We start from the raw sequence: 72,089 nt of genomic DNA, 5'->3' as shown, positions 1-72,089 counted from the left end.
TTGGCTTGCATAATGCCTAAGTGATCCCCCTGCAAGTCTTTTAAACTGTAAGACAGTGTCTGCAACAGGGTATGGATTCTTCATAACAATCATAATATAAACAGCATACACTGACTATTTTCAGGTGTAGTAGTTTGTACAGATCAAAGGCATATTATGCCCCACCTTCAACACAATTTTCGTTAATGACCTGTACAAATAGTGTACAGATGTGTTCTGCTATATGCAGTTTTCCCACTTCTTTAAGTGTCACATGGCTTTACAACTTGATAAATGATTTATAACTAGGCCAAGGCATCAAAAGGAATGCTTTTAACATTAAGGGTTACAACTATGGTATTTAAACTGCTGTATAACAGTTATTGGAATTAATCACCTGTTTTATGAATCATTTTGAAAATCTGACAATATTTTCTATGCATTATGACTCATTGCCCAGTGAATGGGGAAATAAAACTATTCACGTAATGTCTTAAAGTACATGAAAAGCAAATAAAACATGATTTTTTTTCTTGTAAGAACATAATTAAAAATATTTGCTCAGTTTGCAACTTGCAAAGGTCAAAGACTAACTGAAAAAAATATCTACTAACACTTTCTCTAAAGATGACTGAAGAAAGCACTGTATAAAAGTGACTGCAGGTAAAGGCCGAGTCCAAGCCAATTGTATACAGTGGATAGGAAGTGCATTGTGGGTAGCGCCAACCTTAGCTGGAAAGCAAAACCGCATCAGTATGTCTGTTACGGTCATCTCTTTTTCAGGTAGAATAAATTACAGTTTACAGTACTATGAGGACGTCACTTCTGCAAGGAGATTAAGAATCAATAGAATTTATATTTTTCAGTTATTGCAGTTTATTGCAATATGTTGTTTACCTCCTCATTTCTCTACCACTGCATATCAGGAGCTGTATTATGACAAGCTAGCACTCCAAGTTCTCTGTATCCGAGTTCCCTCTATTTGTAAAGGAAGTTTTTGCCAGATGCCATAAGGCAGGGCCATAAAAATGCCTCAGTAATGGAATGTGTATCCACTCCCCCTCAAATAATACTGAGGAATTTCTGAGCAAACACAGACTCTTAGGTAAGCATGACCCTTGAACTTGGTTTAAGCAGTGACTCATGACGGCCAGGTGAGATGTGTGACAGAGTCTGCTGGAAACCAGCCAGCAGAGCAGTTCTGTTTTGTTTCCTGTTCATGATTAACTTAGAACTTCAGATTAGTGGGGCAGCCTGTACTAAACACACCTGGTACAATATTATTCTGGCAATGTTGTAAGAGTCTCTAATGAGGCACCAACTGATTTATCTGAGAAAAAAAACATTTCTACACACTAAAAACAGAAGAACTCACAAGCTATAATTAATGATTTTGCATACTCATAGAATGGGTTAAAAAAGACACTTACTATATGCTGACATTTTACTATGATGGACTGAGACACCTGTATATATAGGAAACATTTGTGTTACCGACCTGCAATGCCACAGTTGTCAGATATCACAATACAACTTATCTTTCTCTTAAGTTCAGTGCAGCAGCAAGACAGATTTAATTATGTGCACATTCCCATAATCTAAACTGCAATATTGTGTATACCTGGTGGTGTTTTAATATTGTAGCAAATAATTTAAACTGACCTTAAAGGCAGTAACTGTGTAAATACACACAGCAGAGTTAGCAGCATCTTTTTAAGAAGTTGCCTTTCTGCGATACTTTGAACCTGCTACAGGAAGCCTTTCTCTAATCATTTTATACCCTGAAAATATAAACACGTGTTTACTCCACAAAATAAATATCAAACTGAATATTGATATTAAGACATTACTTGGCAACAAAGATGAAACTGGATGCCATGCAGAAGATATATCAGTGCTGAAGTCTGAGATTCTTAAGCAATTTACACAGGGTGGATGGACATTATAAGTAATTGTAAAACCAAGCTGGAAGGCCAGAACATGATTGCAAAAGTTCAAAAAAAAAATGAAGTGCAGTATGATTGTTACTCTGTACTAACAAAAGAAAATCGCATGTCAGAATCCTGCACCTATTTCAGCATGGAATCAAAAGGCAGAAGTAACAACGAGATGTGCATTGTAGTTTATTACATGATATATATATTAGGCAGTAGAGCAGAGCAATGAACCTTATGGCATTCAGCACCATTAACTTTTTTTCATTGTGTATTGGGGGGATTCTGACAATTTCAATGTCATATTTCTATTGACAGCAATGACCAGGAGATGATCTTCTGCAAGATTTAGCTTTCGCAGGGCCTAGTAGATCAATGTAAGGTCTGTGTGGCTACCTGACAATGTTTCAGATGTCTCATGGAGATAATGCATCAACAAATGTTATATTAACAAAGAAAAAAGGGATACCTTTTCTTCTGCCATTTACTCAGCCTATAGGTACATGAATATATATTTAGATAATTATGTTGCAGACAGGAGTAGGTCTTTAAGTTGTTAGTGATCTGCTTGCTGTAGTTCTGAGTTTGATTCCCTCTTCGTCCATTTGCCTATTGGGCGATTCTTTGCAAGTCATTTAACTAAAAAGTGTTCGGGGAAAATTAGGTATGACTCTGATAGGTCTCCCAAAATGCATGCTTAGTTACTACCTATGAACATAGACTGTTTTATTACATTACATATTCTTGAGCCCTATAACATCATATCATAAGCACTGAAGTGATGTAATACTGAATAGTCCTACTTTACATTTGATTTCCATAGGCCTCTACTTTGATATTTTTGTTAGTGCTATGTTAATGTTTGTTTACTCTATCTGTTTTTTGAGGAGGAGGGCACTTTCTTTTGTACCTCTGCTTTGTGAACTGCAGAAGCAACTGCACATTTTGGCTTTCAGCTGAGGAATTTTGTAGATGGGGAGTGGGACTAAATATTATAAGCTAGGACTTTCATGCACAGAATCAAGAGTACCTAAACATACAATTAAGTATGTTGGCATGTAAACATGTCCCTGACCTCTGATTATAGGTCACAGTAGCAGTAATTCTTAAAGGTGGAGGGGCCACTCATCACCTGGCTAGTAGTATATGTAAAATCATGGAGATCCATAAAGGAGCTTATCCAAAAAGGGTATAGGGGGGCAATTCTATTAGATACAAAACAGTAATGGTTTGTTTGTGGAAACTTTGCCTTACCTGTCTTGTTGGATTCCATGAAGAGGTAACACCAGCATTAGGTGATAGGTGGACAATGCATACTGTACTCCGTTTACTTGCAAATATATTGAATACTATTTCACAAAAGGGAGCAACTGACAAACTACAAAAATATTAGATATGAATCCATACATAATTACATGGAAAAAACATTATCTAAGCAAACAGACACAAGTCAAGACTGGGGGGGTGTTACCTGGCTGTCCCAAAGCGGTTATAAGTGATATCTCACAGGTCTCTGGACTGGGTACATGTTATTGGAGTACTCATCTTCATTATAAATATGGAAGTGAAAACTAGATGATCAGATCTGCTGAGGATTGTTAACTGTCTAACATAATTGCTTCTTTAATTAAAAAATATACCAAAGTTCACCCAGACAGTCCACAAAATAAATTAGTCACCTGGTGCGGTAATAGTGGCCTCACCTTTAAAGTTAATTAATGTAAGCACTGCAGGATCTGGCATAATGACAAATTATGATTACAAAATCTATGATCAAATAATAAAGAGATGCCACTGTAATTTCCTGAGTATTATTTTGAGTAACACAGATGCACAACATCAGCGATTTCCTGAGTATTATTTTGAGTAACACAGATGCACAGCATCAGCGATTTCCTGAGTATTATTTTGAGTAACACAGATGCACAGCATCAGCGTGACTTCACATTTTTTGATATAAAAAGGCTGCCGGAACATATTGGGGCATATATAATTGAATCTGTCTGAGAGGTACAGCATTATTTGGCTGCAAAACCCATTCCATTTATTTTATAACAATGTCTGCATGGGATGAGCTCCTTTGGGGTATTATGGAATAAAAAAAGTAAATCTTGTTTTGTTAGCCCTGATAAAATGGTCGTGCACCATAGCCACCTGTATTCTCAGTCCTCCTTTAAGAGATATTTGGAAATGTGTATAGCCTAGTAACAGAAGATTCATCTGAGAATAAAAACTTCTAATCCACTTTAGAATTTCTTTAGTTAACATTTTATAGTCAGTAGCAAAATACATAGTAGTCCAACAAGTATTTACTCGACTGTCTTTCCTGGCAGTCAACTATCCACAAAATATATATATATATATATATATATATATATATATATATATATATATATATATTATTGTTGTTATTATTATGAACATTAGTAACTTTAGAAAAGGCCTTCAAAATTACATTACCCATTAACATATTTTGAAAATAATCTCAGCATTCCCAATTTGGAATGTCCAGATCACTTTTTAAATAGGAAATCACTGCTAATGTAGGTTCTAATTTTGTGTCAGAAAGGATTTTAATTGTTTTGATGTTTCTTTTTTTTCCTTCATTGAAATATACATGTATAAATATGACAGTTGGTCTAACAAACTAAGCATCTAAACACAAATTATTGAATATAAATTATATAATTGCATAATTACAGTTCATCTGACATAGCCATGATTAGCCATGATAACTCAAAAAAATTGATCTAATATTTTTGAAAGGGGGCAAGCCCCCTCTGTATCTCTCTGCCCCCCAAAAATATACATACCAACTGAATGGTTGCTCTACAGTGGAAGAGAAGGAAAAAACATGAAGCACACCACCATCTCTCCGAATCCAGCACAATGTGATAAAGCACACTGTAAAAGCACTTTTAAATATATAAGAAAATTTATACCAGTGACCAAAAATTAAAAACTTTTCTTATTATCAGAGTAATAAATGATAAAATATTCTAAAACATCATTGGATCAAGTGTGATTACTTTTTAGACAATTTGTGATTAGATCAAGTGATAGTTAGACCGCCTGAATCTCCTTCACACACATGCAAATACACAGATATAATTCATTATATGCAATTCTTCTGGGTATGGGGGATTGTTGCCACATGGGTGATCCAGGGGCTTCCTAAATGCAAACACTTGTATTTCCTTTTCTTAAGTTGAATTCCTCACCAGTATTGCTCAGCAAGTTTTTTCTTCACCAGGTTATAACTTGAGTCATAGCAAAAACCTGCAATATTTGAGTGGGATAAACTGTCATAAACACATCTGCTGTTAATTAGTGCCCATCTAGTCATAAGCCAAACTGCAATTAAGTTCATTGCGATTTATTACATTATTTCAGAGTTGCATAATAAAAGCATAATTCACTTAGTTCAGATTTTTGACACTGCAAAGAAGATGAAGTTCCATGTTAAATTAAACAAGAAAAAAATTAACATTACAAATTAGCAGGCAGAATCAAATAAAATACACTAGATACACACAAAATGCAATTACAAGCATTAAGAGACCACATTTTCCCCAACAGTAAAATCAAACTCTATCGGAAGAATGCAATCCTAAAGGAGAAGGCCAATGTGGAATGGGGTGGTGAGATGAACTCTGTAACAACCCAGCTCTCACAACAGCAAAATGGTAATTATTTCTGTATTTCTTTAAAGCTGATGTGGTTCATCTAAGGTATTCTTGTCCATAGCATTTCTCTTATGGGGTTGCAGCTGGGTGACTTAATGATGTCCAGAAAGGATTGTGGTAGACCTCAAAAACAAAACCTATTTGTGAGCATTTATCAAAAGGGTGTTTAAACCCACAAGATGTCACTCTACAACAAAAAATAACAATTTTTGAAACAGGGTGTTTACTGGCAGCATTCTGCCACATAGAAAATGATAGTTTGCTTTCTGTAATAAAAATATACGTGAATAAGTGCAACGTAATTTACAGCTAACCCTTCTAAGCTTAGACTAGATTTACCAAATCATAAGCATTCTTACTTAAAGGAAAAACAAACATCACTTCAGAAACACACACACCAGTTTTCTTAAAACAAATTTGTTAAACTTCTTCAACGAGTAGTACCATTGTATATGCACTACATAATGCACAAATTATGGAACTAGAATAATTAGTTTCAAAAAACTCAGGCCTCTCCTCTGGAAGGTCCATTATTTTCCTCTGACACCAGGTCTGTCAAGCATTATGGCTTTCCCAGTGCGGCTGTCGCATAGATCCTGTACGCCACTCCACTGACTCTGCTTTAGGATGAATACATGCCTGTCATGACAGCAATCTGGTAATGCAACCATCATTTAATAAAAAACCTTATAGCTCACCAAAGAAATTGTCTGGGATTCACAAAGGTTACCACCAAGCGTAAGCCTATTTTACCACTGCTGGTAGCCCATTCAGAGTATTACACAGCCATACCATAGTGCGTACTTCAAAGAAGTACAGCACCATGGAAGGCAATCTCTCTACTGTACTGCAAATGCTTATGAAGCATTTCAGGGGAGTGGCATATGGTAAATAGCTATGTGCTTTTCCACTGGAAGAGCTAAGTAAGTGTTAATACACAGTTGAGTCATTTGGAGAACTTCTTGGGTGCATAAATGCTTATCAGCAGCCTTAATAATTAACTAGGCCAAAAGCTCATGATCACACATTACTTTCAATGTTTGAGACTATGTTGCAAAAGCCAAAGAGTTTAGTAGATACGTAGTGTTGGGAGTGTGTGTGAAATTGAATGTAGAGGGTGTGTGTGCGTTTCTGTGTGTGTGTGTCTGAGTTGTTGTGGGGGGGGGGGTTACTCCAAAGATAGGTAGGATAGGTCTGTGTGTGTGTTTATGTATGGGTGACTGCATCCATGAGTGCAATCAGTTAATGGGGGAGTGTGTGTCCATGAGTGCAATCAGTTGATGGGGGAGTGTGCTGAATGTATGGTGAGTGAGTGCATGTGGAGGAATATGGTTACCCTATCTCTAATTTTTCCTTGACCAGCAAGCAATTCCTGCAATATTGGGTGGGGGATGACACCAGAGACACACTAATTTTACCCTATTTGACTTAAAACGTTAATATTACTCTCAGCATGAATTGTAATAAAAATAAGATGGATGAGAATCTAATTGAATGCAAGGGTCCATGACATATGGGATCATTGCTTTGCCAGACAAAGACGAAAACAGGAAACACCAGGAAATCTTCCTCCATATTACTGTAGACCACTTTAAAAAGTTAATAGAGCAATATGTCTTGCATCTGGATGCATTCAAAAAACAAGAAAAACAAAACTCTAATGTCTGTCATTACTGAATGACTCATTCATGATTTACAAGTGATAGTGACAAATATGGGATGTTAGGTACACTCAGAGACCGTTAAAATGTATGGAGGTGTGTGTGTGTGTGTACATTAGGATGTGTTTAATTGTCTGGGGAAATGAATGAGGGGGTGCCTGTGTTTACTTGATGCAGCAGCCACCAGCAGTGATTAGCTCAAGGACAATAAAAACAGGCCTGTTTGTGCTTGCAGTAATCACAGAGTGATTTAAAGACATGATATTGGCAAAGCAGATAATGTCACCTCATGGAAAGAGGTTCCCTGGTTTGATTCTCGGCTGGGGTGCCTTCTGTGTATGGTCTGCATGTCTTCCCTGTGTTCTTGTGAATTTCCTCCAGGTGCTCTGGTTTCCTCCCACACTCCAAAGACATGCGGTAGGTGGATTGGACACTCTAAATTGGCCATAGGTATGTGTGTGCACAAGTGAGTGGTACGAATGAACTTCCATGGCAGGGCTAGTCAGCTGGTGGTGTACATCTTGGCTCAAGATGACTGTCTCTGCAGAAGTGACACCCCAACCCCATGTGCAAAATGGGAAAAGGGGTTGAGGATGGAATGGACATTCTAAACTGGCCATAGGTGTGAGTGTGTGTGTGTGTGTGTGTGTGTGTGTGTGTGTGTGTGTGTGTGTGTGTGTGTGTGTGTGTGTGTGTGTGTGTGTGTGCACAAATGTGTGGTGTGGAAGAATTACCATGGCAGCAAACCTTGGCTCTAGATGATTGTCATTGTTGAAGTGACACCCCAAAACATAAGCAAAACTGGGCAAAGGGGTTGTGGCTGGATAGATTCAAAGACATGCTAATTAGCAGATAATGAGGTAATTTCTAATTGTGGCAAAGCTTTTTCTGAAGCAGTGGCTTCCATGATCAAGCTAACAGGCTTTTTTTTTGCCGCAACCTTACCACTCATGACTGACCCTGTTTCTGAATGGTGGCCATTTTTCTGCATGATTTCTGTAAGGAATATTCAACCCATGGCCATAGCTCACTGAAGTATTAAAATCGGGTTCTAGGTACCTGGTATGTGACTACAGTACGACATTTTTATGAGTCTTGTTGCTTTCACTATGGAATTAATTATATCCTAATGGAAGACTTTTGGACAATAATAGCAAATCACGTATTTGAAAAAAAAAATTGCAATACTAGTATAGAGCAACATGTTACAACTTATGATGCGAGACTCCAGAATGAATAAAAGACTGCTGATAATTATACAAGTATATATATATATATATATATATATATATATATATATATATATATATATGTATATATATATATATATATATATATATATATATATATATATATATATATGAATTTAATTTGGGAAACTAATCTTAAATAAGCATCACTTACCAATGTTTTCTCCAAGCAGATTTTCTGCTTGCTGATTATGGAAGCCAGCTCATGAACTCTGGGCCTGTAATGACAAAAATCCCTCATACCAGAATGCATCTCCATCATTCATTTAATCACTCACGCATTCATATGTTTGCATTGCCCATTTTATCCACATGCACTGTCAAAACATAACTCATGGTACGCAGAAATACAGGCAGTCTGAAGGATCCTATATTTAGCTGCGGCATGTGATTGGGATGTGAGAAAAAGCCAAAACACTAAATAAAACCTGAAGCAGAATATGCATTTGCTCTAAAACATAGCTTGCTCAGAAGAATTGACATATTTTTATCAGTTTAGTCTAAATAAGGATATGAGAAGGACATGCTGAGAGTCTGGGAGAAAAATAACTAGAACTGTGCCGTCTGCAAGAAGGAAAGAGGCTTGCCTGTTTTCTTAGTGACCTGGAATTGATTTGTGGACCTATATGTTGAACAAGCCAGTGTACGGGTGTGGTCAAGCATGCTACTGAGAACACTGCATGTCTGATCTGATCTAGGTCGTTAAGTGCTTACTGCCTTGGGGAGATATTACACTGAAAGAGTGCACAAGCACTCTCGGTGAGGAACAGGAGAGAAGAAGCATGCATCTCCATTAATGGCCAGATATAGTAAACATCCTGCTGTTCATTGCACCTTAGCTGCCAGTTAGTAGAGAGGGTGTGACAGGAGACTTGTTCATAAACAAAAACAAATCTGAATGAAGGCCATCCATCCAAGACCTTACTTTCTCCTCCCATTGCTTTGATAAAGACATGGTTACCAAAACATATTTTTCCTCAAAAAGAGGGATCCTGTGGGGTGAGGTGGTATAATTGTTAAAGCTGGGATAGGGAACAAAGGGCCAGTAGCCTTTTATGAGGGATTAACAGGCTGGGATGACCAACAGTTTCTAAAACCTATCGGAGTTATATTAACAAATACATCCCAACTTCTTTAAGAATTTTAGATGCATTAATTTTAAATTTAGAATGTTAGTCAATTACTGGTGTATCATAGGATCATAGGAGATTACTAGGCTATCGACCTGAGGTCATTTTAAGCCTAGCTGTTTCAAACCAATATAATACTGTAGAGTCAATATCCAATCATTTAATGATGACTGTCCATGTCCAGGAGGGTTGTGGGTGCTATCCCCGTTAATAATTTACTGTGCCCCATCTACTCATCCAGATTCCTCTTGAACAGTTTCATAGATGTGCTCTGTTTCATGTGAAATGGTAGCCTGTTCCAAAGACATGGAAGTTGCTGGGAGATAAAGCTGTCCCTCCAATGTCCTAATTAAGTCGCAGGCCAAATTTAAGTCCCTGGAATGGGTAGCCCTAGAACCATTCGATTTAGGGATATGCAGTCAATTCATTAGGTCTGGGTCTTGGGTTGCTCGGTAGGCCAGGCATAAGACACTCCTAAAAGTCTATATGAAATGAACTAGTGGCAGGGATTTTAGTCGGTCCGTGTAAGGCACATGCTGAAGGCCCTTGATTGTCTTTGTTAGAAACTTCTGAGGTCTCTCCAATCGCTGTAGGTGCTTAGTATGGTACATATTGAATGGGGCGTTATACTCAATTATGAGTCGGATAAATACCGAGTATAGGGGGGGTTATAACATTTTTTTGCTCTCGAGGTGATGCCTTTACTAATCAAGTGAGCTACATGGAAAGCTTTCCTTACAACAGTAAACACTTAGTGGTCAAAGTTAAGGTCTCAGTCAACCTGTGATCTCAGGTCCCTTACCACTTCATGGGTACTTTGGGTATTGTTATTGACTGGGTAGTGTGAAGGGACATTGTTTATGCTGAAGGGAATGATGATGCATTTCTTTGCATTCAGTTTGAGACTGTGACTAATACACCAGTCATTGGTCTGTATGAGACCATCCTGGAGTATACTGACATTATTTGGGGATTCAGTGATTGCACCTAGTTTTCAGTCATCTGCAAACTTGGTCAATCACAACCCTTTAGTTTTGACCTGAACTTCCGAGAAGTATATACCAAACAGCACTGGGCCCAGCACTGACTACTATGGCATCCTGCTGGTAACAGGTCTGCTGGTTGATGTGGAGTCACTGACTTTGATGTGTGTGCCCGGTTTGTGAGCCAGTTGGCAACCCATCTTACAAGAAAAGGGTTTATATTCAGTTTGCTAAGTTTACTGGTAATGTCTGAATGTAGGATTGTGTCGAAAGCCTGTGCCAAGTCAGGGCATGCTGTGTGCACAGATTTGCCCTCATCAATGGCCTTGGTCACACTTTCAAAGAAATCCACCAGATTTAGCAGGCAGGATTTGCCCTTCACGAAGCTGAATTGGGTATGATCCCGGGTTTGGAGGTCACCTGTATCTTTATTTATGAGGTCCATAATGATACATTCCATGGCCTTACAGATGAGTCTGGTCAGGCTTATGGGTCTGTAATTCTGTGGGTCTGTTGCTAGGTCACCTTTGAAGAGGGGAATAACTGTAGCTGTTCTCCATTCAGCATGAAGAAAGCCTGTGGTTAGGCTATGATTGAAAAGGGCAATTAGTGGTGATGCTAGTTCTTGTTTTAGCCTCTTTAGAAGAAAGGCTGTGATGTCATGTGGTTCCATAGAGGCCATGGGGTGACTTTTAGGGGACGGTTTGTTGAAAGTTAGTAGGGGATAAGAGAGTGAAATTTTCACCAAGTCTATCCATTAGCAGGTTCGCTATCTCTGTGGGGTCATTGTTTGTGATACTGTTGGCCACTAGTTCTGCACATGTTTGGGTCCTACCCTGTAGGTTATGTATATAGCTGTGAAAGGCCTTATGGTTATCTGCATCAAGTGAAACTTCTGTTTCTCAAATCCAGGCAAAAATACATTTCCACCCTCAAAACGTTAATTTTCCCTATTTGTTTGTCTTGTACTGATATTGTTGCTCTACTCTGTTAGCTGAGCAGTAACAAGCACTGCATCATTGTGGATACATGGATCGAGTCTTGTATTACTGCACTGACCCTAGCCTGTATGCAGGTGGTACATTGTATGAGAATCGCAAATGATCATGTGGAAGGAACATTTTCACATGTACTTCAAACATAGAGTACTACGGCTATATAATGGGGAAATACTACACATACAAAGTCTTACAGGACTATACATCACTTTTCATTAATCACGTAATGCTTTGGTGTACAGTTCTATTGTGTACCAGCCCTTTTCCACAGTGTACAAAGTTCATGAATCTTGCTCAGTAATTTTTACATCTGACTAAATCTGACTTATAGAATTATACCCAGTAAACTGTAATTCAGTGTAACTAGAGAATAAGAAATTATCCTTCTTCATCTTATCAGAAATATATCTTCAAAGCATGCAGAACAGTCATTACTTCAGATCTGTTCATAAAAGCAAGAGATGTATACTTCTCAACTGTACAGATTTTTGCTTCATATTTTTGGTCTGTTTCTCAAACAATTGTGGCAAAACACAGAGTTGAAGTCAGAAATATAATGACAGAAATTTGAGTTTCAGACTTCACACCATTCAGAAAATTCATGCTAATGCAAAACCTATAATTCTATCAATAAAGATTGTAAGAGCAGTTTTTAAAAAGTGTACCTATTTTCGGGCCATTGTATCCAATTATTTATGGCTAGTCCAGATTTCTTGCTGTAAGACGCTGAGAAGTATAAAGAGATGTCATTTTTTACATTTATGCCAAACCCATGCTTTTCAGCTAAAAGGCTTGCACATGCTTCCATTTGCATATATTATGTTTTTTTAAATTTTCCTATGTTCTCCTACCAAATGCAATATGGACCAATGTCTTGTCGCACATGTTCTTTTACTTGGAATCTGGCCCCTTGCTGTCCCTGATTTACTGCTGTTTGCCATTTAATCTATGCTTCACAATTACTGACAAAAATTATAAGACTAAGAACCAAAATAAAGGTGCCCTACTAAAAAAAAGAAATACCTTTTCATTTGTAACATGTTTATGTATTTTTAATTCACTCATTCTGCAAATTCCAATTTTTGCATTACAGGGTCAAGAAAAGACTGCTATTTCTCTTTAGATTATGATAAATAGCATTGCAGGTTTCCTGATGTAAAGCATTTCATAATCAACGTATTTAGAATATTCCCAACTGTGATTATATTTATTTAATATTTATTTAAAATTGTCAGATATCTTGTTTCACATTCTTCCAAATGGCCTACAATCCTAAATCAAGATCTAACAAATTACATTAAATACAATGAATAATGAAAATGATTATCTCACTTTATTTTTGCATGGGGACGGTACGGCAGTAGCTTTGTTACCTCACAGCAAGAGGTTCTCCCATTCGATTCTCGGCTGGGCTTGGGAGTGCCTTCTGTGTGGAGTCTGCATGTCGTCCCCGCGGTTGGGTAGCGTTCGAAAGACATGCGTGCGTAAATAGGCGTGCCTTCGTTGAAGGTTGGGCGTTGAGCTGGCACCTCAGCGTTTTGTAAAAATCTACTGCCAATCATTAGCGGACCGGAGTTCCGCTGTGGCGACCCCTTACCGGGAAAAGCCGAAAGACAAACAACAAGTGTGTTATGATATTTTTCAGTCACAGTTGTTCAATCTGACAAATTTATCTGCATAACTATGCATGTATATGTTCTTATTTTGTATGTGATTACTAGGCTAATGAACCAATGGGATCTTTTTAAAACTAACAATGCTTTCAAAGATGAGAACCAAACTATGCACCTTGTGTCTGTAAGGTAAACACCTTAACCATTATGGCAATCCCCAAACCTTTATATATTATATATATTTATGTAAAGGGGTGCTATATGTTTCATCTTTGCACACATTTATTGTGTGCTTAAATTCTTTGTGAATTGACTATAACATAGGTTCATAGGTGTGTACTAGGCTAATGGCCCTGGAGCCTTTACAAGCCTAGCCCATAGGATTACCCCGGCATCGTGGCACCTGACCTTAGTTCCCAGGACCTCTGTCGAGTAGAGCCACTGGAGTGATCCCCAGGGTGAATTTTCTGTTTCCCATCCACTCACCAAGACTTCTTTTGAAGAAGGCCAGTTAGGTGCTCTGTTTGACATGTATGGGAAGTCTATTCCATAATATGGGCAGTCTCTGGGTTATGAATCTGTACCCTCCAGCATGTTCTGTTGCTTGTGGTAATGAGGTTGAGGTATCTGGGGCATGTGGTGTGGAGGGATTGGGATTTCTTTAGATGTATTATTTCTAACAGAGCTGGGTCAGACATGGCTTTCTAAGTCAAGCAGAGATCGCCTCTAAGTAGGTGATATGTGACAGAGAATAGTTGGAGTTTTTTGAGTCTGTCTAAATAGGACAAGTGTTTAAGGCCTAGGATCTTCTTTGTGAGGTACTTTTGTGATCTCTCCTGTTGTTGAAGGTGTCTAGTGAGGTACATGCCAAATGAGGCATTGTACTCGATGATTGGCCTAATGACAGAAGAGTAGATGGAGACAATGACCTCTTTCTTCATAAAAGGACTTTCTGACAACAGTGGCAATGTGGTGGTCAAAAGAGAGGATGCTGTCAACCTGTGTTCCCAGATTTCTTATAGCGTCTTCTGTGTTCAGTGGACTACCATTGATGTGGTAATTCATGGGAACTGGGTTTTTCCCAAAGGGGATGACTACACATATCTTGGCACTGAGTTTAAGGCCATGGTTCTGACACCAGTCGTTGGTCTCAGTGAGGCCTTTCTGTAGGATGTCAACATCATTGGGGAGTTAATAATGGCTCTCAACTTGCAATCATCTGCGAACTTTGTCAGCCAGAGTCCCTTCATGTTGGCCTGGACTTCTAAGAAGTAGATACCAAACAGGCGAGGACCCAGGACTGATCCCTGTGGGACTCCACTCATGACTGGTTGGCAGTCTGATTTGGAGTCAGCTACCTTCACACTGTGGGTTCTATCTGTGAGACAGTTTGCAAACTACCTAGTGATATATGGGTTGATGGCTAGTTTACTGAGTTTTTCTATGATTTCCTGAGTGGAGAATGGTATAAAAGGCCCTGACCAGATCAAGGTAGGCTGTATGAACCACCTTGCCTTCATCCACAGCTCTGGTGACTGAAAGAAGTTGACCAAGTTGAGCAGGCATGATCTACCCTTCACAAAACCAAAGTGTGAAGGATCCAGAGTTTGGAGATTCCTTCTATCTTTGTTTATTAAGTCCATGATGATGCGTACCAGCTTTGCATATCGGACATGTCAGGCTAATGGGGCGATAGTTACCAGGATCTGTAGTCACTCCTCCTTTGTGGAGAGGGATGACTATAGCAGTGCACCATTCGGTAGGGACAAAGCCTGTGGTGAGGCTGTGACTGTACAGGACACACAAGTGAGGTGCCAGTCCACTCTGTAGTTCATGTAGGACACAGCCAGGGATATTGTCGGGTCCCATAGAAGTTGTATTCTTGGCCTTGGACAGTGCTGTTTTAACCTGTGCAGCAGTAATACTGGGTGCCTGGCAATCTACTGGTATTGTGATTGGTCCTTGGGGGAAGATAGGAGTAAAGTAGGCACTGAATCTGTCAGCCAGTATACTGGCAATATCTATTGGCTCAGTATAGGTGGTACCATTGTGCAATAGCTCAGAGCAAATATGGGTATTGCTATGGAGATTCTTTACATAACTATAGAAAGCCTTGTTTTTGTCTTTACTATCTGCTGCAATTCTGTATTCATAGCTACCTTTAGAGGATTTGATGAGGGATCTCAACTTTTTGTTGAGGCTAATATGGGAGTTTTTCCAGTCTTGGGACTTCACCTTATTCTGTATAAGTTTCCTCCTTCTGTTGTAGAGTTTGTTTATGGCAGGGTCCACCAGATTGGCTTCCTTTTTTTGAAGGAGAGCATCTTGGTTCTATTGGGTATGGCGAGATCCATGCATTTGTGTACATGTTCGAACAGTGCATCGGTGTATGATTCAACAGTCATGCATCTATTCTATTTCCATGGATGCCGTGAAGTTAGCCACCTCTGTTTTTAGGAGCCCAAGGTTAGCTTTGGAGAAGTTTTTCATGGTGGTTTTCTTTGCGGGAGTGGGGTGGGGTGGGAGGGATGTGGATTTCCAAGGTGATTAGTTTGCGGTCGGATCTAACCAGGGAGGAGCTGACCGTTGGTATAGAGCAATGGTCACCCATGTTAGTAATAACCAGGTCAAGGATGTTGCTACCTCTAGTGGAGGTAAGGATGAGCTGGTCAAGGGCATTTGAATTAATGAATTCCAGGAAACATTGGGCAAGTGTACTAGTACATGAGTAGTTTTCCCAGTTAATGGAGGGGTAGTTGAAGTCGCCCACTAAGAGAGTGTTAGGTTGGACCCTAATATTTTCCAGGGTGATTAGGAATGTGGAGTGTGAGTCTTGGGACATGGATGGGGACCTATAACAGGCTACAACCTGAATTGCTGTCTTACCCAATGTTAGCTGCACCTGAAGTATCTCTGATGTGTTATGTTGGGGTACCAGTCTGGAGGTGTGCACATCCTTTATGAATATGGAAACATCACTGCCTTTGGAGCTTCAGTCCAAGTTCTCGGGTCAAAAGGTGTGGAATGAGTTATAGCCTGATAGTGCAGGAGTGCTTTCTGCTGCCTTGAACCAGGTCTCTGTTACAGCACAAATGTCGATGTTCTCCATTTTAAGGAGTGCTTTGAGTGAGTGTATTTTGAGATTTAGACTTCTAGCATTGAGCAGCATGACCCTCACATTGCATTTGTTTGTAGCTGTCATGGTGGTAATTTGGTCTTTGGAACACCACCTAAAAAAAGGCACTATAGGGGTGACAAGAGCCTTGGCCAGTACACGGAAGCCCGGGGGTGACAGATGCAGGCCATATTTGGCAAAGCATCGAGGTCTGTCAATCATGTCATCCCAGGCAGACAGATACTGGATCTCCTTAGAATTACATCAGAAACTTAGCCAATTGCTGAAATCAAGTTCTCATGCAACACTGGAGTTTAAAGTTCTATGGGTATAGAGACAGATCCTTAACATTGGGGCATGTGGGTAAAAGCATGCTATGTACTATTTTTTTACAGATAGCAAATGTAAGTCAGTGGTTTACATTTGCAATCACTTAGGTTAGATTATTTTAAATGGTGAAAAATGTAATCAAAAACGAGGTTGTTCAATAATTTTTTTTTTTGTGCAATCTCAATGATTATCATTATACTCTAAAAATCTTCATATTTATATATATATATATATATATATATATACACACACACACACACACACACACACACACACACACACACACACACATACACACACACAGACATAAATGGGCTCCATTGGTTTGGTCAATAGGGAGCTTGTTCGACCTTTTTTTTAAAGACTGCATCGTATCCTTAGGGATTATGTGATCGTGGAGTTATTATATATAATTAGAGAGAGGTGTGATGGGCACAGCTCCCTGCATGGGAGGACTTTGTTTATGCTGTTTTTTAATTTTTTTTTGAAGTAATATTTTTATATGCCAAGAAGCAAACATGGCATATGTATACTGGGAAATCAATGCTTCTATTTTTTCACCCCGGGGATCACTCCAGTGGCTTTACTCAACAGAGGCACTAGGAACTAAGGTCGGGTGGCATGATGCCAGGGTAATCCTATGGACTAGGCTTGTAAAGGCTCCAGGGCCATTAGCCTAGTACACACCTATGAATCTATGAACCTATGATGTAGAGTGGTTTACTTTCACAATGTTGACATCTGTGTTAGTTGACCAACTAATGGTAAATATTTATATATACATGCACACACTCACACACATAGATATAGGCATATGTAAACTGATATTGTGTGTGTGTGTGTGTGTGTGTGTGTGTGTGTGTATATATATATATATATATAGATAGACCGATACTGATATATTTACATATAAGTTACATTAGATAAACTCACATATCCATCAAATATGTATCAATATCAAAAGTTTGACAGCATACTGTGCATGCTATAGGACATACTGTCAGAGGATGAAAATGGAAAATCAATTATTTTTGGAGGGGGGCCAAGTCTCTCTCTACCCCACCAAATTCCCTGCTTGTTATACATGCCAACTCTGAGACTGCACTATAGCAGGTAAAGGGCATAATCCTTTCCCTGCTGTAATGTCTATCATGAGTTTAATCAATCATCTGTGATCGCAAAAACACCTGTCGAAAAAACTAAATATGATGAAAATGGCGGAACCTGCACATACACACACATATACATTATATAGACACACACATACATATATATATATATATACACAGAGATATAGATAGAGATATATATATATATATAGTTTTATATATATATATATATATATATATATATATATATATATATATATATAGAGAGAGAGAGAGATAGAAAGGGAGAGAAAGATATAGAGTATATATAGAAATACATGCCTAACTGCTTATTCATGTACATGCTTGTCTGTGTGTATGTATATATAAATATATATATATATATATATATATATATATATATATATATATATATATGTATGTATATATACAATGGATAAAAAAAGTTTACACACCCCTGTTAAAATGGCAGGTTTTTGTGGTATAAAAAAATGAGACCACAATAAATCATTTCAAAACTTTTCCCACCTTTAATGTGACCTATAACCTGTACAATTCAATTGAAAAGCAAACAAATCTGTTAGGAGAAAATATAAAAAATAAAAAAACATACAATAAGCTGGTTGCATAAGTGTGCACACTCTTAAACTAATACTTTGTTGAAGCACTTTTTGATTTAATTACAGAATTCTGTCTTCTTGGGTAGGAGTTTATCAGCATGGCACATCTTGACTTGGCAATATTTGCCCACTCTTCCTTGCAAAAGCTCCGCAAATCTGTCAGATTGCGAGGTCATCTCTTGTGCACAGCCCTCTTCAGGTCACCCCACAGATTTTCTATTGGATTTAGGTCTGTACTCTGGCTGGGCCATTCCAAAACTTTAATTTTCTTCTGGTGAAGCCATTCTTTTGTTGATTTGGATGTATGCCTGGAGTCATTGTCATGTTGAAAGGTGAAATTCCTCTTCATCTTAAGCTTTCTAGCAGACACCTGAAGGTTTTGGGCCAAAACTGACTGGTATTTGGAACTGTTCATAATTCCCTCCACCTTGACTAAAGCCCCAGTTGCAGCTGAAGAAAAGCAACACAAAAGCATGATACTGCCACTACCATGCTTCACTGTTGGGGCGGGGTTTTTTTGGTGATGCAAAGCATTGTTTTTGCACCAAACATACCTTTTGGAATTGTGGCCAAAAAGTTCTAACTTGGTCTCATCAAACCATAACAAATTTTTCCACATGCATTTGGGAGACTTGCTGTATTGTTTTACAAATTTTAGCCAGGCCTGGATGTTTTTCTGTGTAAGAAAAGGCTTCTGTCTTGCAACCCTACCCCATAGCCCAGACATATGGAGAATATGGGAGATTTTTGTCACATGTGGCACACAACCAGTACTTGCCAGAAATTCATGCAGCTCCTTCAGTGTTGCTGTAGGTCTCTTCGCAGCTTCCCTGACCAGTTTTCATTTCGTCTTTTCATCACTTTTAGAGGGACATCCAGTTCTTTGCAATGTCACTGTTGTCTCATATTTTCTCCACTTTTTGATGACTGTCTTCACTGTGTTCCATGGTATATCCAATGCTGTGGAAATTTTTTGTACCCTTCTCCTGACTGATACCTTTCAACAATGAGATGCCTTTGATGCTTTGTAAGCTGTATGTAAACCATAATTTTGATTGTACATGCTGTTAAGTTAGAGCCACAAACTAAGGCTTCTTGAAACCACTCCAATTCTTCATGGTATGGGATAACCAGGAACAAATCCTTCATATCAACAGTTGTGAAAAATATTTAATCTTTGAATGGCACCTGGCATAATCTACCTAAAAAGGGAGAAGTGTCCTTGAGGATGTATTGCTTATCATCAAAAAAGGATTTCAAAGCAAGATTAACAAACTTGGCTAATGGTTCAGTCTTTGAAATTTGAGCCACAATAATAGGTCAGAGTTGTGGATCAGTAACAGATCTGTGCATTTTCAGTATACCAAAAATATTAGGTATTATTGGTTTGTCCACTTTACTTTATGATAGTCTAAAGTATAACTATATTTGTATTCATAACCAAATCATCCAACCAGTAATCAATCCAACAATATGCCACATTCATCTAATTTTTGCTGACACTAAAAAAAATTTCCATCATGCAGGCCTTGTAGAATTTCTTGAGAATATAAGTGGCAGTCCATCACCACTGGTCTCCCACCCTTGTCTGGTTTCATGATTCTAATGGACCGGTCAAGTAGTCAAGTCTCTTATTAACTTAATTTCCTCCTTGGATGTACTGTAAAAACCAACCATCTTTTTTAATGGCCACAACTCTTTTCCACAAACAACTTCAAATGAAGCCAGGATAGGATTCATAGGGGGAACAAATATACTAGATCTGTGCAAATTGTGCTCAGTTTCTTGGCCAGAGCTGTCATTGAAAAACAATGCTAGGTTTAATTTGCATACATATAGTTTTAAATCCAGAATCTCATCAACCACACTGAATCCCCTAGATGGGACAAAAGTAAACCCCCTACAAAATATTTCACTAAATAAAGGGTGATATTCAAATTGCTATAGTCAAAATTTTGTAACTATTGAAACTGTATACTGTACCCTGATGCGTGGGGTTTACTTTAATTATTGTCTCTGCCGTTGCCTCCAGAAACATCTCTGCTCCCTCTCAGATTGAGGCTCTACCCCCTAAAGATTGTTCCTCCCAGTGGTGTAATCCCCACCCATTTGCCTCATTCTGTTGTTTTTGTTCATAATCCTTGATGAACGATGAAGGGCCATCAGTATGTCTAAAAAAATGCCACACTTTATTCTCCTCCTTTGTTGTCAGGTACCCTGTTTAATCCTTCCTCTTGGTTAACAACTGGTCATCTGTACCTCTAACTAACTCAGGAAGGGTAGAGGTAAGCTTTATTGGTTTCATACTCTACTCGATTTGTGCTAACTTTTTATCTATACAAACACACATGCACACATACATACGCACATACACACAGACAGAGAGATGTGCTCATACACAGATACAGACATCTCTCTCTCTCTCTCTCTCTCTATATATATATATATATATATATATATATATATATATATATATGAATGCATTATTATACACTGACTCATGCACATTATTTCAGTTTCTGCGCATTAAAATTTTCACTAAAAATACAAAAGAATTGAAAGTAAACCAACCACAAAATCAATTTTGTGATTTCTTAAAAAAACTTCAGGCATAATTTATCTGAGGAGTGGTACTGTTAAGGAAAGGGTTTTTGGTCTGGTAAATTGCAGCACTGGGATTAAGGGCAGTGGGCAGGTTTAGGGTTAGAGTTAGCAGACATGAGTAAAGATAGACAGGGGAGCTTCACCCTCGTGTTGTACAATCTTACTGGTGTACTAGTACTAACTCTTAACCTTACCACTGCCCCTAATTCCAATCCTACACATTACATTACCAAAAACCCTTTCCCTAACAATGATACTACAGAAAATACATAGACCCACATATATACATACTGCATACGTAACACCAGACAGGCAAAATGCTAAAACTATTAACTTACCTAGTCCTTAATCTAACCCTAACCTGTAAACACACGCACGCACGTGCACACACACAGACAGACACACACACACACACACACACACACACACACACACACACACACACACACACACACATACACACACACACACTCTCCCCATTTGCCCATGCGCAAACACAGCTCACATGCCAGAGAAATAGTCAATAATTCAACATTAAAATATTTTCTGCAATTGGCAAGTAGGGATTGTGACATAAAGAAATCACATATCCTTCAAAAAGTCTCTAAAGCAGCATCTCTTAGCCTTATGGCAATGTACATGTGGTTACAACTACAGAGCATCTTCCCCCACCTGATCTCCCTAACTTTTTCTCCCCTCTGCTTAACAGTTATGCAACTATCTCTTGCAGTCTTCACTCTACAGTATCCAAAGAAGATGATAGATTGTACTTTGTATATTTTGTATATAATGTATACTGCCTTTATTATTCTAGCTAGAAATTTACGATAAGACTGCATGTCTATTTTAAGTTATCTCTCTATGTATGTAGAAAATGTGATTGTATTTATATTTATTTTGTATGTGGAGCTTTTCTCCCTGGGCCTCCACTGAAAACGGACACTTTTTGGCCCAGTGGATCATCCCAGTAAACAAATGCAAATAAATAAATAAAGTGAAAAGTATAACCTCTGCTGATAAAATCTGCATTTGACAGAGTATAATGGAACCATATATTTATCTATCCATCTAAATATCTACATTATATATATATTTGTATAAAGCACAAGATATGCCCAGTTACACAGTTCCTAATTATCTAATCGGATCAGTACTAAGTTGTCTCCATTCCCTTCTACATACGTTTACAACCTACAGCAAGATTTTGAAGCATTTGTGTTGATTATTCTAAGTAAGGGGTCAAGGAGAAAAATGAGTTCTGGGAGCTTGTAGATACACAAATGAAACAATAAACAAGGCAGGATCCAAAGGTGGAAAATTCAAACACAGCCAACGAAAACCAAAGAAAAAAGTCGACCTTGTATGAGCCATAACTAACTCCAGAAAGGAAGCTCCAAACCAATAGTAATCCAATAATCCCACAAGCAGTAAAATTAAGCCTTTGATTCACAAGCAGCTTTTCATCACCAGTAAAACACAGACTTCTTCAGAATGAAACAGCAATAGCCAGTAATTACTTATATACCATTTCTATAATAAGGTAATTACGAAAGCCCTCTTATTTAAAGGGAAATCTTATTTAGAAGAGCTGATAAATTAAAAGCATTATTTAAATACTGTGGTGGTGGTGCTGCGGTAGCGTTGTCACCTCACAGCAAGACGTTGTCCCGTTCAATTCTCAGCTAGAGCGTCTTCTGTGTGGAGGCATACGTGAAAGGGGCGTGCCTTTGTTGAAGGTTGTGCATCAGGGCTGGAAACCCGGTGCATAAAACTCCACTACCAATCATTAGCGGACCAGAGTTCCACTGTGGTGACCCCTAACCGGGAAAAGCCGAAAGACACAAACAAACATTTAAATACTTCTCTTATTAAAAGCTGTACAGAAAATTATTAAATACATAATTACAACAGATAAATTGTTTAAAAAATTATTATAAAAATAAAAAATGCACTGAATATGTAAAATAACATATAAAAACCCCTTACAGAAAGCCTAAATAAATGAAAATATAGTGTTAAATAAATGCATGTGTGTGTGTGTGTGTGTGTGTGTGTGTGTGTGTGTGTGTGTGCATGTGTCTATATATATATATATATATATATATATATATATATATATATATATATATATGGATCTACTTTGATCCATCAAAAGCAAACTTCTTAGAATTGTACTTCAGCGACTCCAGTTCAGTGAAAGTGCATTTACGAGAAAATGCACTTTCACAAAATCCACATAACTGAAGAGTGATCACCAGTGTATCTGAATTGCTATGGACTGCGGTACAGTGAGGATATGGGAATATTCCCTTTTCCCCACTGTAGTGCGATCTCAGCGTTAGTATATATAAGTAGTGGGGTGTGGGGGGTACAGCACCCGACATGGGAGATGCAGGGGGGCTTGCTTCCCCCCCATAATTGTGTGTGCTATTTTTTTTTGTTGTTGTTTCTTTTCTGTTGCTGATTGTCATGTTTGCTGATGTAGGTTTCACGAAAGTGCATTTTCACGTCAATGCACTTTTCTTGCTGAACTACATTTCTGAGAAGTGTGCATTCGATAGATCAAAGTAGATCCATATATGTATATATATATATATATATATATATATATATATATATATATATATACATGTATGTGTGTGTGTGTGTATATATATATATATATATATATATATATATACACATATATATATATATATATATATATATATTTTTTTTTTTTACTGCAAAATGAACTGTTCAAAATGGATCATAGCTTGTTAGTTCTTTTTTTTAAGGCTGCAACTAGGGAGCATTCATTAATGCCTTGGGAGTGTACAGAATCTAACCTGAGCTGCCGTATCAATTCTCTTAGTTCAACGTATTCTTTCCATGAGCCCCCCTAGGGTTATGCATTATTTTCTCTAGAATAATGAATGAAAAATGTCTGAAGCCAGTGCACACCACTGAATGTCTGTAAAGACCATTATTTTGGTTGAATTTTAGGATGTCATAATTGTGTTCGTATATCCGTTTTCTCAGTTGTCTCTTCATTTTTCCAACACAGAATGCTAAATAGATGGAGCAGATTGCTAAGTATATTATCCCCTTTGTTAAACAATTTCCATCTTGTGCAATTGCTGAATTGGACTTGCTGACACTCTAAAATGTATTTGCATTGACTACAGCTTCCACACTTTCTTGTGCCTTTTCTTTTTTTCATTAATGTGTAGGGATTCTTCATTTCTACAATGTTTTTAATATTATTAGCTTGTATGTAGATAAAGGCAGGTCTTGGTTCCAGTATATTTCTCAACTTGTCTATACTGGTCAGAATACACCAGTACTTACTACAATGTCTTTCACAATGTAAGATCCTTTATTGTACTGTAACGTAAGGACCCTAGAATGGTTAGTTGGTTGATCACTCTGGTCCAGCTTTTGCTTAGGAGGGGGGGGGTCAATATCACTCAAACTACTTAGAGGCATTTCTTCTTTTGAACTGATGTTGACAATTCTGGAGGTATCAAGGCCTATCCCTAAAAGGGGACAATCTCTATCTCCGTACACTTTTGAGATCTCATCACTGATAGCTCTAAACAAGGAGACCAGGTATTGTCTTTCAATGAATATGTTTTCCAGTTTGGCCATCTCCATGTCAAATAATTTCCTATCTGAGACCATCTAGCAAAATGGCCCTTAACCAAACTTAATGGCCCTTAACCAAACTTTTCTTTTATGTAATGGGGTAGGCACTATAAAATGTACATAGCTGTCTGAGTATGTGGCTTTACTCTTCCTTCTTTGTAACTTTATAACCTACAGCAAGGTTTTGCAGCCTTTTTGCTGGTTATTCTAAGTAAGGGGTCAGAGAGAAAAGTGGGTGTTGGGAGCTTGTGCCTTCTACATACCATGCAGGGATCTGAATTCATAGCACTCTGCTTCATGTACAATAATGAAAATGTATGATGATGCTGGTGGTTGCCCTGTGCCATTGTTCATGTCAGTGGCCTACAGTGTGGCAAATCTCCATATCTTGTGTGCCCTGTCACTGAACATCTTAATGTTGACATGGAGGAGGGATTCCTGTACCTGACAGTTGTATAAATTAAATAAACTATCATTTATATTTTCATTACCATGTGAAGTAAAAATATAGGCAATTATCATCTAACTGTTTACCAAGATGCTACTGGGACACTGCATTGAGAACCACCACATACACACAAGCACACATACACAAATACACACATGTACATTCTGCACCAAAACTGAAAGACCGTCATGCTTGTAGAAGCAGCACATTACCATTCCACAGAGACTAACTACAGACTGCATGTTAGTGGGTTTCTGATTTCAGTGGTGTTTAGTAAGTATTTCAGGTCAAAGTCAAAGTAAACTTTATCACTGTTTACAACTACACACCTGTAGCCCAAACAAAATTTTGTGCATCAACTCAATTCTTGAGATCACAAAGAAAAGTGAAACAACACATATAAGTAGAGGAGTAAACATAAGTAATAAATACAATACTACTCCCAATACATGCAAGAAAAAGCAGAGACATTTAGCAACACACATATACGAAAAGAATACCCTCCCCTGAGTTAAATTAACCACCCTATTTTAAGTAATATAAAACACACTATAGATTGAACAATGCCCAAGTTATTTGTCTAATAGTGAACTTGAGTGGGATAAATAATACTGACTATGGATATAATAAATAAATATTAAACTTACTTAAACTGACTTATTATGTGTCCACACCCCTGGAACTAGTGTCTGAGTTCAGAAGTCTAATCACTGTAGGGTAGAAACTGTTATTGAAACTTGTAGTCCTGCAGCGGATGCTTAAACATTCCATGCAGAGGATGCGTGGTGTACTGTATTATTTTGGTGGCCTTTCAGATGCTTCTTGCAGAATAAAGTGTTTGTATCAATGGAATATTGGAACCTGTTACCTTCTCGGCAACCCTCGCCACTCTTTGTATCTCCTTCCTTTCTGTAACCGTACAGCTTTCAAACCACACTGTGAAGCTGCAGGTGAGGATGCTCTCTATTGCACCTCTACAGGAGGTAGAGCGAATATCAGGAGGAAGCTTAGGTTTTTTTCAGCTTTCTTAAACAGTAGAGGCATTGGTGGGTTTTCCTGACCAGTTGGCTGGTGTTTCTCAGCCACAAGAGATCCCCTGATATGTGTATACTCTTAAATCTCAAAACACATTCAGCATTGAACCTGAGCACTGGGTGGTTTGTTCTCCTTTCCCTGAAGTTGATGATAATCTCTTTGGTCTTGCTTACATTCATATCAAGGTCATTCCCCTCGCACCAACTGATCAGAGTTGCCACCTCCTCTCTGTGTGCCCTTTCATCCTCCTTTGTGATGAGCCCTACGACCGTGGTGTCATCAGCCAACTTGATGATATGGTTGGATTCATTCTTAGCACAGCATAGTCGTGGATCAGGATGGTGAATAACAGTGGGCTGAGAACACATCCCTATGCAACTCCACTGTTAATCGTGATGCGCTTTGATGTGTTCTTACTCATACACACCCTCTGTGGTCATGGCTTATGTTCATAGAAAACCTCCTCACTGAAATGGCAGTAATAGCTGCAGTGCCATATTAAAAATTGTTCTAAAAAAGGGTAGTATGAACTAATCATTTAGGAAGCAACTGAAATGGTACACCAGTCTGCTTGCTTTTGTGCAGCAGCAGCAATATTGTGTTGCATGCTGCTAGAAATAATGTTGAGACATTATTAACTTCATTTCACTGGATTCCATCTCCCTCGATACATAACCTGAGGGCTCTGATGTTTCTTTGCTTCTACTCTTTGACACATATTTTGATGTTACAGGTTTTATAAATCCAGGACCTTTTCCTGTGCTGGAACTTTTAATGTGAATCCTCCTACTGCATATTGTGCCCCTATGTTTACTATTTCCTAGATGTGGCACCACATATTTCAATAGTTTGTATTAAACTGTCCACTGTTTATACAAAGTTTTAATATCCTGAGACCCCCCCCCCCCTTCACATTTAATCTGTCCATAATGATCACCTAACACCAGTTTAGACATTTTTGAATTAGCAGGGTTTCCAAATGAGAAGCTTGGTCATAGTAAACTAAACTCTGCAATGATCATTGAAACTTCTTAATAAGTTGAATATTCTAACACTGAACTTTTTCTCTGTCTCTCCATGAACAAAAGCAGTTACTTTCATTCCCAAAAACAGCATGATTAAAATCAAACAAACAATCTACTTTCCTATTCGACCCTTACATCAGTTTCATTACTGTGTGTGTTTTGTAAGCCTGGACAATTTTACAAATTACTACTATTAAAAATCCAACTACACACTCGTAGAATATGCATGTATTCTGAAACTAACAATGTATCCTGCACATAGGAAGCTACACAAGATTCTGATAAGACTTGGAATACAAGACATAGCCCACGGTCAAACCTGACATTTTTAAAGTATTTTCGGATACAATCTGTTGTTTTACTGTAAATGTTTAAAGGAGTCTGTTGAAACTATCATGTTGTAAATATGTATATTGTAAAATTAGCATGTAAATGTTGCATGAGACAGACAGAAGTGCAGTTCCCCCATGTTTGTGTACACACACACACACACACACACACACACACACACACACACACACACACACAAAATCTAGTTCCATGCTGACTGGTTAATAATCCTCCAAAAAACTCCTGTAATACGTACTTTGATAATTTCAAATGATAATAGCCAAATTCTTACATACTGACTAATCATATAGCTCCCACTTTAATTATCTAAGCCACGGCATACCTAAATGTGCTGTCTGTAATACGTAAATAACATTATAAATATAGACTAAGCCTACCAGCCTACTGAATCCTCAGATCTGATAAATTTGGAGAGATTTTGTTTTAAGATAGATCAAGAACAACATCACTAGTTTTAACCCTTGCATGAGCATTAAAACAACTGATGTATGTCTATAGAAGATTTCTTTTATCCTATTTACTGTTTGTTCCTAATTTATTTGGTTTCCTAAGGCAAGCTTAGGGTGGGAAACCAGGCACCCATACCGCAGTGGATTTTTGGTAAAAGTTGTTTCAGGCTAGTACTAGGTCCTTCCTTTATTAGAGCCCACTTGCACCTGACTAGTCTAACTTCATCTGAAGATTTGGCCCGTCTTTCACCTCTTTAGGGATTGGCTTGCCCCTCCACCCCAAACATTTTCACCAGTTCCTTTCCTTTATTGTCCTCCATCATTCATCACCACCACTCATCTTTTGCTATTGTTTCTTATCTATTTTCCCCTTGCTGTTTGTCTCCTGACATTGGAATTTTTCTTTTTATTGTGTGAGTTGTGTGGCTGTCCAGTGTAAGTGCTTCTGTAATTACAATGCCTTATTCTGTTCACAACAAACTGATCTCTTACCAAAACATAGTTTCTTAATTTATTGTTTGTGTATTGTTCACAAGACCCCTTTCATTGCAGCACTTCTCACATGCATTGTATAAAAGTATACTTTTTTGTTGTCAGATAAATGCTTTTGATTACTTACAGTCACCACTTATACTCCTTGGCATTTCTAAATTTGCATTATGCATTGTTACTCCTGAAAGCCTATTTCTAACTTTGTACTCTGTCAGGTTGCCTCTGTGAATAAATAGATTTTACTTAGTAGCATCATCCAATTAGCAAAATATATAAGCACGCAAAAAATTGTAACTAAGTAAATGGACTTACATTCTTGTCTAGTACCTGCATATTGTGCACAGAGAAAATTGCAACTGAACAAGAAAGCAGAAGTATATGCAGTTAGCATATTAAGCTGTTTTTCTGTCTGTGATTACAGGTGTAATGTTCTTATCCAATCCCTAACCAAAGTCTCTACGAAGAGATGAAGCACAGTATTCACTTTCAGACATTGTGTTTACCTTCAAGGATCCACAAAGTCCATTGTGAAGAGTTCTTCTAATCTAAATGCACCTAACCTACAATGGAAATACAGCAGGACTTCGTATACCCCCATACACATCCATTACCCCAAATCCTGAAAGCTGGTTGGCTGAAAAAGATTCTAAGTATGACCAATAACTGGCTTATACTATTCTGTTAAGAAGAAAGCATGAGTGTTCAAAGACAGACTGGAGTAAGTTTTAAAAAGTGAAAGTAATTGTCACTTGTGACATGAAGCTAGTACACTAGCAACTAAAATAAGATGTAGCATTAAGCAATGTGTCTGTGTTGTTAGTTTAGCCCTGCTGTTTTAAAGGACAGCACTGTTGCATTGTATTTCTACATATTTTGTTATCTTTACATTGTGTAAAGCTCTGTCTCTAGAACAGTTTCATATATTATGGTGTAGAACTGCATTTTATACTTACATGCATACATACATACATATACGAGTGTGTGTGTGTCTTATTGCGATGTCACGGAAATAAAACAATCCACATCTTTCATACATATGCAGTAAAACTGAAATACATGTTGTGGGATACTTTTAGTGTGAAACATGTATGTTTGTTTGTGTCTTTTGGCTTTTCCCGGTTAGGGGTCGCCACAGCGGAACTCCGGTCCACTAATGATTGGCAGTTGATTTTACGCATCGCTTGCAAGGCCTGATGCACAACCTTCAACGGTACCATTCACACATGTCTCCACGCAGAAGACGCTCTAGCTGAGAATCGAACCGGACAGCGTCTTACTGTGAGGTGACAACGCTACCGCAGCACCACCACCTATAAAGAATAAAAACAACAAAAGATAAAGGATCCATTTGAAATAAAACACGTCATGAAAAGAAAAAGATTCAGTGACACTTTTCCTTGGTCATGCACTCACTATTCAGTATCAAGTTAAAAGGTTAGAGAAAGGACAGAATAAACTATGCTGCTGCAAATTAGACTAATCAATAAAATGAAAAAAATGTTGTTAGCACAACCTCCAAATTAATGCTTTATAAGTATAGCCAGATTTTAGTGATAATGAGACATTCTATTGGGAACTTTTCAATACAGAGGCATGTTGTGGTTACAGACACTGTTAACACAGGAGAGTGGTTGTGACAAATTTAATTTTCTGCTTGTCTGAAGCATCTTCTCTGAGTAAAGAGATGAATTTAACTCTGCTCAATTACTAAACAGAACAACAGTGTACATAGCAAAGCAGTGAGCTGTTTGTAAAGTGCCATTTTTGGTTGCCCCGTATCATCATTTATTACATTTAATTAGCCTCAGCATTTGAGTGACCACAAGAATTGAACTACTTGTGTTGTGAAGTCATCATAATGGAATAAATGAGTTCCAGCACAAGATCTAGTATACCAAGGCATCCCAGATCACACAACCTTCAATATAACTTGTTACTAAACTGTTGTGGTTGGATTTCTAATTGCTTTCAATCAGTCCCTTGAGCTGTGCTCCAGTTTTCTGTTTTTTTTTACCCCTCAGTCATTTTTTTCTAAGTTTTCTTGTACAGACTGATGACAGAGCTAGGATTTCAAGCACTGGAACCCTTGTCAAAACAATATCCTATTTTATCCATCATATACTAAAAGAAAATATGAAAGGAGAAATGTCATGCTATTCCAAGCCCAGAAAACAGTGGAAGACAGATGGTATGTGATGCTTATATTAGCTCGGTACAGATTCATTTTAAATAACACTGACACACTGGTTCTAACTACCATCTCTTAATACTGAGTTTCATATAATGGGCTATGGAATTTTGTGCACCATGTTATTCTCTCTGGTCTTTTGAAATCTAAAATCATCAGATCATCTCCCTCCAGCAAAGAAAAAAATGTTAAAAAGCATGGTGTTTCATTTCTCAGAATTCACCTGACATATAAATGGAACCAACTCCTATCCCAAATAAAAGCATCAAATTACGCAAACCTTCAAATCTCATTGTAGATCCCAGCTAAAATCCCCATCAGTTTTCTTTTGTTGCATGGCCACATAACTCTTACTCAGCAACACTAATAACATTACAATTACTAGCCTATGTTTCCAGTTACTATTGTGTGGATGTTTATGACTGACACATTTTATGCTCTGTATACATTACCAATACTGTCATAAATTACAATCAAAGAATAGTATAGGTGCAATTTACTACTGTCATTACAAATACACAGTTTATCCGGCCTTCCAGAGTTCATACCTCTCAATCTGCTAACATTATCAGTAAGAAGAAAGTCTCCTGAAAAACATGCATGTCCAGCAAATTACCTGAAAAAAAGAAAACAATTAGAATAAAATGCACACAATGAACAGCATAGATCTATTCTCATTTTTTAGTAAAATTGTGGGAACTAACTCAAAACAAGTTTAAAACAGTAAGAATAAAAAAATGACAAAAAATATATAAGCATATTATCATACCAGCATCATATGACCTTTCACCTTAAGTAATCCCAAAACATTAATTTTTTTTTTTTTACAAATTGTCTTTCACACAAATAATAAATGTGCGCAGCTGAATAAAGCACTATACCTTTAGACATTTTTAAGAGAAAACTAAACTATCTGAACTTCTCAATGGCCTAGTACCAGAAAAGTACTTTTGCAAACATTGCTTAAACATTTTAGCTGCTTTCCCAATGTATCCAGTGTAAATAAGGAGGGTATATTCACCATTGAGCATGCACCATGTTTCTGGAAGAACTACCAAGGATACAGTTCTTAATGTCTAAACTATGATCATTTCACAATTAATACACCGGTCTTAGCTTCAGGTACACACACACACACACACACACACACACACAATTATACCTAAAAACGTCCGTGGACAACGCAAAGTCCAGAACATCTAATCATGCAGTTAAGGAGACCTGATACTAGGCTTAGGTGAGTCCACTAAATCCCCTTAGTGGTTTGCTTTTCCCCTGTCTCTAGGACCACATGAAAAGCCAGGCTGGTTTTAGAATCAGTTTGCTGAACAAAAATGGAGACCTATAATAGGTACACACGTCATGCTGCCACCTTGGGGTGCATATATTAAGATTCAACTTACCCACAGACCCTGAGCTGAAATAAAATTGCAGAAGTGCAACAGTAAGCAGGTATGCTATTTCATAACAATGTAGTGCTTAATGACATGGAGATACATGCAGCTTATGTTTTTATCCTTCTTATGTTGTTTTTGATGTGAGCTACTCTGTTTTAGAAATGAAAGTTTTCTTTATCACAGTTACAGTTTTGTTTTACTGATGTTAGTAGCTATGTTAGAAGTGAAAACCTTAGTTAAATTATCAACTACTCACTGAAATCAGTAACCTACCTGCTTAATACAAAAATGTGCAATTCTGACTCTTCACTACTGTTCAGATTACCAATGTTCTAAAAGTTGCAAATTTGTATGGCTGTTTTTATACTATTATGTATGTTAATTATTAATGTTCTAACACTTGAAATATTGTAAAAGGACTTTTATTTGTATTTTAGCTGTTTGATACAGTTTATGATAGAATTAAGTGATGTAAAATCTGTAGTGTCATAAGAGGGTGAGAGAGTCATTCATCATGTCCATTATTCAACTATCTGCAATAGCCATTGCCAGTCCTGGACATTAGCAAACCCTTTGCTTTCTGATGGTTCACTGCTTACAAGGCATGATCAGCAGGCATTATTTACTATGTGTATTTACAGTTTTCCTCTGTAGCTAATTAAAATGGCAGCAGGCTTATATTTAGTATCTTTCATGGTCAGTATAGGGCAGTTTAGTAGCATCAGTGCCCTGACTTTATCTGAGGAAGATAGAGTTCTTCATTCTTCCTGGATGTCCACAACATAACTAGTTCATCTAGGGTACCTGTCATCCTTAACTTTGTTATGGACACCTAAAATGTTAAAGCTCTGTCCACAATGACACAAAACCTTGCTATTTTTTTTTTTTTTTTTTGCATTTCTCTCATCTTACTATGACTCTCAGATTTCCGTAGAGAGCAGGGTAGGGGGGGTTGATTAACAAGTATTTTAATGCAATCAATGTGAAGTAAAGCATCCAGAAATCCTCTGCTCCCATAACAAAAATCAAGGCAGTTAGGGAAGCATTATTCAGTAATGGGGAAAAGCATCTAATGTGAAGAAAGTCAAAGACCGTAGACACAAAGACAAATGTAGATGACAATAGAAAAATGAAAGGTACTGAGTACATTGCCACCAATGGATGAATGAAGTTTGATATTCTAGCCTTAACAGAATAAGGTGGCAAACAGAAATGCAACTGGCATGTAAGAAAATCACTCTATAAAGACTTGTATGAGGGGCAGTATAGACAATAGAAGATATCAAAGCAACAAGGCTCACAAGTAGGCATGGTTTGCAGAAGGCACTATAAGATATTCAAGAGTAGAAATGACAGAATGACAGGAAGATCTGCAAAGCATTTTTATATAAAATCATTCCTCAATGGAAAAAAGAAAAATATACAAGTCATTTTTTTTTAATTATACAGAAAAGGGGTATTTTGGATAGGTGAGTTTAACATGCAAAAATTAAGTGGAAAACTTTGTTTACCTGCAAACCTAAGAGAAGGATCATTATTTGTGCCCTAAAAGGGAATTGCATTGATAGGTAGATAGTGTTGCTTACTCGAGATATAGTAGCCCTGAACTTAGAGCTCAGAAACAGGGAAAGCAGGGCATTCTGATCCATGATAATGGACAGTTATGTTGGAATGAGTCATCAACAAAGTGTGCTTCACCATCTACTTAAACACAAACTCTAGTTATCTAAACATGAGATCTCTGGAACTCAAGATGGTAGACTTTGTAAAAACTGTACAGTTAACCAGGAAAGCAACCAGAAAAGGCTGGAAGTATTCTCCCTTTATTCAGTATCTGATATATTCTGTTACAGAGCTGTGTGCTTTGCCTTCATTGCCATTAGGGATCCAGTCATCCGGAATCTCCTATATCTCCACAAATCAAACAGTCTCACAAATACCAGAAGCAGAGAATCTAAATAGTCACCAGCAGATAAATTAAAGATGGTAGAGAAACTGGATGATTATGCAGCACTTTCCCCACCTCTCCAATAGACTCCCATTGCAGATCAAGCAGTGTGATACGTTATCTTCCTTCACATGGGAATTAGATGACTGGATGGGTATTCATACAGTTACATCAGGCTTGACTGGCCTAGTCTTCTTAAATAGAAGTGGTGCCACCTAAGGATGGGAACTGGCAGTGTGTAAATAGTTCTAAGTCTTAGTTGCAATGAATTTCCCATGATCCTATGATAAATTTTATGGCATCAAACAACAGTAATGCATCAAGAGTGACATCAAATAAACAAGGCTATATATGAAACTTAATTACAGGTCTGAAAAAAAACTGTGACTCTCAAGGAGGCTTCAAAGTGAGGGAAAACATAATGTTTAGTTATAAGAAATCAAGTGAGTAGAAAACTGCAGGGATGCACCAATTAAATAGTAGGAAACAGGCAGTATTGTCAACAAAGCAAAGGCTCACAGACAGGAAACATTGCTAGTTCCAGCAAGAATGGATGTGTAAAATTTAAATACAATTTTGAACAAAGAAAGACTAAAGAAGGAGCAGTGAATACTAAATAATGGCAAAGTTTGTTAGAAAAATGTCAAGCCTGAACTACACAAGAGAAAAGGTTAAAATGTTTTCCCCATAGAAGACTGGGAAACGTATTGGTAATGCTGCTGTTTTTTTTTTTTTTCATGCAGCATTATTATAACTCATCCAGCTTGATATCTGCTCTATCAAGTTACTTGTGGATCTCTTGGAACTGTACTTGCAAACAACTTTATACTGAGGAAGAGTATTTCAAGCAGGTGCAGGGAGTGGCAACTGGTGCAGCTTGAGCCCCGATTTAAGCTAATTTGGTGATGTCTACATGGAAAAAATACATCTTGGACACAACACTTGGACTGCTGAAAACTCTATTTAAATATTTAGATGATTTATTTTACTTTGGGTGGGTACAGAAGAAAGAATACTTAAGTTTATAGAATTATTAATCATGGCAACTACATTTTTTTAAATGTACCCACCATTTTGGCACACACACAGTTAATTATTTTGATGTATCCATTTCAAAAGTATTGAACTTGAGGAAATTTAAGTCCACTATCTACAGGAATGATACTTTCTCCAATATGTACCTACATTTCAAAAGCTGACACCCATATTCCTGCAAAAAAGTGTTTTCAAAGGCCAATTAGATAGGGTGGCTAGAATGTCTTCTAATTTTGATTGTTTCTTAGAAGAATGTTACAAGATGACAAATGTGTTTCTGGAAAGAGGCACCCATATGATTTACTTCACACAATAAGTTTGGAAATTATTAAACGGTGAGGGATGAAATACCACCATTTTCTTGGTTCAGATAAGAGTGAGTTCAGGGCAGTAATTATTGAAAACAAGTCAGTAAGCTTCCCCAATTCCTTGGTTATTAAATATGACAGTTTTGCACATAAAGTTAAAAACATAGTATAAAACATCTGGAACCTGTTTAAAATAGATTCTATTTTACACTGTCTTGTTGGTGAAAAAATTTTTTTTACCTACAAAACAGGTAAAAATCTTAAATACTTGTTTGAGAAACTGCCAAACCTGCATATGAACAGGTCTGTAGTAGGTACACTTAAATGTGGAGCATGCAATCAATGCCTTTTTATTTTAGAGGAAAATACTTGTTTGCATTGTGGACAAAAGTTACATGTTTTAATAGTAACCATTCCACAAAGGGGATAGTATATATTATCTGCTGTAGTTGTAAAAACTTTTATGTTGGAAAAACTGAAAGATGTTTCCGTAGACACATCTATGAGCATAATTCTGATATTTTGTAGAAAAATTCTAATAGCTCCCTTTTCAAACATTCACTGTCTTGTGCAGGTTACAAGAAAATCCTTTGTGGAATTCTTGACGTAGTTAACTCATTCACTCCGGTGAAGATCAGGAAGTTTGCATTGGAACATTGTAAAAGCCTTTTGACAGAGTCAAATTATGTTCTCACATTTCAAACAAATGTTCATATCTCTGGAATCATAGGGGTTATGAAAGAAGTACCAATGACAAGCTCTTCAGCACAAACTATTTTTAAAGTGGTAGTATTCTTTAGGTTCTAGGTCTTAAATCAAACTTTATAAGTCACAGAAAACACAGTAACTATTATGCTTGTAACATTTTATAAGCAACTTACAATATCTCAGCAACCACTCAAGTTACCCACATGCATTTTATTCATCTTGCTGAGAGCTTTCATAGGAGGCTAAGCAGTTGCATCTGTGTTACTTGGTTGTTGAGATATTTAGACAGTATCTACATAAATTAATATAATAAAAACAACAGTTAATATCTCTTAACCTGCACTAGACATATGTCAAATATTAATGTAATTGATTCTACCAATGTGTAAGCTTTAAGATGAAATCTTTTAAAACCTTGTATATAGCATGGTTTTGGAATTATTGATGCAAATATGAACAAGCAATATTTGAAGCCTAGAGGCATCAGTAGGAGGTAACTGCAGCTGCACCTAGATGTGTCACTCGGATGAAATGAGTTAAACAAAACAAAAGGGGAGGAGACTGACAAACTATATTAGAAACCAGGGAATTTGGCAATTAAACACTTCAAACCAACCTGGCTTGACTGACCATATTTCTTTAACTGTTTTAAAGTTGAAGCTAGGAACCTGTAAACTTTAAGTAGATATAATACACAATATGCATTTCATAGAAAATTATTTTATCATTTTATGTACTATCTTTATACATTATTCCATGTACTATTTTATGTACTGTTTCACTTAGATTTAAATGTTTTTAGCCCAAACTGGTGATTTAAATGTTGTAATCCTTTAAGGATTTTACAAGCAAGTTTTATAGTGTCGCATGATGCTTTTTATTAATTATTTAAGTTGTTATTTTACTTAGTTTGGGATTCTGATGAAGTCCGAAAAGTTTGGAAGGGATGAAAGCACTTCACCTACTTCTGTTTGAGTTTTATTTCTTTGAGTGTCGATGGTTATTAAACAACTTTTTGCTGCTAGGAACTAATGGGTGATTTGTTTGTTTTCCCTGTGTATGTGGGCATTTGTACTTCCGTTTACAGGGTAGAACACTGTGAATTTGTAAACATGATAAACACTCCTCTCCTTCTGAAAAAGCACTACCATAAATGCCAAAACAAACTGCAACACAGGGACCGCAAACACCACAGGATCTAAACCAGCATAAAGCTTTATTCTGGTACCTTGGCTTCCACCTTCTTGGAATAATCACATCAAATGCTATCCAATTTATACACCCAGTACTTCAACTTAACCAATGAAACACCATCAATTACATATTTTGAACATTTAAACACAAAGCTATAGTGAGAAAAATGATCATAAACTTAAGACATAAATATTACTTACATAAAAAACACTACCATAAATGTGCTATCCCCATCACCCAATACTAAATCTATATTAGATTCCTGCTGTGCATGGGGCTATCTTTAAATTACTAGTCTTCCACCAGGGCACAAGAGCACTTCAGCAATTGAATTATGTTTGCTAGTAAGCCATTAGACCTCAGGAATCTGTTGAAGTGTTCAGATTTGTAAAGTAATGCTTACTTTTTGCCGCCCATTACTTTTGTCCTGGTGGGCTCAGCCCAGCTCCATTCACTCTTGCTAATGCTTGGGCTCTCTCCACTCCCCTACCCTACCCCCAATTCCCACTACCTCTACATTTATAGTAATCCAAACCACACCCACACCTCAACCTCACATCATCTTCAGCAATCACAGCTCAAGTCAGATCACATTACAACACACCCATTTGGTCCACCATACAATACTCCCAACCACTAACATTCCCTCTAGTCATTATTACATCAGATTACCACCCCACACTACTTTCCCATCCACATATACTACAACACTATAATTCCTATCCACTCCTCCATCTAGAACCAACTTAAACTTTATAACCATGACTATCACACAACTAAGTCTAATCTGTCTTCTCATAATTCTTTATAACTGCACAAGTTATTACTCTATCAATATCCCTAAACTTAGTAGCACAACACTATATTATGCACTCTCATATACAGACACTGCACGTTATAATAATATCTGGCCACAATTGTTTAAGAACTACATAACTGACCAATTCAAAACTAAACATAAATGTGCTCATTCCTTCTCAAAAAAAACACAGTACTTTCTCACACTCAGCACCATTCTCAAACATCTGTTTCACCATTTCAACAAGACACTCACCATAAGAGGGGACAACCACCCCAACCCAGTCCCAAATCCATCCTGTCCAATACAAACTTCTCCAACCCAATTATCAGATCATAATACACCCACTATCTTCATCCTTGGGCAAATCAACAACAGCAGTAAAACCAACCATCTCTTAAAGATAAATATTAATATTAGAAGTATCAGAAATAAAATACCTGAATTCCAGGCCACAATAGCACATTACTCCCCAGACATAGTTGCTTTAACAGAAACCTGGCTAAATAAAATCATAACTAACTCAAAAGTTCTCCCTACTGACTACAATATCATTAGACAAGACAGACCACTTCGTAAAGGGGGTGAAACTGCCTTACTGTACAAGTCCAACTTAGCTTTACATCAAATACCACACTCCTACTCCTCCCCCAATAATTGCGACATACTTATCTCACAACTTTAGCTTCACCCTAAAATGGTCATTACCATGATTGTGATCTATATTCCACCTGGAAATACACCTGCTAGCCATGAAGACTCCTTCTTCTGGTGTTCTTTCACATACTCATAAAAAACCCTTATTCTGGGGGGGTTTCTACCTAGATTGGTTCACCTGTATATCAGAACCACCTACTAATCTAATACATCTCCATGGTTACTGGCAGCTAGTCCAAATTCCAACTAGATGTGATAAAAAATCTAAAAGGGAATCCATCCTTGAGTGGGTCATAACTAACAACAACCACATTGAACCCCCCCCCACACAGGCAGTCTCCTAGATACCATAAGAGACCACAACATAATATACCTTGTACGTAGTAGAATAAGCCTATGCAAAACCACTAACTATAAATCTACTAAAAACTAGAAACACAAAAAATTTCTCTCCTGAGGTCCTCAATATTCTGCTCTATAACTGTGACTGGACCCCCCTAAAAACCCTCCCACTTGACCAGGCTGTAGCATATTTTAACCAAACATTTATACAACATCTAGACACTGTCACTCCATTGCGCAAAATCAAGGTTAGAACGTCTACAAACCCCTGGCTCAGTAAAGAAACCAAACAAATCCTTATGTCCAGAGACACTGCCTAGCTTTGCTATCAAAAAAACAAAGACACACAAAGCCTAACTAGGTATCAGGAACTGTGAAACATTGCAAAAAATGCATTAGGCTGGACAAAAAAATCATACTACACGACATTACAAACTAAATACCAACAACCCCCAAAATTTTGGGAAAAATGTAAACCAGCAACTAAAACCCACCCAAAAGGCTACCCACAAACCAACCACTCCTGATACTAAAGTTCTCATCGAAACACAATTCAACTCCCATTTTATGAACTCATTTATTTCCTTAATATCACAGGACATTTCCAACCTCACTACCCCCCCAACAACAATGTTCTATAATTTATGATCATTCTACATTCTAACTTATTCAGTTCCCTTTTAAAATTCCCACTGTCTATAACAATAGGTTGTGCTAAAACACTAAAGAATAAACTATTTGCTACTCCTCCATGTGCAGATAAAAAGTGACTGGCTACTGGACTGTCCATATTCCATCTCCTTATATCCCGCAAATGTTCCGGTAAACATTCCTTGACTTTACTCTTTGCCCAGTATACCAACAAGTTTTACTACAATCACTTCCAATGATATATACAACTACAAAGGAACTGCAATTAAAGTGTTCTGTAGCTCTATACCTCCTACCATAATTGTATTACCATCCAGGTTCTTAACTCTGCTACATACTGAGAAGTTAACACAAATGTGCATCCCCACTGTGTTTTGTGAACTCACTCTGATACCCTCCCCACTCAATAGCTCCTTTAAATTACTATATCTACCATAAGAGAAAGTAATGTGCTGTGGAAAAAGGTGTCCAATAGACACGTCATCACATATCACATACCACAAATGTCTAACTACATTTTCCAAAGTTTTAGAAAAAGGAGAAAATCTAGTAACAAAAAATAATTCTCCTTTCCATCTTCAAATTTTGTTCTATCCCTAATCATTGTTCCCAATCTGCCACTGTACCCCACAACTTTATTTCTAGCCTTCATTAAAGTGTGTTCTGGATACCCACACAGAATCAACCTATCATGTACCTGATACAAGTACAAATCTCTCAATCTCTTATCTGATGTATGGTAGTAAATGCTCCTGAATTCACCATTGGCAAAGAATGAATTAAGCGGGGAAGATGTATGCTGTCAGCATGTAGGAAGCTGTTAACAAAAGCAGGCTTCCTATAAGCTCTGTGTTGGATCCTAGCTTCATTATCTACATAAAAGTCTACATCCAAAAAAAAAATATTACTGGGACCACGAGAATTGTCATTAATCTGTTCCATAAATCTCAAAATTCGTCCTGGTTACCTCTACACACACAAAAATTAAATCATCAATATACCTTTTGTAATAAATCACATTCCTAATGTGTTACAGTTCATTTTGACATTTATGGTAGAACACTATGTGAGCCTTGTACAATTTAAAATGCTGTCAAGTAGCATTCCAAACAAATCACAGAGATATGTATAAGGTTCATGATTACCCAAAGAAAGCAAATGCAATTTTCCCTTCACAACATAGACACAACAAAGGGGATGAAAACTACAAACCTGTCATCTTAACCTCAGCTCTTTAGAAAATAAGGTAGGATTATGCTATAGCATAACATTTCCTAAGTCAGGCAGCAAACAGCAGCAGTCACTTTATAAAAAAATGTTAATTAAAACATTTTCTCTGTGTCTTGTGCTTTAGCTTAAGGCAATCTTGGTCATCAGAGAGTGTAGTGTTAGTTTCCAAATAAAGTCTTTCTCACTTTGTGTGTGCCATTCCTATGCAATGCTTTTGGTTGGAGATTGTCCGATTTGCCTTTCAGGTATCTGTTGGGGTCACTGATTTGAGTGTGGGGAGTGCGCCATGGCTCATCAAATGTTAAAAGGGCTGTTTAGATTTTCACAGAATTTCCAGATTTTGCCATGTTTTTGGTCTGTTCTTCATGGGACTTGTGGTTTTTTGGCATATCACTGAGGACTAGGTTCGCTGAATCACTATGAACATTTGAGTTTCAGACTTCATGTCATTCAAGGTATGCATAGTGGCACTGGACATTTTGTTCTAACAACTTTCTACATTTCTATGAGGAAGGGTTGCAGCTATTGGGGTTGGCATAGTTGAGCAATTTTCACATGGGATTGCCAGTGGTCATGGGTGTTGGTCACTGTTGGTTTGGGGCATGACTGTTGGTGGGGCACTGAGGTCATTGAATGCTGGACTGCATTTGGGTTTTAGATTGCATGTCTTACAGAAAAAGCTTGCGGGCACAGGGCCTCTTCTTCTGGCATGGGTCTAATCTTTTCAGAAGAATGGTGGAGTTCTCTCTATTTTTGGTTTTCATTGGTGGTGTGTGGTTTGTGGGAACAGCAGTTTCTTAGACTGCTCACAGCCTGGGAAGCAGCCATGAGTAACAGTTCATTGTTGCACCTGCGCACTTGTAGCTGGAACTGCTTAACTGTGAATCGGTGATACCACTTGAGTCCATACCTCAACCATACAGATTATTGTAGAATGTCCAGATTTTGGCTCTTAATTTTGGTCTAGACCTCATAAAATTTGTGGTTTGGCAGTCACTAAAGACTGAACTTGCTCAGTGATGGCATACATTTGGGTTTCAGCTTCCAGATTCTTTGAAAATAGTGAGCTAGTGTGAAGTCTCTTGATCTGTTATCTTTCTAAGTCTGTAAGAGCAATAAAAAGTTTGTTCCTGATTTGGTCCTTTGTCCCACTATCATTTGACTTTGTCTGGATTTCTTGAGCTGAGAGGTTGAGAGCCATGCTTGGTTATAGTTATTATCTAGTTAGGTTGTGAGGTTGGGGTAATGGTTATAGTAATTGTCTCATAGATGCAGGGTTGTAAACTCCCAAGTTGTGTAAAAGGGACGGTGTACATTTTTTTTTCTTTGTTTTTTTGTTTGTGTGTAGAGTGCTTAACATTTGCAAGCTGCTTAATTTGTTTCTTTTTCACAGATGTCTTTTATTTTGCAGATGGCAGAAGCACAGAATTTGCATCACCCAGTAGCCTGAGGGGTGTGGATTCTACAGGATGGATGCTGCAGTGGAGGAGGTTCCAGGCCACTAGAGTGGTACGCAGTGAGGTCATAGGTAATGATACATTGTTAGGTGCTCATTTAGGCATATCAGAGTTTGTTCGGTTTAGGTGTAGTGTGGGGACAGATGAGGATGAGGTACATCATGGACAGGGTAAAGCAGGTGGCACAGCTGAACATAAATTTGGGGTTGGAGTCATTATTTATTTTACATTTGTTAACTGGGATAGTCCGACTGGATACATGTCCATTTACAGCAGAGGCCCGGGGAGAAAAGCTCCAAACATACAAACAGCAATTTATGTCAATTGTTCAGGTTTAGCACAGTTTTCAAATTCTTACAAATAATACCATACATTAAAAGCATAAAAGACATAAAAGCAAAAAAGAGATACAATCTCACATTTTAGGAAACAAATAGGTAATAGACTAGCAATAGATATGAGTTTAAGTTTAGAACAAGTCCTCTTTAGCACATGGTTATAGGGTAGGAGTTCATCAGGTTTAGCACAAGGACATAGCCAATGCATTTTAAAGTATTGTTTAAGACTAGTTTTGAATATAGTTATAGAGGGTGCCCAAGTAAGATCAGCAGGAAGTGAGTTCCAGGTTTTGCCAACAGCATTGGCAAACAGAGAATTTGAATGTGTACTAGCAGCCTGTTAAATTAACATTAACATTAATAAATAATTAAGAACATTAGCAGGGGGGTTAAGTTGGTAGGGGGTGGGAAGGGAGTATGCTGGGCCTTTAATGTAGGGTGTTGCTTGTGGGTGGCATGTAGCTTTTGGCACACATGTTCAAAATATGTGGGTATGCATTCAGCTGTGCAGGTAACAGGTGGGAAAGCACATTGGTTAATCTGAGTTCGCAGCAACCTGGATTGGGTGGATTACCTTTGTTTCTTAGATGTCAGGGTAGATGGGGCAGGGGGAATTTTGGGGCAGAGAAAGGAGGTGTCATTTCCTGGGTCAAAGGGAAGACCAAGGGACGCACTTTCCCATTAACGTACAGGTATTGTGTCAGCTACTCATACAATTTCCAGATTCAGCAGTTGTGGTCGAAGTAATAGATGGGTTTTCTAAGGGATTTTCTATTAAATCAGGGAAGGGAGGGAGGGAGGGGTAAACTTTTAGGAATAAGCATTCCTTGCAAGGGGAAGGAAGAGCTATTGGAAGGCTTGGTGGAGAAGGAATGGTGGGGCGGGTAGGTTATTGGGTTCATATAATATTCCTCCCTTTAACAGTTTTAAGGTTTCTCCTTTGGGGTTGGTTCCTATGAAGTCAACAGGGAATTTCATTTGATTCACCATTGGCCTTATCATGAAGGGAATTTAGTGTATGATTTTATTTTGGGAGATGATGATGCAAAAGTCTGTTATGTGTCTTTGGAAAATGCAGTGCAGGTCATTCGGGAGTTTATGGACCCAAGGTTGGTGAAGGTAGATACTGAATACATTTTTCATTTATTACTGGTTTGAGAGAAAGAGTGGCCATTGTTGGGCGGGGTAATTGGATCTAAGTTTTACTTTGACAAGACAATGCCAATGGGTTGCTCAGTGGTCTGTGCTACTTTGAGAGGTTTAGCAGTGCTTTCCATTGAATCTGGTAGCAGCGGGTGGGCTACCAGGATGTTGGTACATTACCTGGATGACTTCTTAAGAGTAAGTGAAGGATTTGATGGAGCATTGGAAGGGTTGCAGGTGTTTTTGAAGATGCATGAGGAATTCTGTGCTCCATTGGCTAGGCAGACGTTTGATGGCTGAAGCAAGGATTGTTTTCTAGAACTGCTAGTAGATGCAAGCCATGGTTTGTTTTGTTTACCAGATGCAAAGGTAATATATTTGAAAGAAAAGATTTGGTGGGGAAATCCAAGGACAAGGTGTGGATTAGGGATGCCATGGAGCTCTTTAGTCTCCTGAAGTTTGCATGTTGGACAGTTCACCCAGGTCATTCCTTTTGTGGGTTCATGTCCTTTTTGTTGAATGAGGAGAAAGGCAAACATCATTGGCTGAAGGTTAATAAGTTGATGCATGCTGATTTAGCATTGTGGTAGTCTTTTGGAGGTGTTTAATAGTATGGCGTTTTGGCAGACAGACTGGGTTGTCCAAGGGGATCTGCAATTGTTTTCAGATGTAGCAAGAAGTATTAAGATGGGGGCATCATTTGTAGAGGAATGGTTTGTGGCACACTGGCCAACAGAATGGAAGGACGATTGGAGGAGGGATGTTGATGGTTTGGAGTTAGTTCCAATTTGGCTGGCTAAAGGGTTATTTTCCTTTGGACAATATGGCAGTGGTACAAGCCCTTGGTGTTGCTAGACAAGATATGTCAAGTTGGGTTGGAAGGATCAGATGCTTGGTGCAGGAATCCTGGGCAGATTTTAAAAGGAAGGTGTATGATAGGACATTGTGATATTTGTTAAATGTGTGTTGCAGCTGTCTTAGGAGGAAGAAGTTTAGTGGGAAGGATTGCTGTTGAGATATAAGGTTCAGGCTTGGAAACAAGGTAAGTCAGTTCAGTTGATCAAGGTAGACTTAGCTGTGATTAGTATAGTTGCACAGGTGGCAGGGTTACATGACTTTACTAAATCTTGGACTGTAGTTTCTATGTTGAATGTTTGGGGTAGGGTTGATAGTGTCAAGACTGACAGATAATGGCCATTGACAAGACAGGTTTTGAAGGTTTTATTGTGTGGATTAGTGTTAGTACATGAAAATTCTTTGGACTATACTTTATGCGAGACATTCATTTTATGGATGTATTATGGAGGTCTTAAGGTGTCAGAGTGGTTTTGGTCACTTGTTTGGCGGGATGTTTCCATGTTTTTTGCTTCTATCCATAATTGGCTGTGCAGATCTAAAAACAGATCAGTTGGGGAAGGGCAGGCAGATAATACTGGGAAAAGACAAGAATGACTGATTGTGTCCAGCGGGATGGGCTAATAGGTTGTTGTGGTGTCATGTTAGGAGTCGTCAGGACTTTGTTTTCATCAGTAGGGGGCAAGATGATGACGTGTAATCAGTTTGTGTATATGATGAGGCGAGCTTTTGGGGTTGGTTTTCCACTCATTCTTTGCACATTGGAAGAGTGTCAGATTTAGCGAGGAAAGGTAGGTTAATTTTAATCATTAAGAGGGTGGGTTGTTGGTCCTCAAACTCTTTCTTGTCTTAAATTAGATAATTGGGTATGGTGACTGGCTTAGTATTAAATTAATTTTCTAAGAAAGGAAATCTCATAAATCTCATTTCGGTCATTCTTATATCCATTTGCTGGCAAAAGGTGACTACAGTTAAGCCAGATGGCAAGCAATTGGCTTGGCATTGTTTCTGGCAGCACTGAGCTCCATAGAGTACTGGTGGTACATTTGGCAGGTAACAACCTGGACATCATTCCAATGCTTCAGTTGGTAATTAGGATCAGTGAGGATCTGTTTATTTTAAAGAGGTTATACCCAGGTATGTGTATTGTGTGGTCGGAGGTACTACTATGTTATTTTGGCTTTGGAGAGGGCTTACCAGTTTGTTAATTTTAGGCGAGTTAGGCAACTGACTGCTTTGGGTATTTATATGATAGGGCATTGGGATGTAAATGTCAGGGATCCAGTTTGGAACAGAAATGATCACCTACACCTGAATGATTTTGTTGGGACCTCTAATATACACTTAGGTTTGTTTTGGAGGGTTTGCTGAAGGTTTTGTAGGGAATGAGGGGAACAGCCTGTATTAGGCTGGTTGGTGGAGAAGAGGGGCAAATTTGTCGCTCTTCTGATCCTCTCTGATGTTGGATGTTTAATTCAATGAGTTGAGGAATTAAAGTGAGCGGTGGGATGCTATACGATAAGTGAAATTCAGTGAACGGAGGTTAGGATGCTACTTATTTGGTTATGGTGAGTGGGGTTATGCTGCCCTAGTAAATGGTTATATGGATGTTCACACTATGATCAATAAATTAAAATATTGTTCAATAAAGTTATGTTTATGGAAGTTTAATAAAGGTCAGCAAATGTCATTTGGTGTGGTGTGCTTATTGAAGGGGACCAAGGGAACACATTTTTTTCAAAGGCATATAAGAATGCAATACTGTTATTATGGTACAGTCTGCCTGAGAAGCACATTATTTCTAAAGATCACTCTGTGTATGTGTGTGTGTCTGTCTCTGCATGAATATATCTGTCTGTGTGTTTGTACATGTTTGCATGAGCATATGTATATGCATATCTCTGCTTATTTCCATTTATGTGTGTATCTGTGTGAACAGGGAACTGCTCAGACATAACAGCGGCACAGTTCCATTATTGTAAAAAATAACTTTATGCCTCATCTGTACTCCCTGCAGATCCTTGTTTTAAAAAAAAAATATTGCTTTAAATATGTGTCTGAGACAATAATTTTAGTTGTACTTTCCTCCCTAATTATATTTATTAACATTTCTCTTTACATAACTCTGATCACTTACACCTTTCAGTATGTGTTCTGGTTCTTCTCAAATACTATTTCACAAGTAATAATCTTATTAAATAACTAACACAAATTAATACTGTTTTTAGCTACCACGGTATATACTGTGACATATATGCCTGTAAGGACTGCATATAAAAAAATCATACTTCTGTTGTATTATTCATGTATATGTTAATAAAACCTACGTTGCATTATTCTCACATATGTTGGTCAATAATTCATAATTATGTTTATAAGTAGTTACTAGACATGCAGTCCAGGGAACCATTAAGGAGCCTAGCCCAAATTCCCAATAGCTTCAAATCACACTCTGGTTAAGCGACTTGCTAAAGGTTACACAGCAGACACTTGAAGGCTAAGGAAATCAAACACAGTATCAGAGGAAGTAACTTTTTAAAGCTCATAGCCTTATCTTCTATATTACCTGCCTGACTCCAGCATTATAAAATTGATTATCAAAATATATTTGTTAATTAGAAGTGTAATCTTAGTTTCTGAAGTACTGTTGAAAGTATATTATGCCATTATTAGAACCTTTTGTTCATAGTGTTCCACTGAAAAAGGCTTTGCACCCATTCAGGACAGGGGTGCAGAACTTCAGAGAGTCTTAAGTAATTCTATAACTCTTTTTGTCAGAATCAGTAAGCAGTTACTCAGGTACCCACGGTGGTGGTGCTGTGGTAGCGTTGTCGCCTCACAGTAAGACGCTGTCCGGTTCGATTCTCAGCTAGAGCATCTTCTGCATGGAGACATGCGTGAATGGGCGTACCTTCATTGAAGGTTGTGCATTGGGCCTGGCAAGCCGGTACGTAAAAATTAACTGCCAATCATTAGCGGACTGGAGTTCCACTGTGGCAACCCCTAACCGGGAAAAGCCGAAAGACACTTAGTAAGCACTTACTCAGGTAAGGAACAAAAAAGTGAATCTTGCACATTTTAAGTAATGTTGTTGCTTCTGTTATTTAAATGTTTCATAATAATCAAGCAGAACTGCAGATTCAGAATATTGATTATTTTAGTACAGAGCACAACAGTGTAATAAACATAAAACAAAATAAAAGATAGATAGCATGTAACCTGTAAAATAAATACAAAATCACTCAATAGCAATGTAAGACTATTTGCTGTAGGTTACATTGGTGGCTAGTGGCTTTGAAACTGGGCATTCAAGTTTCACCCTTTGACCAAGCCACACCAGGTAGGAGTACACCCCAGAATAATTCACACTGAAATGTGATGCACTGCTATAATCACAACAGAAGAAAATAATGTTATAATATCTTTAAGACCATGGGACATATATGACCAAAAGCAGCATTTTTTATTGTATTGTTTTGTTAACTTAATTAAGCTAACAGATACTTCTTTCCTTTAACCAACAGGCACAGGTGGCTCATACCTCTTGGTGATTTGAGAAGCGCTGTCATGCAGGGTGACTTATTAAGAGTTGTACAATTTGCAAATGTAAACTGAAAGAATCAAACCCATGGCTTTAGGGATGGAGCTATTAACAGATCTCAGTCTTCACTCCCTGTGATGAACTCCCAGTATATATATATATAGATAGATAGCATGTAACCTGTAAAATAAATACAAAATCACTCAATAGCAATGTAAGACTATTTGCTGTAGGTTACATTGGTGGCTAGTGGCTTTGAAACTGGGCATTCAAGTTTCACCCTTTGACCAAGCCACACCAGGTAGGAGTACACCCCAGAATAATTCACACTGAAATGTGATGCACTGCTATAATCACAACAGAAGAAAAGAATGTTATAATATCTTTAAGACCATGGGACATATATGACCAAAAGCAGCATTTTTTATTGTATTGTTTTGTTAACTTAATTAAGCTAGCAGATACTTCTCTCCTTTAACCAACAGGCACAGGTGGCTCATACCTCTTGGTGATTTGAGAAGCGCTGTCATGCAGGGTGACTTAAGAGTTTGGGCAAAATTTTGGGCTGGCTTCAACCAACTCCTCCATCCAGGTAAATCTTCCACCCCCACACCTGCAACACTTATGGATAAAGATCCAAGTGAGATAGCAAACTCTTTCAATTCTTTTTTTACTGAGACTATCCAGTCCCTCGCCAGTCAGCTTACCTCCCCCCCCTCGGCCGCAACCACCCCCAAGGTTCCTAATCAACCTGCCTTCAACTTAGCACCCACCTCTACCTCCTATATCCGTACCCTTCTAAAAAAACTTAAATCAACCACCCTAGCGGCTGACCTACTTCCGGCAAAATACTTGCAAATAGCAGCTGATGCCATTGCTTACCCTGTATCTATCCTTATTAACCGTTCAATCTCTGAAGCCTCGATCCCCTCTATCTGGAAAACCTCCTTTATTATTCCTCTCCACAAAGGAGGTCCCTCCACTGATCCATCTAATTATCGACCCATTGCAATCCTGTCCCCTCTATCCAAAATTATGGAACGCTGCATTCACAAGCAACTTATCACCCACCTTACCCAAAACAAACTCCTATCTAATTCCCAACACGGCTTACCACATCACAGCACCACCACTGCTCTTCTCTCCTTTGTTGACTCAATCAACTGCAACCGGAACAACAAATTAATTTCCTCTGCGCTCTTTCTTGACCTATCAAAAGCCTTTGATATGGTTAACCATAAACAACTTCTCTTCACACTTGAAACCTTCAACCTCAGCAAATCCACCATTAGTTGGTTCAACGCATACCTCTCTGGTAGAAAACAAGCAGTACAGTGGCATAATAGGATTTCAGACCTTCTTCCCACTAATATCGGTGTCCCTCAAGGATCTATCCTTGGTCCCCTTCTTTTCTCTCTCTTTATTAATGATTTACACTCAGTCCTTCCCAATACCACCTGCATCCAATATGCAGACGACTCTACCCTTATTTGTTCTGACGTCTCTCTCACCAACCTTCAAGCTACTACCCAAATCTGCTTCTCATTAGTAGAAAAATGGTTCTCAGACCTAAAACTCCTACTCAATCCAACCAAAACCAAATTACTTTTATTCTTCCCTTCTCCAGCAATACCTCCCAGTCTACAATTTCCCAGCACCCAAACTCCTACCTTTGTTGTCTCTGCTAACAATGGCACCAAAATCTATCCAGTCTCCCACACCAAACTACTTGGGGTGACAATAGACCACAAACTTAGATTTGACATGCACGTGAATCTGACCACTAAAACACTGAACAAGAAACTTGGATCCATGTACAGGATAAAGAAATTCCTAACCCCTCACACCAAGCTAACCATTGCCAGAACTCACCTCCTCTCCACCCTCCTATATGCCTCCCCTATATTCTCCTTTCTTCACAAAAAAGAGCTTAATAAACTATCCACTGCCTATCACCACATAGCTAGATTTATCACCGGTATGCCCTACCGTACCCACCATTGCCTAAACCTTAGAACACTAGGATGGTTAGAATTGCCTAATCTTCTGAAACTTAACCAGCTTACCGAGGCATTCAAAATCATTAAACACCCTGACAAAACTCCCTCTCTAAACAACATTCTCACCTCCTATTCAAATCTATCATCCCTTAGGTCATCCAAAATTAGTCAAGTATTGACCATCAAACCTAACAACTCAGGAGGGGATGCTCTCTATGCCAATTCCATTGGCAAGTTATGGAATGCCCTTCCAAGCAACCTTAGACAATTGACCACTCTGGACCAATTTAAAATTCACCTCCGAGCGTTTCTAAAAACCCAGTGGTTATGCCCATGCCCTAACCCTGATTAATATCCCATGCCCATGACCCCATACGGCCTAGACTAGCCACTATGTAACCCAACTCAAATGGGTCACCTTATAACCTTTACAATCTATCTTCCAACTCCTTTCTTCCTAGGATTCCATCTTTTTTACTTACTTATTGTTCTAATCCAATATTAGAAGCGTACCAACTTATTGTACTAATGTCTAATTTCTGTTGTATTGCTTGGAATATTTGCTCTTGTACCACTATTCTTTGGAACTTTTCCAATATCATAAGTGTATTTAACGTATTATACTAAATGTTCAATTTCCATTGTAATGTTTGTAATATGTGCTCTTGTACCTCTGTTCCTTGGAGCTTTTCTCCCCGGGCCTCCACTGAAAACGGATATGAATCCAGCTGGACTATCCCGGTCAACAAATGTAAAATAAATAAAATAAAATAAAATAAAGAGTTGTACAATTTGCAAATGTAAACTGAAAGAATCAAACCCATGGCTTTAGGGATGGAGCTATTAACAGATCTCAGACTTCACTCCCTGTGATGAACTCCCAGTATATATAACATCAATAACAGAAAGGTCATGTCAGCCCATTCTAAGTTCTTTAAATGACTAATCAGGGCATTACACTTGAAATTGGTAGTAAGTATAACTTTTTTTCCCCTTTAGCAAGGAATTTGACTTGGTTTTATATAACATTTTTTAATGAATACACTGAACATATTTGTTGTTGGTCCTAGGCTGCTGGAAAAGGTAATCACTGGCATAGGTTCATACTAGGCTATCTGCCCTGGGGCATTTATACGCCTAGCCCGATTGTGTCTGGACATAAGACCAGCATTTGTATGGATGAAAAGAGTGTAAGTAACAGGGTACAACACAACCTCAGTAATGAAGTCTGTCCTTTTTAGTGTCTTAATAACTGCCTTTCCAAAAAGCCTAAAAGAAAAAGTGCCCCTTTGCTGATGAGTAATGATAGAAAAAATGTAGAAAGCATTGTAATGTAGACTTGTCAAGATTGAAGGGAGTAGTTTAAATTATATATATGTATATAAAACATTTCCAAGACCTAAACCAAGGAAAATATCTTGTAGCTGGGATGGAATTAGCAATAGTAAAATAAACAGGAAAGGGATCTGAGGTGAACATGTCTGAGGACAAAGGGAAGAAAGCCAAATGATGTTTCACTACTATTCGTCTTCATATGTGGCTGCCTCTGAACAGCACAGAAGAGTTCAGTTCTCATGCCGATGGCAGTCAATTCTCAGCATCCAAGTTTGTTACCAAGACAATTAGTGGAGTTGTTGGGTTCTCACTTCAGTGCGATCGTTCTTCCTCCATAGGGATACAAGCCTGAAGAGCTTTTTTCACAAGAAGGAACAGTATCTGCTACAATGGGGAACACATGGGCCTTGGCCTTTGTACTGAATATGATTAAATATGTTTTTAAAACTGCAGATATGGGGACTTGAGGTCATCTGACATGGAAACTTAATAGCAGACTGATCCTGAATTTAGGGAGATCTCTATGAAAGTGACTGATAATACAAAGAGTCTGAGAAAGGTAAGGTTTGACATGTTTGATCTCCCCAGGTTAATGTATTTTTTTACCTTTCTCTTTGCAGTTAAGAATAACACAACATAAGTTAGGAGTGAACTGGAAGGGTACGATTTTACTCTTCCTTGGTTGTAGGCATAAATCATTTTTTTTAAATGACAACGTTTTGGATATTGCTTAATTCAGACTGGTATTTGACTGTTAGATGAATAGTATTTATTAGTCATATATATTGTTTTACCTAACTTTGCTGTAATCAAGACAAACCTTCACAATTTTAAAATACATTCTACTGTAACTTTCTTTGGTAGTATATGTGTAGCTCTTGGAGATCTGCCCTTCGTGGGTAATTTTTTTTTTTCGTATTTGCAAAAACAGCAGACATTCGAGAGTTGGATGAATGAACAAGTATGCATACAAGGATACCTGAACCTAGTATGAAGTAAAATATATTCAAAAGATGATTTCTTAGATTTTTGTTAGAATTTCTGTAAATAGATTTGCATATGGATAACAGGGAAGAAATCCGATATTCCCAGAAAAGGGAGAATTGTATTTGGAGTTCATTGGAAGAGAACCTTAATGCTTTATAATTATGCAAATGAGCACAAAAGTTCTAATAATGACTGTGGTATTTCTTTTTTAGCCTTTATGGTTTAAAGAAAGGAATATACAGATGCATAATAAAGATTAATTTATAGGATGAATGCAAACTAGTATTCTGTAAGATGCAGGCTCTTATGAAGTAGCTTACATTCTATTTACATGCACATTTCTATTACTGTAAGTATAGCTAGAGGGTTCTACAAGACTGCTCACTTATCCACACATTGCTTTTTGAAAATCAATTACTATGATTGTAAGGATTCACTGGGAGGAGTTGGAAGAGGAAGGAAGACAGCTGGAGCACAGTTTATCAACTGATAACGGTGTGGGTAAAAACGTTTTGCCCAACACCTGTCTGACAAAATGAAACTGGTTGAGGGTAATCCCCATGCCCGGTAGAGCTGGTTACTAATATGTGTATAACTGTTGTATTATTGCACATTAAACTAATTTTCTAAACCATAATATTAGGCAATCTAATAGGGCAAATATATTTTATTCAATGGTTAAATACAGAGGATATAAAAAGTTTACACACCCCTATTAAAATGCCTGGTTTTTGTGATATAAAATATGAGACCACAATAAATCATTTCAAAACTTTTCCCACCTTTAATGTGACCTGTAACCTGTACAATTCAATTGAAAAAAAATCTGTTAGGGGAAAAATATAAAAAATAAAAAACGTACAATAAGCTGGTTGCATAAGTGTGCACACCCTTAAATTAATACTTTGTTGAAACACCATTTGATTTAATTACAGCATTCAGTCTTCTTGGGTAGGAGTCTGTCAGCATGGCAGATCTTGACATGACAATATTTGCCCACTCTTTCTTGCAAAAGTGCTCCAAATCTGTTAGATTGCGAGAGCATCTCTTGTGCACAGCCCTCTTCAGGTCATCCCGCATTTTCTATTGGATTTAGGTCTGGGCTCTGGCTGGGCCATTCCAAAACTTTAATCTTCTTCTGATGAAGCCATTATTTTGTTGATTTGGATGTATGCCTGGGGTCATTGTCATGTTGAAAGGTGAAATTCCTCTTCATCTTCAGCTTTCTAGCAGATGCCTGAAGGTTTTGGGCCAAAAGTGACTGGTATTTGGAACTACTATTAATTCCCTCCACCTTGACTAAAGCCCCAGTTCCAGCCGAAGAAAAGCAACCCCAATGCATGATACAGACACCACCATGCTTCACCATGGGGATGGTGCTTTTTTGGTGAAGCAAAGTGTTGTTTTTGCTCCAAACGTACCTTTTGATATTGTGGGCAAAAAGTTCAACCTTGGTCTCATCAGACCATAACACATTTTCCCACATGCTTTTGAGAGACTTGCTGTATTGTTTTGCAAATTTTAACTGGGCATGGATGTTTTTCTGTAAAAGTAAAGGCCCGTCTTGCAATCCTACCCCTTAGCCCAGACATATGGAGAATATGGGAGATTATTGTCACATGTAGTACACAACCAGCACTTGCCAGAAATTCCATCAGCTCCTTCAGTGTTGCTGTAGGTCTCTTAATAGCATCCTTGTCCAGTTTTCATCTTGTCTTTTCATCAATTTTGGAGGGGCGTCCAGTTCTTTGCAACGTCACTGTTGTCTCACACTTTCTCCATTTTTTGATGACTGTCTTCACCATGTTCCATGGTATATTCAATGCTGTGAAATTTTTTTGGTACCCTTCTCCTGACTGATACCTTTCAACAATGAGATCCCTATGATGCTTTGCAAGTTCTCTGCGAACCATGGCATTTGTTGTAGCAGGCAACTGAGTAAATGTAACAAAATCCTACTAGGACAGCTGATCTTTATTTGGGCTTAATCAGAGTCTCTTTAATTGATGGCATGTGTATACCCAAGAAGACTGAATGTTGTAATTAAATCAAAAGGTGCTTCAACAAAGTATTAGGTTAAAGGGGTGCTCACTTATGCAACCAGCTTATTGTATGTTTTTTATTTTTTATATTTTTTCCCCAAAAGATTTGTTTGTTTTTCAATTGAATTGTACAGGCTATAGGTCGCATTAAAGGTGGGAAAAGTTTTGAAATGATTTATTATGGTCTCATTTTTTATATATCACAAAACCCTGGCATTTTAACAGCGGTGTGTAAACTTTTTATGTCAACTGTAATGTACTTCTGATGTAATAGAAAGAGTACATTATAGTTCCATGGCAATGGAGTGATGCCAAAGGGAGAGAGATTGTGAAATACTTGACTGTCTGATGGGACAAAATTAAATATTTGTTCCGTCACTTTATGTTGACATTAATAGGATAGCTGCACCATTGTTTAGAGAATTTTTTAATGAATGAGAATTATTTATATATACAGTGAAATTATGTAATGAAGTATAAAATGCCATAATGGTACAGCAGTCAGTATGTTTTAGACATCAATGCCTAATTAATTCTATGACTGGAATCCATGTGTATGTATCAGCACTACCTATATTCATGGAAATGTACGGACAAAGCTAATAGTAACAAAAAAAACTGCTGTAAGTACAAGTGTATGATATCTACTGCACTGATCTAGCTAACTCAATATTATGATGTGCTCTGAAACCAAGTGGAAATAAATTAAAGGCTATGGGCTTTTAATATGATTCAAGCTACTTATGTCACTTTCTCAATGATATACACAAGAGAGTGATGGCTAGATGTATGGCAATTACTACAGCAGATTCCTGGACTTAAGAAGGCTTTCTTAAGAGGTGAAATCAAAGCCATCTTATGTGCAGACAGAAAACCACTAGGTCTAAGAGTGGAGTTGCCAGTTCTGTACCAGCTTTAAAAGAGGCAAGGAGAATCGGTATCACTTCTAAGACAGAATAAGAAAATTCATAAAAATGACGATGATTAACAACATCCTGCTTTTAATTTTGACCCCCACAGGTAAGATATACAGATGCACTGGAAATGCTATATTTGACTACTTTGTATAATCTAAATTTAACTACATATTTGTAATGCTTCAGTTATCACCCTAAACATCATAAATTCAGTGTAGGGCAACTGAGAATGTGTCCTTCTGCAATCAGGAACTACTGTGGGAAATATTACTATTTGTAGCCTTTTACTACACCCTTATTTATCCAAAGAATGGGCAGCCCAATAAGTTAGAACATGTTGATCCAACATTTTATAAATCCATGAAGGAAAAACAGACTCATGCAAGAAAACCCTGCCAGAATTCAACCCCAGTTACATATACATAGCCTTATAAAGATCCAGTAAAACTCCAAATCCATGAATAATGACCCACATCTGGTCATCCAGTCTGCCAGCCACCTCCTTAACCATCCTCCCTATCACTGTTAGGGCTGGGGCCTATGCAAAACCTAAAGGTGCTCTCATTGTCTGGATATTCACATCTGCTGTGGGAGGGTTAGTATTTTTTGCCTTACCATGTTACTCTCCCCCTTTCCCTTGGTTTCCTATGATAAAACTGAGGGACAGGCATGCAGTGGGGACATGTGGGGTATCACACTGTCTCCATGGCATCTCTGCCTTGCCCCCACCCTGTCCTCTATGCTTTCTAGTGTGATGGCCTGCATCAAGGATCATTAGAGGAGACAAGCACAGAACCCCCCACCCACCATCAGGGACAGTAATGCCCATCCATTCCTGTCTCTCTGTCAGACACTCAAGCTGCCATAGTCAGAGCATTATCCATCTATGCCACCACAGCAGCTGGAGGTGACTGAAAAAATCAGACTTCAAATCAGTGATAAACAGGACTATATTCATGTCAATACCCATTGATATAAGTTAGACTGCCTCCAAAGACAACAACGTTTAAATCTTATAACAATTAACTTTACTGTAACGTTTAAACTGCAGTATGATGTTATGAAAGTACACATTTTAGTGACCAGAAACTAAGTGCCTCATACTTGATACTCAGAAATTATTTGTCCACAAACTACTTAATTTTTGTGTGCGTGTATGTGTGTGTGTGTTTCAAAGCAATCACATCTTACATCTTAATTAGGTTAACAAATAATTTTTTGTTATGAGCTAGACAGATTGCTGCAATGTTCTAATGTGAGTAGCTTTGCAGACAACAACAAATTCTGATCTTCAAATTTTTTTGTCAGAAACTCAGCGTGATTAGACTTCTACAGCATTTATTACAATTCTCCAATTAGTAGTATTCTGGTAGAGTGAGGCAGATAGTACATTGTGTAGGATATAATTGCTAGAAATGTGACAACATGTAAATGTGATACAACTAAATTTTACTGTAAAATATTCCATACATTATGCCAGATGTGTGAGAAGAATTTTTTCCACGGTATTTTATGCTCTCTTGGTTATTTATGAGGGCTTTGAGCAAAGTTCTTTTCTGATGATGACACTGTTGCTTGGTTTTGTTAAATGCCTAAATAGTTCTCCTTAAATTGCCTAAGTAGTTTCCTCATAATTTCCTTATGGGAAGACAGCTCCCATATTATTAAACATACTTATTCAAAGTGGTATGCTTACTTATGGTGACCACAAAGCAAATATTTATATTACACTTGAGATTTCATTCAATATTTCCTACTCAGTAGTCAGTACAGCATGGCTTCAGTTATTATATGTTTTTGAAGCTCACTGCCGTGATGAATCAGAAACTGTATAGCATGTATTTTGCTGTAATAACAATAACAATAATTTTTTTTCACAGTTTAGTTATTAAAAGATGTGGGTCCGTGTGCAAAACTTGGCTAATTCTCATTTTATGTTGCATGTTATTCACCTGAATTACTTAACACAAGACGTTACATCTTTCATTTGCACAGTGTTTTGGTTCCTTATTTACTGTCAATGTTTTTACACTTCATAATTGTTATGCATCTGGTTTTGACAAAATAAACTATAAGTAAAATTAGCAGAACTAATTCTATAGGTAAACAAATCAAGCTTATAAAAAGATAAAATGTGTTTCTTTTTGTAATATAATTTTAACTTCATATTGTGTGTAACAAATAGAAATACTGCCAATCCAACTATCTGGAATTTTGTAAATAATTCTATGTCATTTGTGAATATTGATATGATTTATACAGAAGTGTGTGCAAAGTACTGAGCTAAAATGTAACCACAACATGCCCTATTGGAATAGAACAGGAATGTGCCTGCACTATTGTGATTGTTTAGGTGTATATGTTTAACTGAAACTGGAACACAGGAGGTAAACTTGAAAAACAATTCAAGAGAAAATAGTTGAAATTAAATTATTTCATAACCACGTAATAAAAGAGATGTTATCTCTCAGTTTCAGTGCAGTAGCAGGCACAATGTCTAGAGCCAGAAGTTTTTTGTATTGTCTTGAAAGAGAAGTAATTACTAGGTTTAAGATGTAGAAGTGTTTTATTGTTTTATGACTTCCAGAATCTCCAAACATCTGAGAGATACATATTTTTCACAGGGAGATGCTAAACTTCTGTTAATTTCTGACAAAGTGGGTTTAGCTTGGGAACTGAAGTCAGGTGACAAAAAGTGATGTCATCCAAGCTAACCCAGCAGAAATATTCAATACTGATTTAAGAACTCTCTGAGAGAGACACTGTGCATTTTGTATTTTGTCTTTGACCTAACAATATCAGTGGGAAACATCCATTCACTTCTGCAATTGCCTTGATGTAAGTAAGTTTTTTAGGGCAACTCTGAAGTAACTGTGCTTGTTTAATGAGTAATGTCTTGTTCTTTTATTATTTATCAAATATATTTAAACCTTTTAATTGTGGCTGGTCTGTTTAGAGATAGTTAAGCTCTTAGAGTACTTGCATATCTATATGGTGACACTGTACAGGCCACTCCCAAATAGCCTTGCTCTTGGTCAGACTACCATTTGGATTAACAGTAACATTACACAGTAGGACTGGACACCTTTTGCTAAAGGCCTTAAAGTAGCCGATAAGAGTTGGCTCGTGGCAGTGAAAACTGTCTTATAATCTGGGCAGTAGGGGGCATAGCTAATAAATCTGTGCCAGCCTTTCCCAGGTAGGTGTGTGTGTGTGTGTGTGTGTGTGTGTGTGTGTGTGTGTGTGTGTGTGTGTGTGTGTGTTTGTATATAAATCAAATCTCAAGGATTGTGTGTGCATATATTTGAACAGGGGCACAAAGCACTGGTTGGACAGAGAGGGCAATGAAGATCTTGGTTTGGCCACTCAGATGAGATCTCAACCCTATAACTGTGCCACTGGGGAGTCTTATTGGGGATTGGGGCAAATCTGACTGTGATCTCTGTGTGCTCTTAAGGGAAATTGCACTTTACTGTATGTGTACTTGTCATCCTCACAGTGTGTACGTTCCCCATTTTCCCCAGTGGTGAGGATTGAGGCTCCATAATTACTGGGCTAGTGCAGGTGTGTCACGCTGTGATTAAAAAAATACATGTGATGTGAATTTTGTTTCTTAATAGGATCATAGAAAGTTACTAGGCTAATGTCCCTATAGCCTTTGCAAGCCTAGCAAGTTCTACCCTTATTTCCATGATTAACACCTACTGCTGCTGTCCAAGAGTGACACAGGTGGAACCTCCAGGGTGAATTTATGGTTACCCATCCAATCGTCCATATTGCGTTTGAGGAGGGCCAATGAAGTGCCCTGTTTGACATGAAGTAGGACTCTGTTTCAAAGGTGTAGTGACCTCTAGGAGACAAATCTCTCCCTCCAGCAGGTTCTATTAATGTCACAATAGAATTTAAGATCTTTAGAGTGAGTAACCCTTGTACCGTTTGACTTGCGGATATGCAGCATTTCCAATAAAGCAGGGTCAGAGATTGGCTTATATGCAAGGCAGAGATCGCCTCTGAGTAGTCTGTATGAAACAGAATAAAGTGACAGTGATTTCAGACAATCCACATAGGACAGGTGCTGAAGACCATGAATTTTCTTGTGAGGAACCTTTGTGGTCTCTCCAATTGCTGCAGGTGCTTGAAAAGGTACATACCAAAAGGGGCATTGTACTCAATTATTGACCTGATGAGGGAAGAGTGAAGGGAGTTTGTAATTTCTTTGTCCTGTAGGCAATGTCTTAGTTATGAGATGAGCAATATAGAATCCCCTTCTTACCACTGTGGAGACATGGTGATCAAAGGTAAGGTTGTTGTCAACCTATGTGCCCAGGTCTCTCACCACTGAGTGCGTACTTAGGGTGTTATAGTATTAAGGGTATTCATGTTGCAAGTGATAATTCAATAAAGGTGCTTAAAACAAAAAAAAAAGAGGTATTCCCATAAAACAAAAAAGGGGGGGGGGTTCCTGTACATGAATATATTACATAAGTATTGAGAATTATGGTTGAGCCACAGGAGAAACTTCTGGAGCACTGCTGTTACTTATATGCTTGTTTTTTTTTGCTATTTATTTTCCTAGAGATGGGGCTTAAATTCCTTGATGTCTTACCAGAAAGGGTGCAGTGGATCTGCACATTCACCTAATTATTAACTAAATTCAATCACGGAGGTAATTTATTTCCAAACCAGTTAAGCAAACTGGTCCTTCATGGAACCTTTAGGCACAACATATGATGCAAGCTCATGAATAAATGCAGGTGTACATGAACAGTTCAGAATAGCTAGTCAGCCAACATTTTTTGGAGAGAAATCAAAGAGATGCTGGGATAACATGCAGCCTCTAGACAAAGAGTGACCTGATGTTAAGAGTGAATTGGGGAGGTATTAAATTGAAGCCTTACCCACTAGCCTGGCCCGTGTTCTATGTACCACAGTATCAATCTGTACTGCATTACTTCCTTGCAGGTATTTTTCTGTGTCACTTAAAATGTGTGATTTTTGTGGCACAATTCTGGAAGTTTCACTCACAGAATAAAAGCACAGTATATTGATACATACCCTTTCACTTCTGAAATGCTTCTGCTTCTCGCACAGCAACAGTTATCTCACTCCACAAAGGGAGAGCCACCACTGATCCCAGGAATTATCGACCTATTAGCCTGACGAGCCTGGTATGCAAGGCCATGGAACATATCATCATGGAATTCATTAACAAAGACATTGGTAACCTCCAAACTTTGGATCCCACCCAGTTCGGTTTTGTGAAAGGCAGATCATGCCCCCTGAACCTGATCGACTTCTTTGAGGCAGTCACCAAAGCCGTAGATGAGGGTAAGGTGGTTCACACAGCCTATCTAGATCTCTCCAAGGCATTCAACACCATCCCCCACTCTGGAATTATAGATAAACTCACTAAACTAGGTATAAATCCCTATGTCACAAGATGGGTTGCCAACTGGCTCACTGAGAGAATCCACACTGTAAAAGTTGCAGACTCCAAATCTGACCTCAAAGCAGTGACAAGTGGAGTACCACAGGGTTCCATCCTGGGACCTCTCCTGTTTGGTATCTACTTCTCTGAAGTACAGGCTAACAGAGAAGGCCTCTGGCTAATGAAGTTCGCAGATGACTGCAAACTAGGAGCCATAGTCAAGTCCCCAAATGATGTGGACATCCTACAAAAGGGCCTCGCTGCGACAGATGCCTGGTGTCAGAGCCATGGCCTCAAGCTCAATGCCAAAAAGTGTAGTGTCATCCCCTTTGATAAAAACTCTGTACCCATTAACTTCCACATAGGCAGCAATCTAAACACCTAATGTGTAATAAGAGACCTTGGGACCCAGGTGGACAGTAGTCTCTTCTTTGATAGTCACATCGCCACAGTAGTCAGGAAGTCCTTCTACATGGCACACCTCATCATAATAGGGTTCTCATCCAGGAAAACAGAGGTCATTGTTCCTCTCTACTCGACAGTCATTAGACCCATTATAGAGTACAGTGCCCCATTTCGAATGTACCTCACAAGACATCTGCAGCAGCTGGAAAGGCCACAGAAGTACCTCACAAAGAGGATTACTGGCCTCAAACAAATGTCCTACACTGACCGTCTCCAAAAAATCCAGCTTTACTCCATAGCATATTGCCTACTCCAAGGTGATCTCTGCCTAACATATAAAGCTATATCAAACCCAGAGCTGTTGGACATGCTACACCTAAAGAAATCCCAATCCCTCCAAGGTACACACTCTAGGGACCTAAACCTTGTCACCACAATAAACAGGACATGCTGGAGGGATAGATTCTTGTCCCAGAGACTTCCCATACTCTGGAACAGGCTACCCATGTATGTCAAGCAAATTTCTTCATTAGCACTCTTCAAGACAAATCTTGATGAGTGGATGGGAAATAGGAAATACACCCCGGGGATCACTTCTGTATCTCTGCTCGACAGTGGCACAGGAAAATAACTTTCTTGGGTGGCATAAGCCAGGGAACCTTGTTGGCTAGGCTTACGTAGGCCCTTGGGCCGATAGCCTACTACCTACCTATGAACCTATGAAAATGTATATTAGCCTGGATCTGTGGTTCAGAGAGATGGAGCCTTAACTAAAATCTAGAAGGCCATCATCCAGTTATCAGCCATAACAACGGAAAAGCCAGGCATGGCATAAGAGGAAAGGGTGAGCTTGACCTGCTTGCCAATCATAAGGGCAGAGGTTTACCTGCATTCAGAGGTTAGCAGAGAAGGTGTGATTTTCCTGGTCAAAGTCAGGGAAACTACTTCCCATGCTTCAGAGTTAGTGAGAAGAGCTGCCTCATGGTAACTTCCCTTTCGGAATGAGGAAGCACCAATCAAAAATAGCCAGTTGCATTCCCCCTTTCCCTTGTAACAGTCAGGAAATCCTTCTATGTGGCACACCTCATCACTAAGGGCTTTTCATCCAGAAAAAAGGAGGTCATTGTCCCACTGTACTCATCCTTCATTAGACCCATTATAGAATACAATGCCCCATTTGGTATGTACCTCTCAAGACATCTGCAACAACTGGAAAGGCCACAGAAATACCTCACTAAAAGAATCACAGGCCTAAAGCAGATGCCCTACACTGACCGCCTTAAAAAACTCCAGCTACACTCTGTCGCTTATCATCTACTCAGAGGCGATCTTTGCTTAACATACAAGGCCATGTCAAACCCAGAGCTGTTGGACATGCTACACTTAAAGAAATCCCAATCCCTCAGAGCCACACACTCCAGGGATCTAAACCTTGTCATCACAATAAACAAAACATGCTGGAGGGATAGGTTCCTGACCCAGAGACTCCCCAGACTCTGGAATAGATTGCCCATACATGTCAAGCAGAGTGCCTCTTTGGTCCTCTTCAAAAGGAACCTTGATGATTGGATGGGAGAAAGGAAATTCACCCCGGGGATCACATCAGTTGCCCTGCTAGACAGGGGTCCAGGAAAGTAAATAGTGTGGGAAGAAATAGCCAGGGAATTGTTATGGCTAGGCTTGTATAGGCCCTAGGGCTGATAGCTTAGTACCAACCTATGAACCATGGTTGCTTAAATCATGGCCTCTCTCAGCTAATTCTCACTGTTGCTGAAGAAGCAGCAGATGTGTCAGCTAGCTGAGAGGGGGGTCATTAATATAACTCTTCATTTTTTATAAATAACAAATGCAGACTAAGGATATACATGCACAATAAGCGGTTGTTCCCATTGCAAATGGCACCTCAATGTAAATGCAAAAGGCAGGAAATATTTTTTTAAACTCAGATGCAGCTGGTACATTAAGTGATGATAAACAAATTGCAAAGTCTACATAAGTACACTATGGTATCAAAATTATCTCTTCTGAAACAGATATTCATTCCATAAAATGTATGGAAAATAATAACAATTGAGGCACCAAAGTGGAATCCTGCACTGCTCTGTGAGAAATGACTAGAGAAAAAAGGTATAAAACAAGTTATTTGTTACAAAATGTAATTATTATTCGTAAAGAAACTGACTGGTAGGTGATTGCTCAGTTGGAATTGATGTGCGGTCTGCCACACAATCTCAAATTCATAACTCTTGATGGGGGATGCTTCTTCAGATCATTACTTCATTGTCCTGTTGATGTCTCACACTTATACCAATCTCACACACCCACCACTGCCAACAGACACTGAGTCATGGACCGTCTCACTTGGGAGCGCATTCCTCTTCAGGAATGCTTACACAAGTTATGTGTACAGTCAATCGGACTGAAAGGAGTGACCTTTTCTTTTCCTAAAAAGTGGCACTCTGTTACTGTCATGAATAAGAGGCAGTCCATGTTGAAACAGCAGACATGATCTGGAATCACTGGAGTATGAGAAAAAAAATAACGACAGAAAATGATAATGCTAATTTTTTTTGGACACCAACACCTGAATTTGGGAGTCTCAGAAACTCCTTGTAATATACAGCATCCAATATAAAGTGGCAACTGTTTCACTGCTTTCTTGTGCTCTGTCTTTCCTGTCAGCAGCTGAAGAACTGGGTTCTCATATTCTGCATGATTCATAGTTGGTAGATTAGTGTTTCTCAGTTATGGAAATAACACAAAGCAGAAGCTGCTTCTGATGTGTATAGTGCAGCTGAAGGAAATACCCATGGCAGTCGAATCACTACAGCAATATTCCGTTAGACACATTCAAAAGCTAGACATTATAAAAAAAAATATAAAAAATATCTAAGAGAAAGCTAGCTGATGTAATAAAAGTACAGAGATTAGTTATTAGAACAGCAGTGGTTATGCATTAATTAAGATCAAGTCTGTAAGCTGGCAAACTAAGCAGTTGTGTATCGACAACTCATTAATTCACCACACTTCGTTGAGTCATCCTTTTGCTGTAGCATATTGCATGTTGGTAACCTAGGCAACAGATTACATAGCCATCAAGGTACATATGGTCATACTGCAGTGCATGGGAGATAAACTATGACACTTAGGAATGCAGTTGTTTGACATCCTCTATCCAAACAGCTATTGACTGACACCACAGGCAAATGACTTACATAAACCTTACTTTATGCAATGTTATGAGTCAAAAACATATAATAAAAGAAATGTTAAAGTATTTTGTTGCCCCTATAATTTGTATTATATATTACTAATTCCATATTAAATATATATTGAGAGAAGTAAAAGCTGGCAAAAAAAATATCCATAGACTTGCATTCTCAGCGTCAAGCTATTCAGACGTGGTATTACTGAATACACATTCACTAAACACTTAGCAAATTAAATGACCCCCAAACGGCATACACTACAAAAATATGGGTTATTATTGGAAGTACTGCAGAGTTGTAAACTGCAGCTGAACTCCTTTAATGTCTGGAAATGTCAAGATGAACAAAAATGTAATTTTTTGCAAATGGCACCAAAACGAGTAATAAAAACAATACAAAATAAGCAGTAAAAGAAAGCTGACTAAAGACATACCAGGATTATGATAAGGAGGTTAATTAGTGGTAAAATTACTAATATACCATTTTATTAGTGTATTCTTCTACTTCTTCTTCTTCTTTCGTTTTTTCCCGGTTAGAGGTCGCCACAGTGGATCATCTGTCCGCTCATGATTGGCAGTGGAGTTTTACGGTGTCGAGTTGCCAGCCCGGCGCCAAACCTCCCATAGAAGGCACACACATGCACACACACACCTAGGGCCAATGTAGAGTGTCCAATCCACCTACTGCATGTCACTGGGATGTGGGAGGAAACTGGAGCACCCGGAGGAAACCCACGCGACCACAAGGAGGACATGCAGGAAAATGTCAGCCGTCTGACATAATAGCCCAATACTCCATCAAACGGAGAATCAAATGAGCATAAATGTGCACATGCTCAGATGTGTTCTTGCCTTCATTCATACTGCCCTCCACAGCCAGCCTGCTGTGGTCATGAGCACAGGACTGTGCCATTTCTTATTCACAGGCATGCATGCTGATGGAGGAAGTCAATTTTCATTCAGTGGGATTTTTGGCAAACAAGTGTTTTTTTTAGAGGGTTTTCTTACAAGTTTATTCCTTAAGCGTGTGCATGTGAGTCTGTGTATGGGGTTGTGGGGATGTAACCACTGATGGCTAATATCTGATGCAGCAGCACTCTTACATGGGATTTTGTGCTTAGTCATAAAGATGGTGTGTTCTGAGTTTGGTAGGGATATTTCTTCTTTGACAGATATGACACCCATCTAAAGCACTATGTACTGTTCTAGAACATTGTTTTTTTTTTTCGTGCCCTTCCACTGTATATCTTCCATATAACCATCTGCTGCTATCTGCTCCAACTACTCAATCTTTATGTCTCCCAGGACTTGGACTACCTCAGTTAGATTGCGAAGGGAATGGCGATTTCTGGAGTAAGTGTCTACACTCTTCTGTAAGTGTTTTCACTGGGAGGACTGCCATAAATGGGTGGAAATGCAGATGTTACACCATCACCACACACAACGGTAACCACTGGCAGGCTAGAAGGGCATTATTGCCCATGCCTGAAATATTTGTAAGTACCTATGTATCTCCAGCCCTTCCCCCATAAACATAATTCTTAACAGCAATCTGTCTTCCAATCAAGAAACACTGCCCTATCAATGTGTGAGTGCCTAAATAAGGGAAAGGTCCCTACTGTCCCCCTCTGAGTGAGCTGACAAAATGCTGCTGCATCTTACCCTACCCTCCACGGCTCCACTAGTGACTGACCTACAGAAATTTGATCTTAATCAGGGATCCATCCTTCAAAGATCTAGGGTCTGTTCTAAAAAATGTTTCTCCATAATAAGAGAGAGATGACTGGAGAAGTTCAGAAAGGTGGGACAAAATGAGATAGGGTTTGTATTAGCAGAGAGAGAGAGACAGAGAAAAACAGACAGAGACAAACTAATTTATTCTCTAAAAGCAAAAAAAAAATTGGGAGTGACAGGAAAGATGAAATGAAATTATTTATTTCCCACGACAAAATCAACAAAATTCCAAAGTGGCAGAATTATTGAATGAAACTAAAGTGCATCAAATGGCAGTTCAAAATGAAGACAGGTGTTAGTTTACAGAGAATAAGGTGAGATATTTTAAAGTAATTCATACAGTTTAAGAAATCCTGATTAATCCTTCCATCCACAACCCTTTTATCATTTTTGCACATGGGGTAGGGGTGTCATTTCAACAGTGATAATCATCTAGAGTGAAGGATTACACTACTGGGTGGTTAGCCCTGCCACAGTAATTCTTCCACACCATAAACTCACATGCACACTCACATCTATGGCCAATTTATTGTGTCCAGTCTACGTACTGCATATTGTTGGTATGTAGGAGGAAACCAGTGCATCCCGTGGAAAGCCATACAAACACAGACGGGACATGCAGACTCCACAGAGAAGGCACACTAGCTGAGAAATGTACTGGGAACCTCTTGCTGTTAGGTGTCAACACCATCTGTTGCTCCACTGCCATCTTTATAAAGTCATCCTTGTTACTGAATGTTGGAGTTTTCTAATTCATCTTACCTAACTCTGCACTTGGCGTTTCCAAATCATAGGTAAACTAAACCTGCAAACTTTCTGTATAACATTTATTAATAAAAGTGGCTTCAGACTTAAGACTATAAAAGAAAATGGGATGAAGACAAATTTGTGTAGCATATTTTTGTTTTATTTGTTGTAGACTGCAGTGGTGGTGCTGCGGTAGCATTGTTGCCTCACAGCAAGATGCAAGACATTCTCCCATTCGATTCTTAGCTAGAGCGTCTTCTGTGTGAAGGCATACATGAATGGGGCATGCGTTTGTTGAAGGTTGTGCATCAGGGCTGGTAACTCGGCATGTAAAAATCCATTACCAATCATTAGCAGACCGGAGTTCCGCTGTGGCGACCCCTAACCGGGATAAGCCGAAAGACACAAACAAACAAACAATTTTTGTTTTATTTGTTGTCATGTTTTCTATGCTGTGGCAGTTTAAAAGTTATTTTTGTGATTTATTCTATGTGCATTATGTGGAAAATTAAAGCACCAGTACAAAAATAATTCTTTCAGAGAAAAAAACTCGTCTTGGAAGATACATTTCTCAAATGGTATGATTTTCTGTAGTTTGGAGTCAGATCTACCATTTACCACTAACCATTTAATCTTATATGTTTATTAAAGTACGGTTAGATAACTCATATTTCAGTACATTGCTTCATAATTGTATTCTTGATGTAAAAATGCAAGCAGATGGGACAGAATCATTGTGTTGACTGTCCAAAGTAAATGGTTAATGGGTTTCTTTTATACTGCAGGAATACTGTTTATAAATTTACACTCTATTTTTGCCATGCGTGTTTTACATGCATGCATTTACATACACTGACTTTCCAAACCAATATGGTAGCCATTTTAAAAGTACATAATTAAATTTTTTGTTGACATACTTCCAGAAATTCAATTAAGTTGTACTGTCAGTCAGGGACACTATGCTTCCTATAGAAATAAAGACATATCGGCAAATTAAAATGCTTTAGTTCTGCTAGGAAGACTCTCATATTGTGGCATAGGAAAGCTAAGTAAATATTGACTGTTTGCGATTTTAAGTTGTCAATGTTTAGACGTTTGACAATCTAAGCGGGTGACTATTTAATATAGACCCTGCAATAAAGCTACTGACTTTTTGTTACAGATCAAAGTGCTGGTTTCTTACCTGTTGCCTGAAAAGGGTAGCCAAAAAAGTTCTTTTGTTATGTTGCCTGCAACCCACCTCTCAAAGATGGCTAACTCTAAGGTTTCAGTTTTAGAAATCTGTTTTATCATACATCAGTGACATGTATGCCTTCCTGCTCATATACCACATAAATAATGCTCAAGATATTTTACTGGTTGAACTAGCAAAAGCCTGAGTTTTGGTGGCTGAGTGATTAAAATCTATGTCTCACAACCTGAGGGTTCAGGGTCCTACCCTAAATTTCCAGTCACTGTATGGCATTTGCATTTTCAGCATGCATCTGGGTGACCTTTCCCCATGTACTCCATTCTATTTCCACCTCCAGAAGCATGGTGGTTGATTGGCTATGAAAAAAAATGTCTCTCTCAGTGTATATATGTATGTTTATGTATATATATATATATATATATATATATATATATATATATATATATATATATATATATATGTGGTCTTGTCAAGTACTTAAACGATCAAAAGTTTGAGTGACTGAGTGATTAAAATATCGACAAATGAGTTTGAAAACTGACTTTTCAAACTTAGATGTTATTTGATGTTATTTGATTGTGCAAGATTCTCATACTCCCTTACCCCATTGCAGTGCATTCCTTGTGCTGGTACATATAAATAGCAGCAGGTGTGTGGGGCATGCCCCACTGCAAAAAAAAAAAAAAGTATATATATATATATATATATATATATATATATATATATATATATATATATATATGAGTTCATCGACAGGTCATAAGAATGACACTCACTTCTTCGACACGACATCATCGACCGTTCATAATATCGACAGGTCAGGTATGCGATCTTCCCCCTTGCAGGACCCATGTTAGCACTTGTTTCTGTGTTGATGCGAGTAGGGTTTACCTGACTCTGTACAATTTACCTTAACACAGAAACAAGTGCTAACATGGGTCCTGCAAGGGGGAAGATCGCATACCTGACCTGTCGATATTATGAACGGTCGATGATGTCGTGTCGAAGAAGTGAGTGCCGTTCTTATGACCTGTCGACGAACTCATATAGATCCTTATATATATATATATATATATATATATATATATATATATATATATATATCTATGAGAGAAGGAGAAAAAGTATCAGACTAAAGCAGAGTACTAGGTCATGAGGTGGTAGGGCATTAGGACCCAGTGCTTCTCTAAATTGCCAAGTCAGAGAAGGCACCTTTTTTCCTCCTTAACCTGGCACCAAGGGGCACCAGACCAGGAAGTATCACTTGTTGCCAAATGAACCACCTATGGCTGTACTTTTAGACTGAATCTTTTTTCAATGATTTAAGTGCTTGTAGTTTTGATAGTTCACACAACTGATATAATGTGTGTGCGTGCACATGTGTGTAGATTACATTTACCCTTGTCCTTGAGGTGTGGGCCATGGCTGAAAAGTACCCGTGATGAACAATTCTGTCAGTTGTACTACTACAAGATTGACAAATTCTGAATTAGTATTTATACCTAATGTTCAACAGATAAAAGCTGGCCTAGTAATCACCTTAGGATCATTATTTATTTAAATAATTTGAAAAAAAGCAATATAAAAATCCTAAAACTGTTGTTTATTGCCTTGATACACAACTGTAAAGAATTTTCATTTCTCTTTAAACAGGACGCACATGTAGCAAGAGTGCTCACTACTACCCAAATAATCATGCAGTGATCAAATACATATCTTATACAGCAAATGAGTAATAATGGTCCAGCTATGCAAGCAAAAAAAGTGTTATAGTTATACAGAATCTGAAGCTTTCTGCCCTATATGAAAAATACTTGCATTCCATTTTTGTTATGGCACTAATCAGAGAATACATAGAAAGAAGCAATAGTTCCATATTTAGCATTCTGTACATTGAAACATCTGTGTGTTGTATAAAAAGGAAATGTTCTGTTCCTAGGAAATATGTTTTCAATATGTATAACTATGGACATTTACATTAATATAAAATAATATAATATAATAAAATATATTTTTGTTATTCTGAATTTGTTAGCCAGACCACTGATCCCACTGGACCCAGTTCAGCCTTAGCCTGGGGAACACACTACGTTAAACTAAAAAAAATAATACATTTTACATTATCTTTAAAGCTGGAGCAGTCTGTTTATTAAAATACAGAATCAGAACCAATGAGCACTCCAGTACGGCTCTTGATTTCAGTGTGAGATTTATATATAAACCTGTTTCTGTCCTTTTAGAGGTCCTTTAACAGAAATGCAAATTACAAACATGTGACAAACCTTTGGTGCATTTTTTTTCAGTAAATAAATAAGATGTATGAGACTTGGAATTTTTTTTTATAGAATATATAACAAGTATATATAGCTTGTAAGTGTGTTCTTCTGATCAAGCTCACCAAACAAACTATAAAATGTGCAGCAGACCAGCTAAATGGAAAATAAAACTGATGTTTCTACATAATTTGTGATTTTTTATGAGAAAATTTAAATAAAAATCTACAAAAGGAATTAAAATTCAAATAGTATAGATATGTTCAAACAATTTTTTTTTCAGTTGGTTCTAGCAAGTAAAGATTCAATAAGTTAAACAGATTCTTCATTTTAAGCAGAGGCTGCCATTCAAGAATTTAGATCACTTCCTGATTCTGAAACCACCTGCCTGACTACATGCCCTGACTTGAACTGAAAAAAAAATAATATATATTTCAAATATTTAAGCATACTATAACTGAGAAGTTTATAAGTTAATCATGTATAAAAAACTGTTGCACTCTGATAATTTATTTATGGGAGCTATTCATCAAGATATCTACTTCTACTTCTGTTTTTCCTGTATCAATAAATATCTTTCTGTATGTTAAAGACTTTTAACTGAACTACCCAACTTTTTTCTTAAGTATTTTTTTATTTATTCACATATAAAAGCCTGTGGTTTATTTATTTGCTTACTGATTAACCAATAAGAGGTACTTACTATGAATTGTAACTAGACACTGGCATCTACTTCTGACTGGCCAGACTATTCTGCTATATGCTACTATTTGTATTTTACAGATATCTGGCTTACTTTACAAGAGTGAAACAGTAACTGGAGTTCTCCATTCAGGTAATCTTGAGCAGTAACAGCAATCCACCTTGGGCTAGGCAGAACAACATTTAGTATATTGGAAAGTACTGCCAGTGGTCTTTTGTGTGTGTGTGTGTGTATGTGTGTGTGTGTGTGTGTGTGTGTGTGTGTGTGTGTGTGTGTGTGTGTGTGTGTGTGTGTGTGTGTGTGTGTGTGTGTGTGTGCGCTTGCACATACAGAGAAATGTAATAGTTCATTCAAAGCTCAGTTACTGTAGTGAGAAAAGTACAGATTGAGAGGGGAGAGGGAAGGGGAAAGGGGCCTGGATAGCTAGGTCTAAAACCTTGATCTAGTAGGAATTTAGAGTGAAGCCTATTCTTTGGTGTGGCTGAAATAGGCGCATAACCAGAGTAACAGTGCTCATTTCCAACATGCTTTTGAGACCAAGTTTCCCTTAATGAGTTAAGTGATTTGTTTGTGAGTGGGATTTTACAGTCTACCTAACTGGTTCCTGTGCTATGGACTGGGAGACTATACCTCCCCGGTGGTGTTAAGATTAGTACAGGCAGTCCAGCAAATCCAAGTACCATAGCATCTTCCCACCATCACATTCATTGGTGTCAACAGATTTTTATCTGTTAAGTTTAAACACTAAGATTACAACATAGGGTGGGAGGTTGGTCTAATGGTTAAGGTATTTGCCTTGTAAACACAAGCTACAGGGTTTGATTTTCACATGGGGTAATTGGCTAGGCTTAAAATGGCCCACTGGGGCAGTTAGCCTAGTACTAGTCT

Source organism: Protopterus annectens, chromosome 9.part0 (genome assembly GCF_019279795.1).
Source record: "Protopterus annectens isolate FY-2018-M chromosome 9.part0, PAN1.0, whole genome shotgun sequence".
NCBI lineage: Eukaryota > Metazoa > Chordata > Ceratodontiformes > Protopteridae > Protopterus > Protopterus annectens.
Note: the sequence above shows the minus strand (reverse complement) of the source record.